The sequence below is a fragment of the Alosa sapidissima genome, chromosome 23 (assembly GCF_018492685.1).
Source record: "Alosa sapidissima isolate fAloSap1 chromosome 23, fAloSap1.pri, whole genome shotgun sequence".
Lineage (NCBI taxonomy): Eukaryota > Metazoa > Chordata > Actinopteri > Clupeiformes > Clupeidae > Alosa > Alosa sapidissima.
Window position 1 is genome coordinate 5,952,198 of NC_055979.1, and position 72,089 is coordinate 6,024,286.

The following is a 72,089-nucleotide window of genomic DNA, read 5'->3' on the forward strand; positions in this document are numbered from 1 at the left end:
TGACTTTCATGTAAGGCACCATCATAGCTTTATTTCCCCCAACAGTCACTGAATTCAATTCAAGATGACATGTACATACAATGATGGTGCCTTTCTATGCAGTACCATGTATGCATACATTTTTTCATATTATTCTGATGACCAATATCAGTCACCTGATCAGCCAATGCTGAGCTATTAAATGTGGAGTTTAATAACAGATTTGTGCAGCAGTCACAGGTAGTTAACCTATGCAATTTAAAGAAATCTTAGTGAAGTGGTGAGGAAAACAAGCAGTTTACGAGGAAATAACAATGGGGGATAGACCAGGCTAATCCAAATGAGTGAAAATGACCATTTTAAAAATTAGGCACGACATGAGAGCCCTTCGGCACCATTTACCACAGTATGATATTGGGCTCTCTGTGTGAAACGTATAAAGTCGTTAACCTGCTTTACCAACTCAATGGTCAGACACAGAACAAAGGACACTCCATCTGTGTCTTTGTGTTGCTATGGTAATGCATCCTTTACCTACCTGCATTACAGCGTATGCCGTCCACAGAAGCTGAGCAGGAATGAGAATAACACATAAGATAAGATACTTATTCATATTGAGGCTGTGTAATATAACCCCCAGACATAAGATAGTATCATGATACTGATTCAGGCTTTGTAGTCTGGAAGTGTAAAACAAGCTAAGGATGCAGTGTCCTTTGGTATGTGTTCTTGGCAACAGCATGTCCATTTTACTTCAGCTTTGTAGTGTTGTACCTCTGACAAGGTTCTGGCATGATTCCACCTAGCATGCTATTTCCTCATCAACACATGCATACATTATGTTGACCTGCTGGCTCATCTCATTAGTCAGTTGACCAGTTATGTGAGCTAAGCCACTTAGCTTGTGGGAGAGAGATTTCCGTGGAAAAAAAATAGATCTGTCACATCTCTAACTTGTTATGTATGAACATTAGCCAGGACAATGGACATTAGCCAGGGCATCCAAACATCAAGTTATTGAAGGTGGTTAAGCTCACCCAAACCCAAAAAGTAAGTCACTATCAGATCATTAAGTTCTACAGGCTCTGCAAAAAACTTTTAAAGCTTTCCCTGAGGCTGTGAAGCTGCTTACAGCAAATCATCCCCATCAGACCTGTCCAATTTCCTTTTAACTGGATGCAATCACATTAATGACGGAAACAGAACAGAGCTGACCGTGAATCACTCGCCCAGTGACAGCCAGGCCCTCTAAAAGCCATCGTCACTGAGGAGACACTGTGTCAGGACAGGGTATCACTATCAGGGTACAGTATCAACTATGGAACGCCGGTCTGTTTACTTTAGGAGCTCAGCCTAACTGTGTTGGTAATATATAAGTATTGTTGCGTATTGTTTGCAAATAAAAAAAAAAAAAAAAGTATTGTTGCGTACAGTAATATCTGGTTTAAAGGCAGAGTTAGTAATTCTAATTCCATAAACTTTTTGATAAATTCAGTTAATTGTGCCCCACAGTCCATTGTCTGTTCACTGTTTGCACTAAAAAAAATGGTGTGTGTGCAGTCCTGTCTGTAAATGGGAGTAGAACATAGTGGCCTAGACTGAGCCCTCAACAATCTTAGCCAATGAACATGCTGCATGAGCTTGGAAGGGAAGGATGCAATTTCAGTGGTTGTTGAGCTTTTGCAAAACCGAATCATCTACATATACTTCAGAGTAATGCATAGGCATACCATTAAAGCAACAGCAAATGGCAATTCATACAGTAGGTGCCGTGCATTCAAAAAGTACTGTAGAGGAAATGGGAATTCATAAGCAGTGCATATTTAAATAATGGATGAGCTAGTTAATAACTGAATCATAAATAGATAATTACATCTTACGATATTAAAACCTCAAACCACACAATGGCAACATGTCAAATTATTAGAGGCTATAACTAGCAAACAGGTTATATCTCATTCAGATACGTTCTAAGATGGCAATACCAGACTTACTAGTTGAATACTCACCATCACAACTGCAATGTACATAGGTAGAGCTGCACTTTGTTCTGTGATTAATCAAGCAAGTCGTGACCATGTTCAAGAAGCAGCCTTTTCATATTCCCAATCTATGTGCCCTCTACCCTTGTTCCTGCATATGTGAGGATTGCTTTCAGAGGCCTCCGTGTGAGGTCACTAAAATAGTCTGTTATTTAGAGATGGCACACAAGGCTCTTGAATAAGGCCAAACGTTTGGGCTAATAATCTTGGTGGCCCAGATATTCTGGCAGCTCTCCAGCGGATGGCAAGGCCCTGAGACCAGATAACTGATTGCACAGCGGGAGTTATACAATCACCTATTCTCCGTACTTTTTATCTTTTTGCCTTTGACTGCATTGACTGGGGTCCGCTGTGGATGACTCGCCTCGAGCAATCAATGTAGCCCAAGCTTTGAACAGTCATGAGAGTGTCAATGGCCAGTGCGGGCCCTGACAATGACGGATGCGCTTGCAGCAAACCAAAGGAAATATTTAAACTTTGGTGGTGAATTCTGTTCGCAGAGGCCGAAGGCAAGACGATCGCGCCGTCCATCAAAAGTTGTTTAAGTGCTGTCAGCATATTAGATGACGGAGTCCAATGAACAACACAAAAAAGAAAGAAAGAAAGAAAGACCAGAATAATGAAAGAAAGTGAGATAAAGAAAGAATGAAAGCAATTGTCTTGGCTCATCTTCTGCTTTTTATAAGAAAGCATCATTATGCCGAGAGCAGGACAACCTTAGGAGAGGGATGAGACTGTGTCGTGACACTATCAATTTTTGATGTGACTATGCTGTTTCCCAGTGTGCTGCATGCATATTTCACAGGAATACCCAGTGAATTTGTTACAGATTGTACTGCTGAATACAATGAGTGAGGAACGCGTACAATCAGACTGTGCCATATGAATTCCCTGTTGTGTCTGTCTATGCATGCCATATGTGCGTTGAGGGTCACTTGATTGGGATTGAGAAGTCCAAATGGCTCCCAGAAGTGCTGTCTTGATGTACTGTATGTATACATGTATGCATATATGTATGTCACACTTAAGCATGCATGTTTGTGCATACTTGCCCCCCCCCCCCCACCGAGACATACTGTAAACACCTGGAGGAATGTTGTTCAGCATTACAATAACAACACATCACATACTTTTGAGCTATGAGCTAGGCAAGGAAAGGTATTTCAATAACAAAATTCTTTCTTAATGAACAGTATGGCTAAAATGATACCTTACCACATGCTGCCTCTGAGGTTCACCACCTAAGGACAACAGAGCAAGAAAAAAAAAAACACTGAAATTATGTATGTCCATTCACAATGCCTCCCTATTAAACAAAACGCTTTTTTAATTATTATGCCTTGACTACTTCATTTGTGTTTTCTCATATCAGTCAGGAAGGATGGGACATCCTCTGTACACACCTTATACTAAAAGAGCCGTTTGGTTATTATGACCGCCGCGCAGCGAAGCGGCGGTCATATACTGTAGGTTTAGTCAGATTTTTTTTTTTTTCGCATGCCCAAATTTCCGTCAAGGATTCCCGGGACACTGAAAGACCGGGGTACAAGAAACTTGGTGGGCATGTAACCCCACATGGATAGCATGGAACCATCGTTATTCGTTTTGATCTGTAGCCCCCCCGCTGGACTGGTCCCCGAAAGGAGGGTAGGGCAGACACAGTTTTCTGTGAATAATTTGAGAACCGTAGGGTTTAGGAGGACCATTTTTTTTTGTATGTTGATCTCAAGGGGCCATGTCAACCCATTCCATAACCACTCATTTCATGTATAGCGCCACCTAGTTAAACACAAAAAAGTAAAAATGAGGTGTTGTAATCGCAGGTATCTATGACCTAACATAGTCAAAACTGCACGAAATTGGAAGTGTAGGATCATTATGACACCCTCTGTTTGCACGCCAAGTTTTGTGGAATTCCGTTCATGGGGGGCCACACAATAAATTCATTTATGTTACTATACACCAACTGGCTTGTAGGTGGCCGGAGACAGTTTTCTGTGAATATCTCGAGAACCGTAGGGCCTAGGAGGTCCACCTTTTTTATGTATGTTGGTCTTAAGGGGGCATTTCAACCCATCCCATTACCACTTATTTCATGTATAGCGCCACCTAGTTAAAAATTAAAAAGCAAAAAATTAGGTGTTTTCATCACAATATCTCTGGCTGACAAGGTTAAAACTGCACGAAATTAAAAGTGTAGGATCATTATGACACCCTCCGAATGCATGCCAAGTTTTGTGTACTTTCGTTCATGGGGGGCCTTACAATAAAATAATGTATGTGTACATTTAGTGACGTACACCAACAAAGATTCCCGGGACACTGAAAGACCGGGGTACATGAAACTTTGTGGGCATGTAGCCCCACATGGATAGCATGGAACCATCGTTTTTTATTTTGATCTGTAGCCCCCCCACTAGACTGGACCCCCCGAAAGGAGGGTAGGGCAGACACAGTTTTCTGTGAATATCTTGAGAACCATAGGGCCTAGGATGACCAATTTTTTCTGTATGTTTGCCTCCAGGGGTCATGTTAACCCATTCCATATGCACACATGTGCATAAACAGATACACACACACACACATACATTCACAGTAATCATACGTATGACACATACTCACACAGTAGACATATGTACGCGTGCAAACACAGGCACATACTAGGCCCACATACAGGCACATCCATGACCCCTGGAGGCAAACATACGGAAAAAATTGGTTCTATACATTATCCCTTACATAATGACCGGCGTTCTATACATTATTCCGCTTATTACACAGCTATTTGCCAAAACGAAATAATATATGACTTTAGCCTACATAGCCTAGCCTATTTGTTACCGTTCATCGCGGCATTTGCTGAGAAACAAATAGTTCGCTGAACACACGCTGAACTTGAATCAATCATTCTTTAGAACACAGCTTATCAACCGTCTGCTTTCACTTTTAAATGAAGTTCCAGTCCTTGCATAGTAATATGAAAGACATATCAGAAGCACAAAACCCGTTGCCATTGACAGCGGTAATTATATGTTTGCAGCGGTAATTACATGAAAATATTTTACCGTAGAACTTTAGGAAATCCCATTCAAGCCAATGGAGCGTTCTACTTGCCTTGTGAAGAGCCGTGTAATAAAATAAATTAATTTATGTTACTGTACACCAACTGTTGTTGTAGGTTGCCGGACACAGTTTTCTGTGAATATCTCGAGAACCGTAGGGCCTAGGAGGTCATTTCATTTCATGGTCATTCATTACTTATTTTATGTATAGCGCCACGTAGTTAAAAATTAAAAAGCAAAAAATTAGGTGTAATCAGAATATCTCTGGCTGACATGGTCAAAACTGCACGAAATTGAAAGTGTAGGATCATTATGACACCCTCCGAATGCATGCCAAGTTTCGTGGACTTTTGTTCATTGGGGGCCATACAAGAAATGAATTTATGTGTACATTTAGTGACCATACACCAACAAGTTTTCTGTGAATATCTTGAGAACCGTAGGGCCTAGGATGATGATTTTTTTGCACACATGTGCATAAACAGATATCCACACACACACACACATACATTCACAGTAATCATACATATGCCACATACACAAACAGTAGACATATGTATGCATGCATGCACATGCACACACACAGGAACACATGCAAAAACATAAACACGTACACGCACACATGCACACAATTCAAGAATTTCTCAGAATTATGAACAGGCAAGATATGGGGTAGGGTTGTATAAAATGTATTTTACATATGAAATCTATGAACTAATCATGTTTTGGTACTTGCTGTCTAGCAGATACCAGTGAGAAGTGAGTGTGCAAATCAGTGAGACAGTTACAGTAGAATCATATGCCTTTCGCCTTTTGTTTTTAGCCAGCAACCAGACCAGCAGATACCCTAACTTTGCTGAATTACTGAAGCTAAGCAGGCTTAGTTAATACTTGGATAAGAAACCTTCTTGGAAGAGTAGGTTCCTGCTGGAAGCGGAGTTGGTGGCTGGCCAGTAGGTGGCACTCTTCCCTGTGGCCAAAAGCCACCAAACAAATATAAATCCCAATGTCCTATTGCAGTGACAGGGACACTGTACTGCAGGAGATGTTTTCCTTTGCATGAATGTTAAATTGAGGTCCTGACTCACCATTGTTGTTAAAGATCCCATGGCACTTATCGCAAAGATTAGGTGGTTCCCTGATTTGCTTTATTTATGTAAACATACATAAAGACACACACACATGCGCGCACACACACACACACACACATACACACACACACACACACACACACTACACATGCACACACACATACATGCACACACACGACACGCACAAACACGCACACAAACACAGAAACACACATACACACACACACATGCACCCACAAATACAAACACACCTACATACACAAACACATGCACACACCCTCACACACAAAAAAACACACACAAAACACATATACACAAAAACAACCACACTGCACACACTCAATTACAAACACACAAAAAAGAAACAAAGTAGGAAATGAACACAAGTTGACAAGCGTGACTTATTTTTTCTGGAAAAAATGTGCTGGACTGGGCGGCGGTCATATTTTGTACCGCTGTTGATTAATTTGACGTTGTTGTTTATTATTGATATTCTCCTTAATGTAGTCCTACCATGTTATTGCTTTTATATTATTGATTGAATGGACATTATTGTTTATTATTGTTTTTTCCCCTCATTTTCATTGTTTATTTCATTAGGCTATTGATTGAATTGACATTGTTGTTTATTATTGCTATTCTCCTCATTTGAGTCTGACCAACATTTTAATCTGTTCCCTGTTAAATTTAAGTATTATATTGTTTTGCATTTGTATTAGTATGTTGCTTTGGACAAAAGCGTAACCATAACCATGAATCTTTGTTCCTTTGTTCTAGTATCTTCTGTATCTATTTTGCTATTTTGCCCCAAGCAGGTCACCTCCTGTTTCTATATGAATAAAGTTTATATGACTTGGCATACAGATAGCCAGCCCCTACCTATCCCTATATCCCCTACACCTAAAAGGTATGCGTGTGAAAGTCCTTTATTTTGGGACAGTAGCTCTTTTTTACACGCAAAATATGCTATTTGGTATTTTAACACACATAATAGGTTTTTCCAATTATGACCAAAAAAAGAACATAATAGTCTGTCCACTATGAAATCTGGTTTGCAAGAAAGTGTATCAAAATACCATTGAATTCTGGCTTATGAATGTCGGACTGGAGTGGGAAAAACCCTCAAAGTAGCCTAGAAATCTAGACGCGCAAATTGCTGCCAGGGCTAGTCTAGCAAGTCTCCATTGGCTTGTGAGCTCCAGAAATCGAAACTTAATCAGGCCAATGAACTCGTGTATAGAGTCGTTAGGTGGGCTTAACATAATGATTGATGGCAGAGTTGCAACGGTTTGGCTTGAATTCCCTGCTACTTGAAAACAAATAAGATGGATGTTGCTGTTGGCGAACAGTTTGACACGAGTTAAGCTTTTATTAAACGTTTGAACTAGCCAACTATAGCTCCGCTGGTGGGAAACGCATGGGACTCATAGCGCTGCCGCTGTCCTATTGCGTGCAGAGGGAATTTGAAAGACTTCCCATATTCATATAAATATATACATTCTGAATGAATACAACTTTATGGAACTGATATTTTATACCAGGAAATCATTTGATCTCATTAGTGTCAAAATGGAATAGTTGAAATGAATCTGCCAATCTCTATACTGTATCAACAGTATCTATCTATCTATCTATCTATCTATTTTTCTTTCTTGATATAGTTTTATCTGAGAATTCTGAGTAGTCTATATTTTATGATTCATTAGGTGCTTCTGTGTGAAATCATTTACATTAGATCGAGACTGTGTTTGATCAGTAATTGTACTCCCTGCTGGATAGAAGATCTCAGTATTGCTGGTACCATGGAGGAGCAACTGCAGGATCTCTGTTTGGGACTGTCCCTGTCAGAATGATTGATAGCCAGGAGGGACTGGTTGAGAGTAGAGCAAAGTGTGTGTGATGTGTGCTGTTTCTTTATTCTTTTTTAACTGCTCAGAACACACTTTCTACCAGTGATCTGATCTCTCACGGATCAGTCTTCAAGGATCAAAATGTGAAAATCCTTCTGTCTGTTTGCCTGTCTATCTGTATGTTTCCAGTTACACAGTGTAATCATATATATCTCTATTGCCTTAATTAAACCCTGCTTTATTGAGTAACTGTAATTATCCAACAATCCCACATAGTTAGAGTAATTACTTTTTTACTCTGCACTGAGTGTTCATCCTGCACAAGATTCAGGCACTCTCCATGTGCACGTTTAACTAATTTACCATTGCATGTGGCTAATTAACATCAGTCGTGTCGTCTCCTGTGAACAGTGGAGATAGGCAGATAAATTGAATTTCACTCCAGGCAGTTTCATTGGTGAAATTGGATTGCCTAACTCTGATGGCAGGGGGAAATAATGTTACCTTAAATTGGTGGTCATAGTAACACAAGCATCCACTCAATCTGTAATTTTAACCCAAAGTAAACTTGAGTTTGTTTGTTCCTACTCTGTCTTGCACACTGTAAACCCCAACAGGTTCAATGAACTCAAAATATTTGATGAAACTGATTACCTCAAAATATTTAGTTATGTTAAAAAATATTTAAAGTAATTTCTACTTAAAATGAGACTTTAAATGCTCAAAATCTTTAAGGACAAGCTCTTAACTCAGACAAGCTCTTAAGACTCCAAATATTTGAGAAAATAAACAACATTAAAACAAATAATTTCAAGAAACAAACATTTTAAGTAATTACTACTCTAAACTAGAAGTTATTCACACTCATTTTTTTAGGAAGTTGATGAACTGAAACATAACTAGATGTACCGCATAGCGGTACAAAATATGACCGCCGCTCAGTCCTGTACATCCGTTCCGCGAAAATAAATCACACTTCAATTTGTCTCCATATTTTACTCCATCCCCCACTCTTGAAACGTTTGTGTATGCTTGTTTGGCATGCCTGAGTGTGTGCGGCTGCACAGAAAGTACCCTACTGGTGCTGAAAAGGTGAATAGATTGTAGAATAGCCAAAGAAGATGTAGAATTGTTATAAAACCTTTAAAATCTCTAAACAATCACAAGTAGGGCAGTTCATCACAGTTCATCCATTGCAACTGGATTGATGAAAGGTCACTTACACCTGTAGGCTACATTGTATTTGGGAAAAGCAAAAGGTATCAGCATAATGTTATTTATTTATTTATTTATTTATTTCTTTTTTATGTATTTTAACATCTCTGTCAGTTCCATGCCGTTTTCAACAGCTATCAAAAACAAAGGTCATTTTTGGATGGATGGATTTTTTGTGAATGTTTCTTCTTCTTACATAAGATTTTAGTCATCTTTAGTTCATGTAATACTTTATTGTCAATGCACAAATTAAGTAACAGTAGTCTGAAACGTTATTGTTAATGCACAAATTAAGTAACAGTAGCCTAGTCTGAAACGAAATGCTGTTTTACATCTAACCAGTGGTGCAAATAACTGACATGTCCAAATGGGCCTTGATGAAATGCGTCGCTAGACTGTTCATACACATTTTAACGGGCCAAAGTTGAAGAGCTTTTGTCCGTTATTGTTAGTGCAAATATAGGCTGATTCATGATCCCTTGCATTGTTTAACTGAGGTCCATGGCTAGTCTGGCTTTCATCAGACCAAGCTCAATCTTTTAAGAAATCAAAAAATAAATAGCGGGCAGATCAGGCTGGGTTCACCCAGCCTAGTCCATAGGCACCCGATATTGTTTAATTTTCCGATTGAGATATACACGCTCTGGCTATTCTAAATGCAAAAATGCATCAGGAAGTTATGACAAAACGGTAACTAACAAACTAGATCCTAATAGAAAGCTGTTAGCTTCCCTAAGCTACAGGTAGGATTATAAGGTAGGCCTATTTACAACATAAATTGTCAATAGGCTATGCTGGCGACACAAATAAAATCTCCTTTGGAAACCAATGGCTTACGCCTTACAGTATCAAGCGGACTTGTCATATCATGGCGAAAAGTTGTAATAACATTCACGCAGCTCCATGAGTCAAGGAAAGCGCGAATGAAGTAGCCACTTCTAAATGGGACCCACTACACAGTAGCTTAAGGTGTTTTGCTAAAGCAGCCATAATGAAATGAAGGTGTCATTGTTTGGATACTTCACACACACGTGCTTTTTAATTTCACAGACTACAACTACCAAGCTGTAATCAAAGCACATCGATTCCCCTCTCACACCCTGCACGCACTTAAAACAAAATAAACAGGCGTCTCAGTCTCACGCATGTATAGGCAAAACTGTATCAGAGCGGTGTAACGTTGGTAAATCTTCCATTGCACAGAATGATTTTGTAGCACGTGCAATAAATGACAGTCGAAAGATACAAACAGTGCTGCTATACATTTGCTTGGTATAACCGCATTTATAGTTTTCTACAAATGCAATAAATCAAATGCCTCCATCACTCAACCAATGCTAACGGTAACATTACCTAGGTCCTTATTGATATTACAAGATTGACGTACCTGCAGTAAAAACCAAGCATGTCCGATAAACATCCTCAGATTTATTTCGGCTTCAAGAAGAAATGGGAATTACACTTCATGTGAACATCGTCCTATCCTTATTAGATGTTCGCTGCGGTAAATTACAGTCCTTGTATGAAGCGTCCATTGTTTTTTCCAACCCACTTTTAACTTCCAACAAAATTACGTCTCACTGCAACGATGCGCCATCTAGTGGACAAACGACTACTTCTCGCCAATACTGAAAATGCAGCCATGATGATGATGATGATGAATATTTATTTTGGCTTTCTTTTAATCCTACTGATTTTCATTTTTTACCGGGGGGCAAATCACAAATGAGTGATTATGAGCCAGGTTGATGTGGGCCCTTGAGACCAACATACCATAAAAGATTCACAGAGAACTGTGTCTGCCCTACCCTCCTTTCGGGGGGTCCAGTCCAGCGGGGGGGCTGCAGATGAAAACGAAAAATGACGGTTCCATGCTATCCATGTGGGGGTACATGCCCACCAAGTTTTGTGTACCCCGGTCTTTCAGTGTCCCGGGAATCCTTGTTGGTGTACGTCACTAAATGTACACATAAATTATTTTATTGTAAGGCCCCCCATGAACGAAAGTACACAAAACTTGGCATGCATTCAGAGGGTGTCATAATGATCCTACACTTTTAATTTCGTGCAGTTTTGACCTTGTCAGCCAGAGATATTGAGATGAAAACACCTAATTTTTTGCTTTTTAATTTTTAACTAGGTGGCACTATACATGAAATAAGTGGTAATGGGATGGGTTGACATGCCCCCTTAAGACCAACATACAAAAAAAAGGTGGACCTCCTAGGCGCTACGGTTCTCGAGATATTCACAGAAAACTGTCTCCGGCCACCTACAGGCCAGTTGGTGTATAGTAACATAAATTAATTTATTGTGTGGCCCCCCATGAACGGAATTCCACAAAACTTGGCGTGCATACAGAGGGTGTCATAATGATCCTACACTTCCAATTTCGTGCAGTTTTGACTATGTTAGGTCACAGATACCTTCAATTACACCACCTCATTTTTACTTTTTTGTGTTTAACTAGGTGGCGCTATACATGAAATGAGTGGTTATGGAATGGGTTGACATGGCCCCTTGAGATCAACATACAAAAAAAAAAATGGTCCTCCTAAACCCTGCGGTTTTCGAGATATTCACAGAAAACTGTGTCTGCCCTACCCTCCTTTCGGGGGGTCCAATTCAGCGGGGGGGCTACAGATCAAAACGAAAAACGATGGTTCCATGCTATCCATGTGGGGTTACATGTCCACCAAGTTTCGTGTACCCCGGTCTTTCAGTGTCCCGGGAATCATTGACGGAAATTTGGGCATGCGAAAAAGAAAAAAAAAAAAAAGAAAAAAAAAAAAAGAAAAAATCTGACTAAACCTATATGACCGCCACTTCGCTGAGCGGCGGTCATAATAATTTGACAAACAAACATTTTAAGTAATCACTACTTAATTCGTTGATAAGTTCAATGAACCTGATCATTTTGAAACCATTGTTAAAACCAACAAAATTGACACTGGAAATGGAGTTGATGTTTTTAAGTTATCACTCCTAATAATATATTCATGTTATCACCATGACTCATTCAGTTTCTCAGACCTAAACATTGTCACATTAGTCTCTTATATTTTTAAGTTGACTTCACTCTATTGAAACACATTTTTTGACTGTTTAGGTTTACTATTTACCTCAAAATCAAAAATATTTTATTTGTATGATTCAAATAAAAAACTACTCAAAAGACAATTTCAATGCAGATTCCATTTATTTAAGAATTCTAACAGAACAACATCCCCAGCAATGCAGTTAATACAGAAAATCAAAGAAATAACAACCTTTTACCACTTCAACAAAGGTAATAATACTCAAACTAGATGTACCGCATAGCGGTACAAAATATGACCGCCGCTCAGTCCTGTACATCCGTTCCGCGAAAATAAATCACACTTCAATTTGTCTCCATATTTTACTCCATCCCCCACTCTTGAAACTTTTGTGTATGCTTGTTTGGCATGCCTGAGTGTGTGTGTGCGGCTGCACAGAAAGTACCCTACTGGTGCTGAAAAGGTGAATAGATTGTAGAATAGCCAAAGAAGATGTAGAATTGTTATAAAACCTTTAAAATCTCTAAACAACCACAAGTAGGGCAGTTCATCACAGTTCATCCATTGCAACTGGATTGATGAAAGGTCACTTACACCTGTAGGCTACATTGTATTTGGGAAAAGCAAAAGGTATCAGCATAATGTTATTTGTTTTTTTATTTATTTATTTATTTTTTTATGTATTTTTAAACAAAAACATCTCTGTCAGTTCCATGCCGTTTTCAACAGCTATCAAAAACAAAGGTCATTTTTGGATGGATGGATTTTTTGTGAATGTTTCTTCTTCTTACATAAGATTTTAGTCATCTTTAGTTCATGTAATACTTTGTCAATGCACAAATTAAGTAACAGTAGTCTGAAACGTTATTGTTAATGCACAAATTAAGTAACAGTAGCCTAGTCTGAAACGAAATGCTGTTTTACATCTAACCAGTGGTGCAAATAACTGACATGTCCAAATGGGCCTTGATGAAATGCGTCGCTAGACTGTTCATACACATTTTAACGGGCCAAAGTTGAAGAGCTTTTGTCCGTTATTGTTAGTGCAAATATAGGCTGATTCATGTTCCCTTGCATTGTTTAACTGAGGTCCATGGCTAGTCTGGCTTTCATCAGACCAAGCTCAATCTTTTAAGAAATCAAAAAATAAATAGCGGGCAGATCAGGCTGGGTTCACCCAGCCTAGTCCATAGGCACCCGATATTGTTTAATTTTCCGATTGAGATATACACGCTCTGGCTATTCTAAATGCAAAAATGCATCAGGGAGTTATGACAAAACGGTAACTAACAAACTAGATCCTAATAGAAAGCTGTTAGCTTCCCTAAGCTACAGGTAGGATTATAAGGTAGGCCTATTGACAACATAAATTGTCAATAGGCTATGCTGGCGACACAAATAAAATCTCCTTTGGAAACCAATGGCTTACGCCTTACAGTATCAAGCGGACTGTCATATCGTGGCGAAAAGTTGTAATAACATTCACGCAGCTCCATGAGTCAAGGAAAGCGCGAATGAAGTAGCCACTTCTAAATGGGACCCACTACACAGTAGCTTAAGGTGTTTTGCTAAAGCAGCCATAATGAAATGAAGGTGTCATTGTTTGGATACTTCACACACACGTGCTTTTTAATTTCACAGACTACAACTACCAAGCTGTAATCAAAGCACATCGATTCCCCTCTCACACCCTGCACGCACTTAAAACAAAATAAACAGGCGTCTCAGTCTCAAGCATGTATAGGCAAAACTGTATCAGACCGGTGTAACGTTGGTAAATCTTCCATTGCACAGAATGATTTTGTAGCACGTGCAATAAATGACAGTCGAAAGATACAAACAGTGCTGCTATACATTTGCTTGGTATAACCGCATTTATAGTTTTCTACAAATGCAATAAATCAAATGCCTCCATCACTCAACCAACGCTAACGGTAACATTACCTAGGTCCTTATAGATATTACAAGATTAACGTACCTGCAGTAAAAACCAAGCATGTCCGATAAACATCCTCAGATTTATTTCGGCTTCAAGAAGAAATGGGAATTACACTTCATGTGAACATCGTCCTATCCTTATTAGATGTTCGCTGCGGTAAATTACAGTCCTTGTAGGAAGTGTCCATTGTTTTTCCAACCCACTTTTAACTTCCAACAAAATTACGTCTCACTGCAACGATGCGCCATCTAGTGGACAAACGACTACTTATCGCCAATACTGAAAATGCAGCCATGATAATGATGATGAATATTTTGGCTTTCTTTTGATCCTACTGAATTTGTAATTATGTATCGGCCGTTCTAATACCGATAGTATGTGGGTGCCTGTGTGTGTGCATGTTTATATGTGTGCACCGCCATTTACAGGCCAATGAGTGTACAGTCACTAAATGTACACATAACCTAATTTTTTTAGCCCCCCCCATGGATGAAATTCTACGAAACTTGGCATACCCCCAGATCCCCAGAGAATGCCAGGTCAATCATACACATAAAATTTGGTGCAGTTCTGAACATCTTTTGAATGACAACTGAAGATAACTGAACTGAAGATAGGGGCGATTAAAGCAGAATAATATTGCATTTTCATTTTTTACCGGGGGGGGGGCAAATCACAAATGAGTGATTATGAGCCAGGTTGATGTGGGCCCTTGAGACCAACATACCATAAAAGATTCACAGAGAACTGTGTCTGCCCTACCCTCCTTTTGGGGGGGTCCAGTCCAGCGGGGGGGCTGCAGATCAAAACGAAAAATGACTATCCATGCTATCCATGTGGGGGTACATGCCCACCAAGTTTTGTGTACCCCGATCTTTCAGTGTCCCGGGAATCCTTGTTGGTGTACGTCAGTAAATGTACACATAAATTATTTTATTGTAAGGCCCCCCATGAACGAAAGTACACAAAACTTGGCATGCATTCAGAGGGTGTCATAATGATCCTACACATTTGGGCATGCGAAAAAGGCGGTCATAATAATAACTGTATTAAGGGCATAAAGCACACAGCTCACTGGATAAACATTGGGTTTCTTTATGTTGTCATACATATTTTGGTGATTTTTCTCAGAAAAACGTTTTTTTTTTCTATTTTGAATAATATGTTATTTGATGAAAAACACCTTAATGTACTGTAACACTTGTCATTAATCTTTTATTTTAACTGTTGTTGCTATGGTGTTATAAAAATCTCATACCGGTAATTCCAAATCAGATATAGGCTACATTGTGTGGGAATGTTTTGTTTAGTGTAGAGTAGAAGTTGTATCACACAGGATTACATGAACTTTCTTGCAACATGGCTTTTAGTGGAGAGTAGCCTAATGCCAATCCACAGTCTTCAAAATGTACTCTGTCTACAAGACAATCGTCTTGGATATTTGGTTTGGGCAGTGGCCTTGTTCAGGATGACTCGATTATCACTGGATCCCGTCTTCCAAACTGTTGCCAAGTTATCAGGTGCTTCATATGGTATCTTTCGGATGGTTCATCAGAAAACAGAACAAAGTGGGAATCAGCAAATATTATGTGAATGTGAAGTGATAATGACTGATCGGATTAAAGTATAAATGGCAACTTTCAAATATGATACGTATTTTACATCGACTTGGTGGGCCACATATATATTGTTTTCCAGCCTTCAAATTTGGTACTGGGCAAACCCATGACAGCAAGCTTTTATTGATAGTTTACTTTCATGCTGTTTGTTGAAAATGCCTGGCAAAGGTCATTTTTATGGCATCTTCCAACAACAACAGCACGTTACATTTATATAGCACTTTTCTCAACACTCAAAGCGCTTCACATGGAAAAGGGGACATCACTAACCACCACCAATGTGTAGCACCCACCTGGGTGATGCACGGCAGCCATTGTGCACCAGAACGCTCACCACAGACTAGATTGAGGTGGAGAGTGAGGGAGTGAATGAGCCAATTACAGTGGGGGATGATTGGGGGGCCAGATTGAATGAGCCAGGTTGGAAATTTAGCCAGGACATTGAGGAATCCCCTACTCTTTGCCATGGGATCTTTAATGACCACAGTGAGTCAGGACCTCAGTTTAACGTCTCATCTGAATGACGGCATCTCCTACAGTACAGTGTCCCCGTCACTGCACTGGGGCATTGGGATCAATCTTTTTGGCCAGAGGGAAGAGTGCCACCTACTGACCACCCACCAACACCACTTCCAGCAGCAATCTAGTTTTCCCAAGGAGGTTTCCCATCCAAGTACTAATCGGGCCCACACCTGCTTAGCTTCAGTAATTCAACTAAGACAAGGAATCCGTTGGTCTAGCTGCTTCCCCCAAAATGTACACTACTGCCATATCTCAGGAAGTAATAAAGATAGAGACACACAACCCACACCAAATGATGCGGAAAGTCCATATTTATATTCAACTTCCATTGTCATTATAGGGCTAGACCCATTAGTTTTGCCGTTATTTAAGAAAAAAATATATTTTCAGCCTAGCTTTATGGACGTCTTTAGTTGGGAACTTCAGAGGCTCGGTGGGCCACCTAAACATCAATAGAATTCAATAAAATTTCTCATGGAAGTTTTATTTGGTTAATGGAACAAAATCATTCTAGGTACAGATTGATTTTCACATTTTTTTTTTCAAAAAGTGAAGCGGATGATGCACCCTAATGTGTATTTAATATAATATGAAATACCAGTGAATGAAAAGTTCAGGTAAAATTCCCAAATATGACATTCTTGTCGAATTTGGGAATTACTGTAGTATGATTTAATTGCTATTCTGGTGGCTAGGAAGATGGTTGTGGTTGTTGTCTTTTGGCTGCAAGGTAGTATCAGAGAGGGCTGAATAGAAATAGAGATATATAGAGAAGACAAAGTAAAAAAAGAAGAAAGAGTGAAAGAGGACACACAATTTAATCAAAAACTTACATTCCAGATCTTAAAAAATCCATCTTCCCACAGGAAGATGGGAAGGGCCTGCAGAGTAATTTTCCTTCTGCTGTTGACATTGACATCTTCTTAGAAAGACAGAGGGATTGTGGGGTAATGGGAAGACAAATCAGCAGAATATTAATCCTATGCATATATTAAATAAGACTATAGTACAGGTGACATGTAAATACAAGATTCACTCCTTCACACTCCTGATATGCAACCTCTTGCTCTGTCTTTCTATGAAATCGTGAGAGATGAATGTTCAGTGCATTAATAGACTGGAATGAGCAAATGCATGAGTGGTGTATGCATGGTAATGGGCTGACCCTTGAAAACTGACTGTGATTTAACTAATAATGGCAAAGTAACTGAGCCTGTGTCTCGGAAGAGGCGTCACATGACCTGCATAGCCAACACATTTTGAAAATGCCACATAAAATAAGTCTAAGGTGTCATCCCTTCTTTGATACAAAAGCATCACTTAACCCTAGCCTTTGTGTATTCCTGTGGAGAGGTGCAAAGGGATAACATTAGGCTAGGCTATTCTCATTGGTAAATAAATGCTTACAAAATATCACTATAACTTATAATAATATAGGCTACACGTTGGCTACATTGTGACACTAGTAAATGGAGGACAAGTAAGTTATCACTTACCTTGGTGTGATGATGGTTCCTTGCACAGAACTGAAAACATATCACACAGCCATCTGATCCTGAGGGGAAAACAGTATTATTTCACTTTTTTGCACAAAAGTAAGTCAGACAGTCTCTTCTTCTCTATCTGTATAGGCAGGCCTATCAGAGTCAGACGTTGCCATTGATCATGCTTAGGCTATTGTCAGACATGCTATTGCTGCAGGGTTATTCTTAAACTATGGTACTCTTTGACCTGGTAATTTTCAGAAAATGTAACATCAGTAAAAAATCTTTTTGCATGGTTTAATTATTTACTCTTTCTAGAAACTTGCCCTAATAGTGGCTGTAAAGATTTCACTTGAAAGTCTAACTGTCATTTCCAGTATAAGTACAGTATATATAGTCTTTTGATCCCATGAGGGAAATTTGGTCTCTGCATTTATCCCAATCCGTGAAGTAGTGAAACACACTCAGTACACAGTGAACACATAGTGAGGTGAAGCACACACTAATCCCGATACAGTGAGCTGCCTGCTACAGCCACGCTCAGGGAGCAGTGAGGGGTTAGGTGCCTTGCTCAAGGGCACATCAGCCGTTCCTACTGGTCGGGGTTCGAACCAGCAATCCTCCGGTTACAAGTCCGAAGCCCTAACCAGTAGGCCACGACTGCCCAATCACACGTTTCCAAAACACAACAAAACGTGTTTTCAAGCAAAAATAACATCTACTGTTCCAAATGTATTTTATTAAATATCACCCATATCAGCCAAAATATTAAATGTATTAATTTTTCAGAAATGCATGTTGTATTATTTTTACATATTTAACTTAAAATATGTGTTGTGATGGAAATGACAAAGTGTGGTGGAGATGACATAATGACATACATAGACACATTTAAGATTTAAAAGCATTAAGATTAAAAAAAAATTAAAAAAATGAGTCCCTGCCATATGTTATGTAATTATGATGTTTTTTTTCTACTAGATTCTTTAGTAGGCCTACTATGAAGCAAATAAAATGTGTTTTTAGGGCAATGCCATTTCCACCACCAAAATCAAAAAAGTAGTAAATATTTTTAGCTCTTCTTATTTCTTCCAAGGACAAGAAAAGAATCATAGTTGAAGAATTACCCTGCAGTGTTACTTTGCATTACATCTAGCAGCTAATGCGAACCATATAGCTTATGGCAGCTAGGTAGGCTACTAATAAAATGTTTAAAAGTGCGTTGCCTGTTTGTGCATGTCATGTGTTTGATTTCCAACGTTGCTTTGGTGTCTAACCTGCGCGGCCAAAGTAGGCCACACCAGAAACGGTTAATAAAGGATCTTTGGTAATGCTAAACTATAGCCTACTGTTTGTCTGTCCAGTTTCCACTAAAGTAGTGCAATAACAGGCTGGCTGGGTGACAGCTCAGACAACAAACTTTAGTTAACTCGCTAAAACATGCAGCTAGCCCGCAAAAGGTCTCTTACATAGCCTACACTTTAGCTGAGGTCTGCCCGCTGGTAGACGGTACACAAATAAATAAACAAAGTAGCCTACACCTACATTAAGGCGCATTCTTACCTTTGTGTAGAGGCTATAAGGCTTGCAGTCTGATGATGACTGATGGATCATCTCACTGATTGCTTGCAGCTTGCCTGCCTACATCCGGGGTGCGCAGCAGTCCTTGCAAACAATTAGTCTTAGGCCTACGATGTCAAAGTGTATCAATTTACAACTGCCACAATCGATCGTAGACTAGTTCATTCACCATTCATTGGGATTTTCGAATTTTTTTATTGGTTTATGTTGGTTTGTGTTGTTTATTAGGTTATTTGCCATGTTGATATGAACATAACCAATGAAGTTGCACGTCTTTATTACGTCAGACGTAATTTCAATCCACTCTTGAAAGAAATGAGTTTGGGGGTCAGTTCTACTCATACACTAAGAGCTAATCTTGTCAAAATAATCAATAACTGGGAAACTAGTTGAGTGAACTTAAAACTTTTGTGGTGCCTGAACAATATGGCAGCTTTGAGTACAGCTCTGCAATTTTATTGAGTTTAGAACACTGTTGGGGAATACAGTGCAGGTTGCATCTCTTGCATGTCCAAAACAACTTCAACCTGTTTTGGAGATATGCATGTATCATTCATTAGTTTGACCTCAGAGTCTCTCGCCACAGAATCAACCAATCACATCAGTAGCAGTTAAATGGAACATGTCCAAACCTGTCCATGTTGCCAACATTCAAGATATGCTTCACTGTTTCTGGTATGCCAGCTTATATGCAAATAATCAAATACCACAAACAAAATTAACTCAAAGTACGACAATGCCTGGAGCAAACTGCCATTTTCTGTTGGCAAAGAGGTGTGCTTCACGTCTTCTAGAATGTTCTGAGCTGTCTAGCACCATTGTTATTCACCTCCTAAGAGGACATTATCTGACACCCCCACACCCTCTCTCGGGAAAGGTGTGTGTCGATTTCTGAAGTCAGACAAACAACAGCCTCCTCAGTACACTTATTATTTTGTCTGTTTACGTGTGAAAATGTTTGCTGACCTTTTTTTCAGTGGCACAAATACAAACATACTTTTGGTATGCGACCTATCTGACACAATTGGAAAGATTTACTCTGGAGCAAATGTAGTGGAAGTCAAGGATATAATTACAATGGAAGTACAGGTAGGGTGCAAATCACTGGAATGAGTCAATGGAAAAGTTATAGGTACATGACTGAAAGTCAAGCATGGCAAAAGGTATTTACCTGGCATGACAATAGATTGGCAAGAGAGTAAACATCTTTGTTTTTCCATTCAGTAGGCCTGCTGTTATGAAACATGATTCTACTCATCTGTATTACCTAATAGCTCATCATATTTTGTTTTGTGTAACACAGGTGCACAGTGCACTCCAAACAAAGTGATTAATCACTGTGTTGGATGACATTCTCATGTAAGCATTTAAACAAGACTCACCTTCATAAGGTGATTTATACTAACATTCATAGTTTCAGAGAGCAAGGTCTTTGGTTTGCCCCAGGAAAGAAAGACAACACAGTCCCATGGTGTGAATGTTTAAGCTAGAGTGCTTTTTCAGTCTTTTTCACCTTCTCCACATTTGAGTCACCAAAGATTCAGTCTATCCATCATGTAAAAATAAGGCTAGTATTTAACTTTTTTTCTAGAAAGACCAACACAGTGTAAAAATAGAGCAGTATTTTTGGTGGCTCTGGATGTGTCTCCCAATGGCTGTGTACACTTTGTATTGCATTGTATTGTATTGTGTGTAATAATTAAATGATTATGTCAGTGCACTTATTAGGTAAGTGCATTATTACAAGTGCTCTTCAGCAGATGGTTGCTACTGCTCTTGCATTCTGAAACCATATATGAAGCATTTATCATTTTTATAACGCCAATACCATTGATGCTGAAGATGTCTGAATTTCCATCTTTAATGTATTAGAATTAGATAACTAAATGCTGAAACTTCCAAAGTTCCAAATTGTGCAGACTAAGATGACATCCATAACTCCCTCAGTGCATAATACAGTGGAAGCCTTAAAAGACAGACAGACGAAGAGAGAGTGAGGGTTGATAATACATTTATAGAGGAAAAGCTATTTCATGAAATTAAACTAAATGGCTTGCGGGTGCAGTGTGGTCAGAATAGTACAGGATTTTGTCATTTGAATTTTATTTTGTTGAAGTAAATGGCTTCATATTTTGTATCAAAATACTTTAAAGGTGAGTAATTTTGTAGTTTAAAGATATTGCCAAATATTATTTTGTAAAACCAATAGCCTACGTTTACTTGAGTACAGTACTTGAGTACAATTTTGAGGGATCTGTACTTTACTCGAGTATCATTTTTGGGGAGTAATCATGACTTTACTCAAGTACATTTGAGAAGCAAATATTGTACTCTTTACTCCACTACATTTCTATCCATAACTGTGAGTACCCATTACTTAGAAAAATCTCGGAAACCCTCAATTTGTTGTTTCCCTCTCAAACGTGATTGGATTGTGCAGTGCCACTAATTAAGACAGCCTATCAGCAATCACCTTCAGCTTTCCGCCAAAGTCAACTCCATGGTCAGATTTAGATAAGAGACGAAGCCATAGACGAAACAATGGATGAAGACGCAGCAGGTCCATCCCGGGAACCTGAGGCCCCACCTCGCCAGACTATTCAATTTTCTGAACAAGTTAATGATAGTTTTCACTTCAAGTGTTTCAATTACAAAATAGTATTTTGTATTTGAAATACGTATTTTAAATACATATATTAGAAATACTGCCCATCCCTGGTAACATGGTAAAAAGATGAAAATGCAATTCCATTCAATTCCTTTTACATTCTCCAAGGTATTAACATTAACATTTTTCATAACTCCATGTCGGACGTTTCTGTACATAAATGTGAGCACTGTGGCAGTAGTAATGCAATATTTAGAAAATGTAGGCTACTCTTGTACTCTTGATACTCAAGTACTTTTAAAAACAAGTACTTCAGTACTTTTACTTAAGTAGACATTTGACTGTTGTACTTTTAATTGTACTTGAGTAAAATTTAGCAAAGGGTATCTGTACTTTTACTCAAGTAATGAAGCTGTGTACTCTGTCCGCCTCTGCGTTTGGTGATCATAAAAGTGCAAAACAATGAATGCCTCTGACTGATGCTGACTTTGCTGTAATTTGCCCAGACTTGTTGTCATAACATTGAGATTCAGGAAGATGATACAGTGCAAGATAAGTAACTTGTATATTGCCCACACACAAACACACAATACACACCCTCTCATACCAACCTCAAATTTTGGGAACTTTAATGATCAGTTTTTTGATAACTATAGTCATTCAATCAGAACACATGGAACCGGTTATGTGGTTGCCCTAAAACATTGCTCAATCTTGGCATGCATTGACAATGTCAGAGACTTGTCTCCACTTTGTACCGCTTGACAAGTTCAGTTGTGACTTTTTGAGAGCATCTCTGATGCTGTATTTAGGCTATGAGATGTAGGCAGGTTAGCATAGTTGATCAGTTGACTGCAGAGAAAAACTGTTGCTCTCAAACACTGTCCACTTAACAGAAAGAAAAGAAAAGATTGAACCCTACACTCAAGTGATATGCTACTGAACTTTGTACTGTATATATCCCCCAAAAGGCAGTCCACAATCAGTTACACTACTACAATACCATTACACTCAACACCAACTCATGTACATCCAAGCTGGGTTTGAGGCTGCACACTGTGCAGATGCACAACTGAAAGAAAAAAACTGTTTCTTGACTTTGTTTGGGTGGGCAAGACACAATGCTAGGGTGGGCTAAGCCCTTGCCTAGAGCCTGCCCTGATAGTAAGAGAATTTCAAGATCTTAATTTAAGTCGGTCTGTGCCACAAGAAGATTTCTTAGGAGTTGAGATTGAGAAATAAAACAATGGTCAAAATAATATATTGATGTTAATTTGGTCTCAACTGTGTCAAGGATAAATAGACTAGACAAAGAAGATATTTATTATTTTAAAATGCTCTTTCCTCTGGGGAGAGTGCCACTGCTGGAATGCTGTTTTGGTAGCTTGCTGTCACCTTATCTGAAATATTTCATGAAGATACACTGAGACATTCACCTGTATTCCCGTACTAATGAAGAAGAAAGCCTTTGCGGTGAAATACGTTCTCCTTGCCACACACAGAGGGAACGAGAGGTCTCATTAAAGCTGTGACTGGTGTGATGTTGTTAAGTGATCAGCCACTCAGATCACTCCAGCCCTCCCACCACCAAAAAAAAATCTGTTCCCAGGTGACACGTTGGCAATGGCGGGGACCTAAGTGCTTGTGCTGTCGAGGACCACCATGGGACTGACTCCGAGAATTGTGTATGAAAGGCTTTCATACTGTGGCGCTGAGAGATGCCTCTTGAAAGTCGCTGCTGTTTTTAAGCCGGTGCTTTAAAAGGGCCTGTGAGGCCATGGGCACTTAGTTCGACAGACACAAACGATTACCAATTCCCCAACCTGACTGCTTCAAGTGCTGACCACAGTCAGGGGGGCTTCCTAATGGTGCAGCTCTGTAAGCACAAATTCAAATAAATAATCATTAAAAAAAACAACTGTTAATGATTGTGTGCTGAATAGGAAAGACTCTTAGGGTCTGTTCGAAACGGAAGACAGCTGCCTGCTGCCTCCCTCCCATAGAGAGCTGTCTCACTAGACATGACTTTGGATTAAATGCATCTTTTAAAAATGAGCGTAGCACTCTAGAATCTTTGGTTAACACTACGGTATGACGTTAGCAAAGGCCGGACGTTAAACTAAATTAGCTTACGTAAGCTAGCAGGCTAACGGTATAAATTAGTTTTACGGGTGACAGATATATCAGACCAGACGCTATTAATGGTTACAACAATGGCATAACCAGATAATAAATTGTTTATTTCTCATCTCAAATCTACAAATCTAAGCAAAATAAGGTCACACAAATTACATTTTAAACAGATTCAGCAGCCATTACCGATGTCATCTGCCATGTTTGTTTACTTTTCACAGCTGCTTCAGACGTTGGCGCAAGCGATTATTTGAACCGCACTTCCCTCGCTCCCCAGTTAGATATCTTAAAAGGCAGTTTTACCGTTTCGAACAGACCCTTAGTATGAAAGAGAGGGAGTTAAGTCATTTAGAGACGAATGACCGTCGCAGGAAGTGCATCATAACAAAGGGACGCCAGATCCTCTTGTAACAGCTGTACTCAGTGATACTGCAGACTCATAAAAGTAGTTAGAAAATAAGGCAGAAAAACCACAAGTTTCCTCATGCTGCTTCCTTATGTTGGAATGTGCAAAAATGTACAAACAATCAAGAGGATGCCTTCTTGTATGTGATTTCTGTAACAGTGATACTGCAAATGTGTTGATAGCCTATTGTTGATTTGTATGCTGTAGTGTAAAGCATGTCACACAGTTAGCCTAGCCTACAGAAAACACTTAATTGATGTGATATAATGATAACTTGTTAAATGTATGCCTACAATGGTTTATTAAACATCATAGTCATTTATTTAGTCAGTCATCATGTTCATGTTAATGAATAGGAAGGACATCTAAACGATAGCCATAAACCAAAATTTCGCGCAATATCTGCCGTGAGTTCCTATGCGTGAGTCACAAGCTCCTCCCAGCTGACTCTGGCAAATCACGTGGACAGTCAGTCGCGATTGATTATTTAATAAATAAATTTGAATTACAAATAATAATAAAAAGCTTCTACCTAATGTGACTATTTTTTTCCATGAACTGTAAAAGAAAACACGTTTTTTCCCTCTGTATTCTCCATAAAGAGTAAAGTAAATTATGTACTTATTTCCGGAATTGACGTCACTTCCTGGACTCGTCTGAGGCTGGTCTGTATGGGTCTGAGGTCTCTCAATGACTTAACCCCTACTTGTATGAACCCTAGATTTCTATATGCAACTGAACTTCCTGTTTTTTTTGGCCAGAAGTATCTACTGATCCAGTTGTCAATAAATAAATAAGAGCATTGGCATAACATTGAAAAAATGTCTTTATATGTCATGCAAAGGTATTGCCTTTTGGGGGATATATACAAAGTTCAGTAGCACCACTTGAGTGTAGGGTTCAATCTTTTCTTTCTCATCTTCAGAACAAAACATGCTTGTATTGAATACATAATTGATGTGACTAAACCATTTCATTGCATTAGTGATAGTAAGCCCTTGGCACATTAAGTTATGGTTGAGGAACCCAATCCTTGGACAAGGGATACCAGGATGCATACACTACATAGAGTGAGATTCAACATTCATGAGAATGTATTATTCAGTTTCTGAAGAGATTTGCTTAATCTAGGAAGTAGGACAAAAAAAACTTGGTTTCAGGGCAGTCTAAAGGAAAGTGCTTCCTGTTTAGTTTAAATGAATGAATGGCATTCTTCGTTAGCCCAAAAGCCATAGATGTGGTGACACATAAAAGAGGGAGAATGAAGACCTTGTGTTGGCTCCAGACAGCTGGTTTGCAAAGACCACATCAAGAACCCTGTAAATACCATTTAACTCCTGGCCAGAAACTAAATGAGATCAGAGATTTCTCAGCTTGATCTGCATTATGTTTGTATCTGTTGTTCATAGCATAACTCTGCATTCATTGTCAAGACTTGGAGGAATACCATGGATAGGAGAGGAAAATAATCCTAATGGCAAATGTGAACATTTGTGTTGTGAACTCTCTCTAGGTCATAGAGAACTCATCCAGGCTTATTGTTTACTCCTCCAGAGCCAAATAGGTCCTTCTGAGCTATATTTAACTATTTGAAAGCTTTCCCTGCACCCTGTCACACCATGTTTTCATCATTGTCGTCTGAACTGGCAAATGAATGACAACTGATGGCACCAGTGGGGCCATATTGAAGCTATTAAGTCAAATCCCACAGGCAGATGAAATTATGTTGGGAATGCTAGTTGTAAATATGGCACCCAGCTGGCAGGACCTACCCTTATGCAGAGCATGAAAGTGATAACATATACCATGCTGAAAGAAATGACAAAATACATAAAAGCAAGTTCTACATTTGCATTTCATTTGAGCTCAGCTTTTTGTGGCTTTCTGGAGGGTTTCATTCCTCGGGAAAGAAAACAGTGTAAGTATGATGCTGGGTTGATACATGTGAACTCTTGGAGTTGAGCAGATGGTGAGGAATCTTAGACACACACTTACAGTAAATCATTTTAGTTGCTAACTCAACTTTGCTTATGAAAAAGAATCACAAAAACATGGCACACCAAGAATCAGTATGCAGGTGATTGTTCCAAACATAGCACTGTCATAAGAACAGGGAAAACATGTCACATGTACACACACACACACACACACAAAAAAAATGAAAGCCAGTGAAAGCAGTAGCTATACATAGCACTATCAGGCAAGCACAACTTCGGCTTTTCCATCTGGATGATTAAGTTACATCAGATCTACGCAAGGAGACTGATACATCCCCTAAACTAATGTGGAAGCTTCTACAACATGAAAATGGGTTGTCCAGCATCATTAAATTAAAGCCAAGAGTTCCTCAAAGACAGTCACTAATAGGCATGTATGAGGTCATTTACATACTTAGTAATGACAAGGTCTTCACACTAGACTTGTCTGATAAGAATTCATGAAAGCAACAAGCATAAATTGACTTAAGTTCCATTTTGAAAGGGAAAAGATTGATGTAGCTACTCTACAGGAAAGGTTACAACTGTACTATTGCTTCTGTGTTTTTGGGATGAGTCTGAATGTCTGCAGTTACTGATCTTAATAGGCTTCCTCTCACAGTCACATTGCTGAGCTCTCTCCCAACATCTAAATTCAGCTGTCTTTCCCCATATTGTGTGCAGTCATGCCTGATGACAGCAGACAGAGTCCCCTCAAGCTGTGTAATGCAGTGGAATCAAATAATTCTCCCTATATGATTTTTGATTGTGCCTTGACCATGCAAAATGTTCTGTCCCTCAATTATGTAATTTACATGACATGAAACCACATATCAAATGGACAATGAAAAAAATTGAGTGTTTCAAATATGTTCTTTATTCTAAGGATGCATGGAGTGAAGTGATTGGACAAATCCTTGTCAGTCATACCAACTGTCTGTTATCTCTATGTGCTGGTAAGCCTGGGCCAAATCACTATTTTCTTTTCACTTTTCACCGATTCAAACTGACCTCAAGAAATCTCAAAGACAGATATCTCTTTTTCAAACTTTTATTACTTTTGATACCCAATGACCTTAACGGTTTCTTTGGAATTCTGAACATGAAAGTATAAGTTATTTTATTCAGGGTCAAAATCCTTCAGGGGCCTCAAGGAATATGCATCTAATTTGAAATAAGCCCCATCCATTCACACTCAATGCCCACTGAAATTTTCATTACACTGACAGTGACACACTTCCTCTAGAGTAAACAAAGTTGACAAAATAAGTGACTGAGGCAGACTTTTCCCATTTTCCTCCAGAATATTTCAGTGGGCGGAAACACAATTGGACACATCAGACAACGACTGAAAAGTAATAAACTCCTCTTGCAGGAGGAACATTTTGTGAGGCCAGTGCTATTTAAAGTGAGAACACCTCAATCTGACCTCCTTTTGTCATGTCGCACATGTCTCTGAAACTGTGTATAGAATAGGGTTTTGTTTTCCCAATAAACAAGATTGTTTAACACACCACTGATATCCACATGAATCACTACCTTGCATCATTGACAATACCCCTGTCACTTTCCATCTGGAAATTACTTAGAAGTATTATGCTTTAAATCCGCACTGGTAGCATCCTTCCTACAAGCTCAAAAAAGAATCATCTGGGGGCAGAATAGTATAAGAAACATGCAGCATCTTCTTCTAAATGTATTCAGGATTTTCCCCTCCACATTCTAAATTAATCAAATCATCAGGGATTAGAGGAGCTATTGTTGAACACAATTACATTTCATTCAGCATACCCACACTGTGATCACATCCTGGGTTTCCAACACACTCAGGCACATTTTCATTTCAATGAGGTCCCAGTTGGAACTTGGAGGAAGATCAAACTTGTCATGAGCAAAAACATGTCTGCAACGAGCCTATAAATAGCAAATGTACAATATTTAATAACTAACTAAGCACGGCAATTTCCTATTTACTACATGCAAATTACCTAATGGCTTTAATTGCATGTACATGAATTGTAGGCTAGAATAAAAAAAAACATAATAGGAGCATAGGTCCACATAACATAATTTTAACATCACATCACAAATTATTACCTCTTGGTTTACAATATGGCTTTGTAATGACGGTGTTAACCTTAATCAAGGACAATTAGATACAAAGTTAGATGAGGTGTATAGGTTCATCTGCACCAGGTCAATCTAGTTCAAGTGAGAGAAAAAAACACTGGGCTTCTACATAAGTCTATCAGTGTGCAGCTCTACGATGAACCTGGGTGCGGATGACTCATAGCGTTTTCATTCGGGGGCTCCCATTAGTGAGTGAAAGGGCTAAGGAACTGAGTCATGCACCCTCCGCCAGGGCTAACTCATTGGCTCCTCACATCGCTCACATTGAAGGGAGATGCATGCATGAGAGAGGAGAGAGAGAAAGGGAGAGCGTGAAAAAAGGAGAGAGGGGGAGAGGGTGAAAGAGATGTGGACTGCGTGGGCTGATCGTGAGAAGCAGCCTCAGAGCTGAGGCTCCTCCTGCATATCCAGAGCCTAATGCTTCCCTTTGTGTTGTCCTTAAGCAGGCGAGCAGGCAAGGCTAGGGAATGTAGGCAAGAGCGGCGAGAGCGAGCGCAACACATCCCCTCGCTTTGCCGTCTCCCCTGGTGCCACAACTTGCGTAAGCGACTTTGCTACTTGAGTGACAAGCCCTCTCTCTCTTTTTTGCCAAAGCAGTAGGCTGTCTCGTGGATGAGCTGGAATATAATTGATTAAATGAGCTGTCCATATCTGAATGTGTGGTCTATAATCACACGAGCCAAAAGCCACTACATCAGCCCTTTGTTGGTGCATTTTTAAAGAGGAATCAGAAAGCCTCCATGTTCCTCTCTTTAATGGGCTTAGTTTTCTTTTTTTCTTTTTTGTAAGCACATACACCGCGCTGCTTGGATTTGGGAGGGTTATAGCCTGTTGCACAGAAAATTAAAAATGGATGCTGTCAATGTTATGCTTTTAATTTGGACAAACATGCCACCCCCTGCCCCCACAAACACATTATCACATGCACTCTGTCACACACAAACACATCTCTACAGACACACACACAAACACACACATCCTTTGATAAGGCATCGGTGTTTGTTTGTTTGTGTGTGTGTGTGTGTGTGTGTGTGTGTGTGTCAGGGAGTGTATCCAGCCCATGAGTCTCATGAGTATATTCATGTGTGTTTGTGTGTGTAATGTAGATGTGGAAGTATGTTTGTATGCATGCATGTCAATATTTAAGGCAGAGAGTGACAGGATATCTTTAACACATACAGTACATACATGAAAATTTAATGACGGATGGATGTGGACACGGAGCTGCATCACTTCGGCATATTTCCATGTCATAGCACCATGGGTCAGTGAATACATTTCCTGTAATAAATGATATCTCTTGGCAGAGGCATACTGCACTGAGATCATTCTTATTGTAGATTAACTTATTCTGTGTCTCTCCTCATATCCGGCTAATTCAAATGATGTATGTATTTTCTTGGACAGTTCATTATGATAAAGGTGATGCAGGTTATTTGGTTTGTAGTACAAACAAATTCACTCTTTACACAATGCAAACATGTTCAGGAACATCTTATATGTAGCCCTCTGCTATGTTTTCTTTAATTTTCTTTACATTAAAATAATATAAATATATTTAACAAATGTATAAAAAAAAAATATGTATGCACTATGTCCTGTATTTGAATCATTCATTTTCTGTATGTTTATTGGTTGTGATGTTTATGTTGACTTTTGAACCACAACCTGTTGCACCTGCAACGGAAGGAGGGAGAAGAAGAGAGCAGATGGAAGTGAGCAGACGGCTAGTCTGAGCTCGCTGCAGAAAAATAAGTTTACACGGTTCTAGCTTCATTTCTAGAACACTGGAGTGGAGTATAACTGAGTTATCGGATAGATAACTAAGTTGTCAGTGACGGTGTAATTCCTGAGTTTCAGTCAAGTGGTGAATTCATGCCTGGTTGCCATTTTAGCTCATGTGTTCTTAGTCACAGTAGTAGCAAAGTTGATAGTGCACTTGGACTTTGCAAACAGAGCTGCTTGAATAACTCTGTGCTTTCGAACTGTGCAAATTGAGGGGCTGAAACAACACTGTGCATTTGGACAAGGTGCATAGAACTTGTTAACAATGGCAGTCAGGCTATTTCTTAGAAGAAAGCCTGACTGCCATTGTTAACGAGTTGGCGTGAAGCAACACAGCTGCTTGCTTCACAGAAGACGACAATGGCTTATCCGAACCTGCAGGTAACTGGCATGCAATGTTTTATTTTGCTCTTTTGAGTGAAGCACCCATATTGTAGCCTAGAAATCTAGACGCACCCTAGCGGCAGCAAATTACATTTTCTGCTAGGGCTAGTCTAGCAACTCTCCGTTGGCTTGTGAGCTCGAAAAATTAAACTTCTATGAGGCCAATCAAATCGTGTATAGAGTCGTTAGGCGGGCTTAACATAATGATTGATGGCAGAGTTGCAACGGTTTGGCTTGAATTCCCTGCTACTTGAAAACAAATAAGATAATGTTGCTGTTGGCGAACAGTGTGACATGAGTTAAGCTTTTATTAAGTTGGCAAAAGTTTGAACTAGCCAACTAGCTCCGCTGGTGGAAAATGCATGGGACTCATAGCGCTGTCCTATTGCGTGCAGAGGGAATTTGAAAGACAACCGATTATCCCGCCCCTCGGACTGAGCACTGCGAACGGTGAGTGCCTAGACCCTACATTTTAATGTGGGTCTGGCTCGTCAGGCTAGCCATATTGTTTTTGGTCACAAGGAACACAAGCAACTTACAGGCCTGCAACAAGGGTGACATTTTAGTTTATTAAGTCGGCATAGGGTACATTTATCTTTTCATATGGGTGAAGAGTTTGCATATTGATCATTGCTATTGAGAACACAGATGTGCTAAATATAGATAGATATGTCATGTCTAGAAGCTTGTCATCACATCTGACATCTGAATGCCTTCTTTGGGATTAAATCTAAAACGTTGAGAAATGTCAGCTGACAGCTTTTGGCCCTTTATCACAGTATTCTGTTCTGTGGAATTCGAGGGAACTTTTTTAAAACATGCTGCAACAACTTCAGCAAAGCATTGCACTGACCATTATCTGGTTTGCCTCACTGTGTGAACAACACAGCAGGGCTTCAGAACATAATAAATAATAAGAAAATTCCTGAGGCACTCTTATTACAAACTGTCACAACCAGTGCGGTGACCCTTTGGAGACCTACCACCCAACACACACACCCTGAAAAACAATGCACACTTATGTGTTCCCTTATTTCCTCTTATCTTTTTTCTCACTATGGCAGCATGTAGCCTCCTGCAGGAGTTGACCTTGTCAGGCTACATTTCCTCTCTTTTAGTTCTGAGGTCCATCAGCCTGAGCATCTTGAGTCCTCAGGTTGCGCCCCATAGTTACAAACGTGCCCTATTATCAATGTAATTATCGAGGATGCTGCACACCGAGGGAGGACACGCGACTGAGAAGGTTGCTCCCGGAGTCCGGTGCTAGTGGCAGCCGGAGGCTTGTGTGTCATCTGCGGGTGTCAGAGTGACCATGGACAAACAGCACTGCTGGCAGATATCTATGCACATTAAAATCACTTTGAGGAAAAGCCATGTGTACAGCTGTGCGATCACGTGAACCTGTGGTTTTCTATATCTCCCATAGAAGTATAATTTAAAAGGGGTGGGATGGTTTTCAATTTCATCAAGAGGCCTTCTGTGGTTTGATAAGCCTGGCAGGGATTGGGGGATTTCAGAAGATACGAATGGAAAGCCTCTTCAAAGACATTAGGTTTGTGGCCTTTTTGATCTGAGAGTTTGAAATCTGATATGAACTCCACTGCCTTTCATTCTAAGGTAAGGAGACATGCCAGTATGATCTAAGGTATGACATCTCAAGAAGTGACTACTTCAAGTCACGTAAACACTTCATGGATCAGTTACTCTGACTACAGATAAACATTGTTGTTGATGCAGCAATCAAGTATTTCTTCTTTTTTCTCCTTTTGGTAAAGATGTATCTTGAACATTCCTCTTAAATGCTACAAAATCAACTGTTGTCAATATAACCATTTGACTCTCTATCAAACAAACAAACAAACACAAACCAAACGAAAATGGGAGTAACCGAAAGCTATGGGATGCTCTTTGAAACTAAGGGAAGATGAAGGAGAAATATAACAGAGCATTCCATAAATGAAAGTATGAGAGAAGCAGAAGCACAAAAGGCTGAGTATTGGCAGTGCTGAATGTGCCATATGAAATATTCAGTACCCATGAGTTAAAACTGGGATAATTTGGAAGTCCAGTAGAATTAATATTTAAAAAGGAGGTATTCCACAGATGACAAAAATGTGGTAAATTATTGATACTCCAGACATGTTAAAATGTATTATTATCTCAATAAGGTGCATACGGCATAGTCAAAGGACAAGCATATAACAACGGCTTTGAGTCCTAAGCAAACAAAGACTGTGTAGGACTCCACCAGTACCATGGTTTCATCATCCACCTATAAGGCAGATGCTATACAGTGTTTGTGTCGACACCTACACAAGGAGGCAGTGGGGTTGGACAAAGTGAGGTGACAGGTAAATTTGGATGCTCAGTTCTGCGTGGCTTGCTGTGGCCCATTGCCTAGTCCTCTTAGGGAAGCTTCAAAACCATTTGAGGTTCCTCTTCAGCCAGATTTGGATCTGGTTCAGAAGCATCCCTTTGAAAACACAGTGCTGACTGTAAGCACCCATACCCAGCAAAAAAAAGATGCTTTGAGCGAAGCATCCAAAGGCTGGGAAAAAAATAGAGGGGAAAACAAGTAAACAGGCCACCTGACAAGCTGGAGAGATGGACTATTGAGATGACATATGGAGCATTTGCTGGCCCCTATTCATCATGAAGTTATTTCCTTAATGTTGGGCAGAGGCATTCACTGATTAAGGACTTTGCCATTTTTCACAGTCCTCCTGTCTCGACACACAATCTTCTTTTACCTTCATCTGTTATTTTTAGGGGATTGTGTCAAATCAATTTAACACCAAGAGAACCTTGTGTCCTCACGTCACCTCAGACGTCAAAATATATCCGTATGCTGAACCTTCAAACTAATGTTTTCAATATTCACTAGTACATTAAAATGCCTTAGTCAGGAATACCTAGAAAGTCACCCAGGCTAGAATGAGAAAGTCCATCCCTCAGTACAGCAACAGGTTTATTTGAGTAACAAGTGACTGTCTCCTCCGTCTCCTCGGGACTTCTCCAGTCTGAGCCTTCAATGTGTCATCTTTGCACCTACAACGGCAGGATTTGTCAAAGGAGATTAATCTTTAAAACGAGAGGCCCAAAGCAAATGAAATGATTTTAATTGCAATAAATGTCAAGGCCAGTGAGCATTCACTGCAGATAATGCGGCAAATGTTCTGTGACATGAAAGAATTAGTCAGAGCTCTTCTCGTACAGCAAGCTTTGGAATTTCTGCTCCTCTTTCTCTTATGCAAGAAGTTTCTTCAGTTATATCTACGGAAAAGCAGGTAAAAGAAATACTGACTTTTAGAAGTAAGGTGCACAATCCATATTTAGCTCTTACCCTAATGTTTAACTACAACTGCCAAAGTTATGATAGTGAGGCTATGGAGCCATATCCTTTGGTGTCTGAGCAACACCTACAGTAACACTTTTTAAAATAACTATGATAGGCTGTTTTGTAATAACAGTCAAGGTTGAGTGCACAAGAGAAGAGGTGCTATTATTGTTGAGCAGTGAAAGATATTTATAAATACAAAAAAAGCCTCCATGGAAAGATGAAAAGATTGATCAAACACATAGAATGACTTGGTACAAAAGAATGTACTTGAGCAATCTCCATTTTCTATACATACCCATACATAATCATTAAATTATACCGTGCCACACTTCCAACTGTGGAAGTACCACACACTACCCACTTTTTAATATGAGCAAGCTTTTTGAATCATTAAGGATTTGGAGAGAATATGAAATGGTCTGAGCCATATCCGAATCCCATGCCAGATTACATTTCCTCATCCTCTGAGCATATTCAATCGTCGTACCCAGCCGCCTCCAGCCAATCAGAGAGAGCAAGAATGCCTTGGGTGATTTTTTGTCATTAATGCATTATGCATGCAATGGAGAGTCTACATTTATTCTCAAAAATTATGCTGGTCTAGAAAAAAAAAACAAAAAAAACAGGCCTTTCTCATTAATAATGCTCATCTCCTGCTGACAGTGTCAGAGTCGATATGGAGGCAAACTTCAATGCCAATCTGATAATGCGTTTTGAAAGGCGGTGAACAGGTAGGACACTGGCATGGCATTGGGCTCTCTGAGGGTTTAAAAACTCATCAAGTTTATTAAGTTTTGAATGGAATTAATCCCTTCTCTATGTAATGCTTGACTTACTACAAGGGAAAGCCATTAAAGAAAATAAACAAACCCATATTGAAATAAATTGACTGAAAGGTCATTCGTGTCATTCAAGGTGTCTGGAGTAAACACTGGTATTTAAAAATAGACTTGAGATTAAGAAGTAGTCAATTGACTGAATTTACTATAGACCGACCCATGTCTTATGTGCATTGTTTGGAAAACAAAATCCTTCTATAACCCATTAACAAAGAGATTAAATTGGTAACACTTTATAATAACTACACACAATTTGTTTTGTTACTTATTAGTTAATGGTTTGTTCATCATCAGTAATGTATTGTTCATAAATAATTTATCATTAGTAAAGCATTTGTTCACACAGTTAGAAATGGTTTGTTCATAGTAAATAAGCCTATATCTAAAATATGTTAAATGCATTATTGTTAATACTTAATAAATGATACAATAATATGTTTTAGATGAAGTAATATTTCCATTATGTAACAGTAACTGTTGTTACATGCACATGCACTAATGATTAGTTAGGGTGAGGATACATATTTTATAAACCACTTCTTAATACTATAATTCATGATTAACTCAGGAGTTACAAGTGGTTAGTTAATGATATTTTGTGAGCTCATCTAAAGTGAGGATGTTTTATGCCTTGCAACACATTTACAAATGAGTTATAAAGTTTACATTTGGATTTATTAATTTAGCAGACACATTCACCCAAAGCGACTTACACATGTCAATGAAATTAAAGGGTAAGGCCACATTGGTGGACGCTGGGGTTTGAACCCCCAAATTTATGGATTACTGCATGCTAACCTGGCTCCTTATCCACTACACTACCTCTGCCCAGTGGTATTAAAACAGTCAATTCAAAAATATAATATAGATATGCGTGTTTACTATGAACAAATATGATTTACAGATGAGAATTAATGTAGGAATAATGCTTTACAAACAAAGAATACAGTTTTTAATAATAGTTTACAGATGTTTAATAAATGCTTAACAAGACAACAGAAACTCTTGCATAGTCGTACAGTAGGTGTTCTTATCTGGGCCAAGGTAGTGTAGTAGTGGATAAGGAGCTGAACTAGCATGCAGTAGCCTGAAAAGTTGGGGGTTCGATTCCTGGCTTTAACTGTTGTGTCAGTGGCCTTCAATTTAATTGTCATGTGTACGTCGCTTGCAGAGTGTGAATTACCCCACCATAATTGGGGGGTACTGCTCCTTCACTTCTTCTATGACCATCATGGTCCATATCAATCCCCATCGTGATCGCCAAGTGCAACATGTGTTGTGCAACACACATACAAGGTGTAAACATGCGACAAACTGATAATCAGTTGGCTACAGACTATCTCATTGTTATTATATCCAAAAGAGAACTGTTTTGATCAACTCTCAAAAGTTAGAAGTTAAGTGCACTGAAATACCATTCTAATTACTAGTAAAAGTACTACCTTTACAAGAAGCCTATTGCTTATTTCATGACATATTGATTTGGTTTATTTTTAGATTTCATAAGACCTGGAGGTAAGATACAACCCTCTAATATAGCCTAGCCTACTGTATAAACAGAAACCAATTTTCCATTATAGTCTATGGTAGTCAGTGTCAAATCAACAGCCTAGAGATATGTGAAACCTAAGCAATCTTTAATGTGATTAAGGAGCATATAGCCTACTATGAAAAAACATACTACCACATAAGAACTACAGAGCGGTAACCTACAAGAATCCGATAACCAGAATGTAAAAACAATAGGCCTACTAACCAATTAAAAACAAATTCAAATACTAGCATGTACTATTTACCCTAGGCTACTTGGCTCTTTATGTTTCCACAGGTTTCACTAATGTTATGTAGGCTTAGCTACATCAGACCCTCTTGTGCATAATAAAAACAACACAGGATCTGTGCCAAACTAATTCAAAAGGGCACAATAATTTATTCAAGATAAAATGAGAATCAATGGACACCTAGGCTATGGACTGGAGTTCATCTCCTTGGAAATGACAATCGATTTTACCTGACCACAATGTAAAATAATAAATTATTTAAATAGAGAATTATCTTGCTAACTAACCTTGGTAACTAACCAAGGTCCACTTTACTAGCCTCAGTGGGTAAGTAAGTAGCAGGTATAGTAGCCGGTAATTAAATGTATGAAGACGTGACATGAGCAATGAAAGAACAAAACACGTCTATTCTACAACATGAAGGTTGTAAAATAGCACATTTTCAACAACCTAGACGTCTAGCAACTTACATTTACCCATGCACGTCAGCAGCAAACCGAATTTAGGCTACTGGAGGAATCTAGCGTTTGGTCATTCAACGTCGTTGACACTTGCTTGAGAAGTTGAAGTCGTTCTCTATCTCTTTTAGTGCCACGGTGGTTAAAAATGGTACGGTCCATAATAGGGGTGTCTGAAATCGCTTTACATGAAACTTTTCCTAGTGAAAATAGGAGTTGACTTGTATTGTAGCCAACTGTAATATTTTTTCACAATATCAGAAAAATTACCTGACCCCCCCAAAACTGATATTTCTGTCCCGTGTAATTCGTAGCATAGGAGCAATGCTTTACAAATGATGAATAAAGCATTTTGTAATAGTTTGCAACTGGTTTATAATGGGAAAATGATTTCATTTATAAGTGGTTGTTTCATTATTTATTAAGTATAAATCATGTACTTACAAACATATTTTTGGATAGGCTTATTCCTATGAACAAACCATTTCTAACTGTGTGAACAAATGCTTTACTGATGATAAATTATGTATGAACAAGAAATTACTAATGATGAACAAACCATTAACTAATAAGTATCCAAGGCTTAATAAATGATGAATTGTGTTTAGTTATTATAAAGTGTTACCATTAAATTGATTATTATACCTGCAGTTTAGTCTGGTGGTATAATCCAGGGTATTAAGTGATGCCACCATATAATTCCCATCTGGGAATTGTGCTATTGCCAGTGTAAAAGTGCCTTGGAGGACCTGCCATCCAGTTGTCAGTTGCAGTACAACCTCCACTAGGTTTCAGGCCTGACTGTGCCTTAGCAAGAGAGCTGGTACCAGAGTATGCTTTTGCAAGGATCCCCTTAATCAGACATTCTGTTTTATTCTAACATTTGTATATACTTCAGATAATGTTATGGTCAATGCCATGTGGCTGACAGAAGCAATCTGTTTCCTGTTAAGTGCAGGTCTTTTTCTAATTCACCTCCATGCACTTTTCAATGTCAGGTACCTTTTATTGTGACCTCTCTATATAAATTATATTGTGGCCATGACAATCCCTAGTGGCCTGAAGATTATTTGTTATGAATACATGACCTACGTAAAAAAATAGACTCAGGGAAAAAAACAAACCTGAAAGGTGTCTAGTAGTCACTAGACCAGTCTTTAAAAAACACACAGTACTGGATCATGCATGTCCAAGAGACCTGCAATGGTAACTGGACACTCTCTGTAGCCGTAGCCAAACAGATGGGTGATGTATCCTCTGTATCATACAATAACATCTCAATTGTGTTGATAGGAGGAATCAAAACAAGAGCTCATGAGACCGTCTGCATGAAATTTTAATGGAGATTAAGAGTTTAGCTGTAATTCAGCAGTATTGCCTTGATGCCTTAGTGCAACACACACACTCAAGAAAAACTGAGGCCTGGGGATTGTCCTTTTTAAACAAACTGCACTCTCCCAGAATGACTCTTCAGTTGGAGGGGGATTTATTCTGTTAAAACTTTGTGTGCCCCTCGACCACTTGCGCCGTAAGCCATTGCCTGTTTCTCCTATACAAAGAACTGTCACTGATGTCATACATGTAGGCGAGAATAAAGATTCTTGCAAGTACTGGAGGGCCAGATAGCCGGCTATTATATAAATCCAAATCTGTTCTAGATGTCTTGAGGTCACAGTTGTCCCCTTGAAGATGAGTTTTAAGCCCTCTCTCTGTGAATCCAGACGCCATTGTTGCCATTTCAGTTTAGCATTGCAATCACATTTTAAAATCCTTCCCCGTGCAGTTAATTGTGTGTTATAAAATAAAGTGCATGGTTACAGTGCAGGGTCACACCATGCTTACTGACAGGGTTGTTTTAGGGGCTCAGGATTTATGTTCGTGTTTTCTACATGACTGACATCACCTCCCTGCTAGCAGGGCGTCCCACAATCGTAACACACCCCTCTTATTTTTTTATGGTATAGTTTTAGAGCTTTATAACTATAATTGCAGATGAATACCATGTGTAACCATATATCAATAGATCAGCATAGCTTGCCCCACAGACCCAGAACTGAATGTTCTGAAGGGAAATATTTGCAATTTCAAGCACCTTCAAACTCATCCATTATCACAGTACTTTCTAAATGTGAATATCTTTCTGTATCTCCCTAAAGTTTCAGATGCACCTGGCAAATTAAGATGACCTCAGCTGCTATCACCAGAGTTCTTACAGAAAAAAACCTTTCTAATCTGAATCAGTCATCACAGTGCTTATTCTTTTGTTCTTTATCTGAAACTTTATATTTCTCAGTCTTCAAAGTTGGAGAGGCCTTTAACTTCTTAAGACCTTTAAAACATAACTGCATGATAAGAGACAGGCTGAGATATCTGCAGACTGCTCTCCCTTGATATTCCTTACGATTCTGCTTCAAGCTGCAGCTCCAGCTTTCATATGGCTGATATTTACCACCTGAAAGTAATCAGCAGAATGCCACCTGAAGGTTTTCAAGCCCCGTGTCTAAGCTCCTCTGTCTATGAGATGCTGCAGTCCAGAGAAAGCTGATTATGCTCTTTCTCTCCCTCACACACACACACACACACGGTGGTTTTAGTCAGCCCACATATGTGAGAGACCTTTGGCAAGGAACCACAGAGTATTTCCGAAAAGAGCCCTGGTTCTCATACATTATCGGTGTGTGCATGTGTGTGTGGGTTTGGGTTTGAGGAAGAGGAAGAGGGAGGTTTGCTGTGCATGCAAATGTGTGCACGGGTGTACAGTATGTGCATGTACAGTGTAAGTCAAACAGAAATACAATATAATATATGCAATGCATATAATACTCATACACAGTTTTCAGAACCTTTATTTGCTATGCCCATTATTACCTTTTACTGCACATTTTGTACTGCACTTCATTGTTTAATATGGAAACCTGGAAATCAGGTACAGGATGGTTAGAAGTAATCACGTCTAGATCACTCCCACCGTTTTCCAGCACAAGTTGCTCTCTTGTTTACTTAAAATTGTTAATTGTCCTGTGGTTTAATTACGGCTTGAGCAACTGGAGGAGGGATATTCAGCTGGGACATAACACTTTATAAGTGACTCATAATAAGTCACTTTCTTCAAAAATAACCTGAAAGCAACAGAAGATGCAGAATAAAATAGTCTCATTTACATATAGCTTCAGTTAATGGGGATCTAATGCCCTCTCCCTGGCTTTGTTATTATTTTTAGACTGATTCATTTGAAGTCTGACTTCAGCGAGGCAGCGAAAGGGGGGTGCATTTAAACATATGGTGTTGATATGCTCCTCACTCACTGTTTGCCCAATCGAGCTTCCCCGAGTAGAAAAGGTTTCAAGTTGCAGGTTTTTCCTTATTTGGGATGATTGCCACACCGCGGTTTTACTCACACACGGTTTGAACCGTTTCTGACCCAGATTCATGTGCCCAAGGTGAGGGGTGTTATGCACAAGCTCTGGCAATATACGCTGTGTGTACATTGCAGTTCCTGTCACAATCCCTCTGGAAAATGCACATGAAAGACCCTTTTTTTTCCCCTCTCCCGGCTATATTACATGTGACAACTACTGTACACCCACGAGGTGCAGGCTATAAAAAGAGGATGAAAAAAATTAAATCAAATCAAATGTAATAAGTCCTCAATGAATGTGTCCAATAAGTGCGTGTGTGTGTGTGTGTGTGTGTGCGTGTGCGTGTGCGTGTGCGTGTGCGTGTCTTGCTGTTTGGGAATTTTATGTGATCAATATGAATCGTTGGATCTAAAATGCTGTTTTCCCAGTTGACTTGGTGGGAAGGATCACACCAGAATGAACAAAAACTAATGAAGTAATCAGTGGAAATAATAACGATACCAAATCCCTGGCTTCAGGAATAACATCAGCCCAACACATGAAGTTCTCTGTTTGTGGAACATGTAAGGCCAGCAATTTACATACCATACCAAACCAGTGGAACAGTCTCATATTGACAAAGCTTTTGTAATCAGCTTTACATTACATACTGTACAGTGAATTAGAAAGTCTCTGGTTTCAGCTGCCATTTGGTCTCGGTTCTCGTCACCCTGCTGAGGGCCTAACTCAGGCCCGGGCCTCTCCTGGACCACAGGAAAATACATCAACTCTAACTATTTTTGTCAAAGGAGAAATTATAATCTGCTCGTGCCTGATATAATTTAAAAAGTCTACATGCGAGAAATACAGTATTGCCAGTTCTAGAACAGGCCCTCTGATGAGATGTGCCAACACCCCCTGCTCTAAAGGAGAGATGCCCTGGTGATTCCAGATGCATGCTGTCTATATGTTAATACTGTATGTTAAGTTGTTTTAGATATAAGGGGAAGAACACTCTAGATCAGAACGTAATTATTCTGATCTACCGCTGTCTGGAAGTCTCTCTCTCTCTTTTCTTTGACCTTTTGGCCTCTCTCTCTGTTTCTCTTTCTTTCCCCCTCTCTTTCACTCTTTCTCTATCTCTCTCCATTTTTTAGGGTTTGCTATTTTCTTTATATTTGATGTATTGTATTTACATTTAAGATTGTTATTTGGTTAAGCTTACTTTGTTCTTTTGTTATTTTTTTACAGTGTGTTGACCTATCTGAGTTTTACCTTACATTCAATGTTAAGTGATATTGGTCATATCTACCTTTATGATTTACTGGTAAATAAATTGTTAATTCACCCACCATTTATATACTTCTTCTCATATGCCATGCCACTACTCTGCTATAGTTGATAAACTACTTGGTAATTATTTGAGGTCAATTTCTTAATTTTATGGAGTCAGATTAATTGTAGTCTTTCGTAATATTTACCACTGCTTCACCACTCTGTCCTAAATGTTCAATACACATTTAAACCTTTGATGGCCAAAGTAATTCTCATCCTGAGGAGCGTCTGTGCCATCCTATGCAAACTTATTCGCTATTCATTTTATCAGCCTAGTTGAACAGATAGACACACAAGCAAATATAGAGAAATGTTTATTTCCACTGGCTGTCATGTTTCTATTTACTTGTTAAATGACATTAACTTGCGATAATTAACACCATTAAAAATGTAACTAGAGCAAGCGTATCCTAATTCATTCTGCACATGCTTGTTTACATGTATACTCCACACTACTAGCGGGCTTTCTGGAGTCAATTTTCCATTCAGTCTGCCCCAGCTAGAAAACTACTGACTTGATCATTTCAAGATAAAGATCAATTTGTTAATTGAGGGTGTGTGGAAGCAGCCATTACCATATGTTTTGGCCTTGTTTGAAGAGTCAATTTCTGCCATCTCTAGCTGTGCTTGATTAGACACTGTCCATATATTAAATGCTGTAATTTTTCATCATATGGTGGTGATTTGCAGAAGGCTTATGACCTAACCCCCGATTTACCGCTTGTGACCTCCAATGTGATTAAGGGTATAGAAAGTGAGCTGCTATCCTGCTGTTATTGAGACATACGCTGGAGCTGCAACCAGCTGTTAACACAAAACACTATCACAAAAATAGATATATAAGCGACATGTATCGCATGTCATATTTCACAGTTAAGACAAAACCCCCTCCCTTGAAGTAACACCAAGAGAAAGGATAAGGAAAAAGCAGCGATGCATTGAATAAAGGCCTTGATTCCTTCCATGTTCTTTAGCTTTTCATTTTCTCAGTCAGCCATCAGCCATTATAACGCTGGCATTGCCATCGGGTCACCTGTGACAACTGTCAGAGTTCTCAATAGGCCGTGATTCAAAAGCTCAGATGCTGAGCCGCAATACAGAGAAAACCATGGTCATGGTGTCAATTCACAGGCAACATAAGCAGTGCTAACCTGTATTTAACCATGTGCCGTAAATCACATGGGATAGAAACCAGATGCAATGTGTTAAAGGGAGGTTGCTTCTCAGGCTAATGTCAACCAGCCTGCTGTGAATTAGACAGTTCCTCAGGCATGATTGTTAGTTCTTTTTTTGTCTGATTCCAGACCACAACTTTTTTTAACATGAAAATTGTATCAGTATGTGACATGAACTATCAAAACTGCTTTGTCATTGGTAATTATCTATTGCCACTTTGTTTATAGATAGAACTCTCTAGCCAAGCAAATATTTCATTTGTGGTTACACAACTGGAATCCATCCCTATGCAGTTTTTTATATATTTTAGATGACCGCAGCAAAGACAGCGCCCTCCACATTTTTTGGAACTCCCGGTAAAGATTACTCATATATCTCAAAAAAGATAGAAAAATGATCTTATGGTGGTTTATTGTTGTTTCACAATGAAAACAATGAGGACATATCCAACCTTGAAGGAAAGCAATTTTATTCTGAGAAAAATACATTTGAACAAAGACATACGTGTTAAAACTATTATTGAGCTTATGAGCTTGAAATCCATGAAATACTGTACCTGGGCATTTAAAATCGGGTAAGGCTATTTGCACCCCTGGTACAATTAGCAGTGTATGCTATTCGTACCCTGGTGCAATTAGAAGTGAATTCTATTCGTACCCCGGTGTACACAGCAATGTGTCCTATTAGTACCCCGTCTGGTACAAATATAAATGTATGCTATTCGTACCCTGGTGTACACAGGAATGTGTCCTATTAGTACCCCATCTGGTACAAATATCAATGTATGCTATTCGTACCCCGGTGCACACAGCAATGTGTTCTATTAATACCCCATCTGGTACAAATATCAGTGTATGCTATTTGCACCCCTGTGCATTTATTCTGGCATATTGATCACACAATGTAATAATAATAAAAAAAACAAGCAACATGTTTTTTGTTGTTACCTAACAGGGTGTGAATTGCTCAGCTGTGTAATAGACACTCTGAGTAAGGTCTCATGCTGTTTGCATCAATGTATAGATAGAAGTGGATGCTATTTGTACCCTGGTGTATATAGTACTATTATATGCTATTTACACCCTGGTGCATGAACTAGCTGTTGCAATCAAAACTTCCGTTTGAGAACCGATTTCTTGTTCAAATTGCTCGCCTTCTCTCCAGAGACATTGGTACACATCCACACTCACTCTGCCAAAATGAATCACACGGGAATCAAACCCCAGTCTCCCACATGCCAATCCATGTCTATAACCACTGCACTATCTTCTTCCACAATCAAATGTAATTTGCAGGTAAACTTATAGTTTATAGGCCTGAACATCATATTCAAGAAATTTCTGTTAACTAACAAACTGACGGTTGTATGTGTTCACTGATCCAAGATTATGAAAATAAAATATAACTTTTCAATCTAAAACTTAATCTGAACAGATATTAGTGCCGAAACCTTTCAGAATTCTTCACTTTCTGGTGACGAAAAAACAAATGTCAGCCATGTTTTTTGTGCATGTGAGCAACTTCTTTTTGTTATGTCACAGGGTGTGAATAGCTTAGCTGTGTGGCCAAAGCTATTCATACCAGGGGTGTAAATAGACACTCCGTTTATCAAAACCAATGCCTCTACCAAGACACTAAAAGTGAGTCATGATCCAACACGTAGCTCCAGATCAACACCAAAATAGTTTACTGAGCACAAAATCATGCTTCTGCAATGGTTACCTCAGTTCCCTGATCTGAACTCCATAGAAAACCAGTGGGGTGAGCTTAAGAGAAGAATGCACAAAAGAGGACCTAGACATCTGGATGATGCTGAGAAACTGGACGATGCTGAGCAATGCTTTCAAATCCCCTACTTTGTATTTGTACTTTAACTTCATTAGGTGTTATAGGAGAAGACTGATAGCTCTTTTATTGGAAAAGTGAGCTTTTACAGATAATTTTAATTATTAAAAAATTCATGTGGTTCCATCCTAAAAATATTTATTTCCTTATGAAGGAGGGCAATTATTCCTTACTTTCTGGAATAATTGTGCTTCAAGATTAAATTTCTTGTCATTGTCTTCATTGTGAGACTTCCCTTTACTCATCTTTACAAGGGTTGCCAATAAATGTGGAAGGCTCTGTATGGTAATGAATAGCTCAATTTATATCAGTCTAAAATACTATACAACATTCCCAGACTACACTAGACTGTTAGTCCTCTATTGCACTTGAAATGCTTTCAGAAATACAGGGAAACAATACCAAAATGTATTCAAAAGAATCAAACAGTGCTGTTCTAAGGGTAAGAGAGTCTTCTTTCTGTCCTGCTAGATACCATCTCCAGCACTAAAAATGGCTCTTGTAAACTTACACAAGCTTAAGACGACAAAGGCTCAGCTTGGCAGAGATGTAAACAATAACCAATTCAGGTCACCCTGTATCACACAGGCTACACTGATTTCTAGGCCCTGTTTTTACTTTTAATTAATATGCATGTATGTAGATTTCACTCACTCAATCACTCAATATGCAAAGACAACATATATTAATACATTTGAAGACATATTTATTCAGTAATGGATATGGATAATAGAGATGTACATGTACCTATGATTTGATAACACTATTAACCATTTAGTAAGTAGTTTTACTGGTCCACTTGTCACAAGGTGCAAACCTGTATTGACATGAAAACAACCAGATGATATCTCTTCATAAGGAGTGTATCCCCTTGGCTGTTGGTTAGGTAGGAGGCTCCAGGCAGTGTAGACACTCGAAAGATTGTTACCATTACAACACTGTTCAAATTTGCATCTAGACTGAAAGATTGTTACCCTCATAATAATGTTCGGATTTGTATCTAGACTGGCAGCCAAATCACAGGATGAGAATGGAATGCTTACAGACTTCTGCGGCAATGTAAACATTCCCATCAGTATGGGAAAAAGCTTTCCTTTTTCTTCAACGTTCTTTTTTGTCTTGTTCTTAGTCACTGCCACTACGATGTCTGGTCCCCTAACTCTGCTGCTATTTTGTGCAAATGACACACTGTGAGCTTATGAGCTCGGGAAACTGAGCAAATTTACCTAACTTTCAAAAGCTATGAATATCTGTTTTGCCGTTTGTAAATCAAACTATTTAGTATTTAGTGAAAAATACTAGAAATAAAAATGATGCAATTGAGAATGCCTGTAAATAAACTGACATAGGTTTTACTGTACATAAATATACCCCATCTGTTTGAGATATTTTTGCCTGTAAATCAATGGCTGAAATCTATAAATACCTTTGAGATGGAAGGTTGACATTTTAATAGAGTATAGAAACAGACTTTTCAAGCTACAGTACAGTCAAGGTGAAGCATCTACAGTACTGAAAGTCACAAGAGTCTCCATGACTACCGTTGATTAGTTATAGACTCATGGCAGCCAACCACAATGTATTGGTCAAAATGAAATGAGCTCTTTGTACACATCTAGACTGTGTGCCACATCATTTATTTATGGGACAAGCTCAACCATCACATTCAGTAGATCAGATGGCATGGCTATGTAAAATAAATACAAATTCTGAATGCAGAAGGGCCACCCAATATATAACATAGTGCAAGTTATCACTGATGGCTTTGCAATATATAGAACACCATGGTTGAGGGTACATTATGTATTTCTGAAATGCTTGAACTGATGCCAAGGTTGCTTGTTTCTTTTTGGCAGAACAGGTAAAATGCTGTCAAGGTAATAGACTATGCAGAGTGAAGGCCAAATGGCAAATGTTTGGAAAGTGTGATGCAAACCTCCTGAAAATATTCAACATTTTCATCCATGTTCAACTGGAATACATTTATCAGTAGTATGCTTTTGTATTCAATTGGTGTTCAGAAATAACTCTATCAAAGAACCAAAGACCTTGCACACCTGAAAAGTGATCTTAGACTTAGTGAGGTTCTACTAAACATTTTTTTTTTTTTCGTTTTAGTTTCCTCCAACTTGGGATACAAAATGTTTTGGGGGATTAAAAATAACATAGATATATATGTCTATTTTCCAGGTATTCGTACAATCCTGCAGGGGTGCTGTCCATTTTTATATTGCCTTTACTTCATTGCCATTGCTTCACAGTGACACCCAGTAAAATCCATTAGGTTTAAGACAGTCTCTGTGTCACCACAAAGTGCATTTCACCCCCACTCGCCTCGGCCCAGTCCACGGTATAAACACCTTCATCCAAATTGTTACCACAACCAAACACTCCTGAATGTGTGCAACGCTGGTAAATGGCACATAATTAGCGTATTCAGGCATGGCAATACACAACGACAACAAAGCTCCCTTTAATCTCGCAGAGGTGGAAATGTCACCCTCCTCATTATCCCAAACTATTTATACGTCGGAACTTAAGGGAGAGCACTCACAGCTGAGATGAGCTGAGCAGGTGTTTTTTTGTTGTTGTTCTTATTATTATTCTTGCAGGCGAAGAAAGGCAAAGGGAAAAGAGTGAAAATAAAGCGACATAGGGGCTTTGGACCTGGTATGTGTGTATATAATGACCGATTTTTGAAATGCCCTTAACAGCTACCATGTACAGACCTAGTAATTTCCTGTCCCTAACAGTCCCACTGAGAAGTGCTTCCTAGCCTAAATGGAAGCTCATGGTTTCATGTCTTTATTTGAAGTTGAATACTAAACTTAGTGATGCAATTGGCCATCCTGACAGACTTTTAATTCCATTGTGTTTGGCCAATTCAGATTCAGCTCAAAGTTAGCAGTTTTTTGTGCTAGTTGGACTCCAAACTGTCTGAATGCATTTAGCAGCAGCACTTCCTTCAGGCTAAGTACAAAGAAGGAGGAAAAAAGAGAGTCTCTCATGAATGTATCTTGTGAGGCAACAACACACATGCATAACACACAAACGGCTTTCTCTCTCTCAGACACTCAGACACACAAACACACAAACACACACACACACACACACACGTCTATTTCTCTGTTTAAAAAAAATGTGATTCAATACTTCAGCCTCTCAACTTACTCGTTCAACTTAAGAGTAGAGAGCAGCATGCATAGTAATTTATGAGTCTTCCTCATGTAATTCTTAGGTGACTTTATTTATTATTTTTCCCCTTCAATTTCATTTTGAAGCCTTGTTTATACTTTTATGTGACACCGGCAATACAATTGACAAGGTCTCTGCAGTCATAAGCACACTCGTATGTGGAGCACCAATTATGTGAGGGAAAAACAGCCCTCAGATTTGCAGGTAATATTTGCATGACACACTGCTGGAATTAAAACTTTAGCATGCAGAGATCATTTTACCCCGAAGACAGCACAAACTAACCCCCCCTCTCTCTCTCTCACACACACACACACACTCCTCCCTCTCTCTCTTTCCCTCACTCTTTTTTCTCTCTCTCTGTCTAACAAGCTTAGATTTTTTTTGTTTCTATAAAATAGGACACCCATTAATCCCCCTGCACATAATTTGCACATGAATCATTGATTAAACATTTCCATCTTGCTCGGTACTTGGAGACATACACATATTTCAGCAGTCCCCCTTCTGTCATTGACATAAAAAACTGAAAAGGTTTGACAGTAAGAGATCTGCTCTTTCTCATTTTTATTTAATATATTTAATTTATTTCTTATGTCTCTGCATGCTCTCTCATCGCATCACGTATCTGTGGAAGCTATATCCCAAAATACATTTGCATACGATAGAGTTCGGCGCCGAGATCACAAGTTGTGCACGCACGATATCGCTCTCTGTAGTACGACGAAAGGCTCCTGATGGCTTTTCAACGTCCATTTGATCCGGAGTGCATGTCTGGGAGCCTTGCTGGGAACGCCAGCACCAACGCTTGTGTCTTCACGCATGTATGCAAGCAATGCTAGAAGCACTGATCATGTGGGTTCAAATGGCAGAGAGAGACAGGCACAGAGAGAGTGTGAATGTGTGTATCTATGTGTTTTTGTGTGTGTGTGTGTGCTGGAGGTGTTTGGCTCCAAGCTGCTGGCATATGCCGAGGGCAGGGGAGGCTTAACGAGTCTCTCTCCCAGGCTGAGTGAAGAGCACCTTAATTGGGGAGAAAAGGCGGCAGCGCGGCTGCGGCAGGCTTATGACGCCGTGCTGCTACTCCTGCGTCAGCATCTTGTGCCACAGCACAGACGAAATCACACCAAAAAAAAATACAGAATAAAAAAGAAAAAAGGCTGTTTTGAACACAGCTATGGGGGTGTGATGGTATGATTGTGATGGTTGGGGTGTGTGTGTGTGTGTGTGTGTGTGGGGTGGGGGGGCACATAAGAAGACTCTGAAAAATCTCTTGCGTGGTGAACATGGAATAGTTTCACCCCTGACGAAATTCATGTGATGGCGGCGTGCTCCATTATATTCGCTGCTATCCCAGACCTACACACACACACACACACGCACTCCCCCCCCCCCCCCTACACACACACACTCACACACACACTCCCCTGTGCCTCCAAAATGTGCTTTCTAAGTGACAACACTCTTGTTTGCAATGATACATGTTTTAGTAATGCCATCTTCTACTGTGGGGTATCAGCAGGTTTCTGTTTCACTACTCCAAATTCATGTCACGAGAACAGAAGAGGGGGAACACACAGGGGGAGAAGAGAGAAGGATAAGAAACAGGGAGTGGGGGGTGAGTTCATGATAAAGGAGAGAGACCTCTTTGCCTTCTCTCTTCCCTCTCTCTTTCTCTCTCTTCTCCTCTTCTCTCATCTTCTCTCCTCCTGAGTGCAGCCCAGCTGTCGAGGCTCAGGCCCCTGCAGCTTCCGCTGTCCGAGATCTGGAGAACATCTGTACACAAGCCTCACAGTCCCTCAGTTACTCTGTCTCTCTCTCTTTCTCTCTCTCTCCCTCTCTCTCTATGTACTCTGTATCTCTCTTTCTTTCCCTACTCTCTCTATCACTGAGGCCACGGCTGGAATGAGTGCGCATTGCTCCGGGGTGCCTGTCCGATTGTCCCGGGTTCATTTGCCACACAGATTGCTCCCTGCTGCTTCTTCCTCCGCCTCCTCCTTTTTCTGTGTGGAGTGCGTGTCTGCAGCACCCAAAATCACCCAAAAAGCTTCAAACAAAGAACAAAAGGGGGCAACCAAAACAAAACAGCCGTTTCGCTTGTTCATATTTTTTGTGCGAGAGGGATATGTCTCTTGGCAAGATTCCTCTGTTGTTGCCCCTACAATGAGTCGGGATAATAAATCCTGGGTCTTTAGAATGGTAAAGTACATGAAAAGACATCAAACACTGCAAGCACTGTAGGCGTAATAGAAGACTGGCGCAGATTCAGGCCAGGTGGGCTGTATTAAATTACAGTTACCTTTTGCACCCCTCCTGGAATAAAACCTCTTAATGATCCTGCAGTCGGAGGACTTAGGCATATGTTGCGACGCTAATAGCTCTTCCCTGCCTGGCTCTTACAATGTAACAAGAGGAAGGATGTACTTCATTCTCCTGGTTCTTTATTTGCTTGTTCTGCGCTGTATAAACACAAGAGGCTTTGATTTACTCTATCAGCCAGATGATGTAAGTGTTTACCTCGTAGTTTCTAACGAAATCCCATTAAGGGACAGCATTCCATGGCCAAATTTAGCTAAAGCAATCCATACCTAATAAACAATGGCGGGGGTATAGAGTTTAGACAGTGTTTCCGTGGGGGAAACAAAGTGTTTGGTTGCATGCACACAATCTGGTTGGGAAACTAAGTCAGTGGTCCCTTCCTCTTCCTCTTCTTCTTCTTCTTCTTCTTCTCTTTTTTTGGATGATGCGAGCCATATGCTTGGCCAGTTTGGTGGTTTTAAGCCCCATTCATCACTGCCCGGCAGCGATGGTCATGTGATCGCCCCAAGTCCCCGAGCGGCGCCTGTTAAACATTTGATCCCTTTTGTTCTCCCACCGTACGGGAGAGAGAAGAGAGGGACCAGGTCTGACTGGACAATACCCCCAGAAAGAAGAGTATACCTTTTCACTACAGGCTGATGGGGGTGGTGGGCGTGAGGCGGAGGGTACTCCTTTAAAACCCCAATAAGGACGGAGAGTGTGTGTGTGTGTAAAGACGTGGGAGGATAGAGAGGAAAGGGGTCATGAGGGGCAGATCCGCTGGGCTTATCACACATCAAGGGATGCCTGTCTGTCCTAGAAAGGGACAAGTGTCTCTTTACATGCGCTGTATGTGAAATGTGTTTGTTCGTATTCATGTGTCTCCATCCTTTCCCAGTTTACTCCTCTCTCTCTCAGTCTCTCTTTATCTATCTCTCTTCTCTCTCTCTATCTATCTCTCTCTGTACACTTCTTTGTGTCTCTCTGGTGCTTTTTTGTTCACTTTGTGTCATTTTCGCTGCATCTCTCTATTTGTCCTCACTTTCTCGCTCCCCTCTCTCTTTTCTCTGTCTGTCACTCTCGCTCTCTTCCCTTCATTCCTTCTCCCCCCCTCATTCTCTCTTTCTCATTCCTCCCTCTGCCACCCCCCTTCCCACCGATCTCTTGGCATAACACATGAACTTGAATGTGAGTGTCAACCCTTTCCTGCCCTTTGATCTGACAGCAGCATTGTCTGGCCCAAAGAGAAAGAGTGTGTGTGTGTGTATGAGAGAGAGAGAGAGAGAAAGAGAGAGAGAGAGAGAAGGAGAGAGAGAGACACAGTCTGGACGAGGCTGCTGATGGTCCCCCGTTTGTCAGGGGTAAAGTGAGCCGGGACTCCCCACTCTCCTCCGGCTGCAACACTGGGGGCTTTTGTGCATGAGAAGGTAGTAGGCACGCAGACACGAAGATGCCCAGTGTGGCTCCCACTCCCTCCGTAACCCCAACCCCCCCATGTGCACACACACACACACACACTACCGCCTGTCCACAGTTACGTCCGTCAAACCCAGACAGAGGCCAATAGAGTCAACCCTCCCACGGACTTGAGTCAAATTCGAAACTTCCTGAAAAAAAAGAGCGAGAGAGCGAAAAACACACAGAGGGAGTGAAAGGCTCCAGATCACAGAAGGTGATAAGAGCTCTCCCACTCCTCTGTTTCGGTGACAAAAGGCCAGCCAGTCATATCTCATTCCCATCCTGAAGTATGCCGATTCATGGAGTCGCACAACAGTGGCACTATCTTTTCGCGGCCAATTAATTTAATGAATGGAGGGTTTTGATGTGTTCTGATAGAATAGATTCCATCCATTTTTTTTTTAGAAAAACAAAGGCCTATTTTTTTTTTCAGAGTGAATTGTGGCAGCCAAAGAACCGTTTAGTGCTACTGAGAAAATTGACATTTCTAACCCAGCATGGATTTGTCATTTCATTTTCTTAATGTGTGTGTATTTATGAGTGTTTGTTTGTCTCTGTGTGTGCGTGTGTGTGTCTGTGTGTATATGTAGGCATATCTACCTGTTTAAATGTGTGTGTGTGTGTGTGTGTGTGTGTTTTTGTGTGAGTATGAAAAAAAAGGCAGTTTGCATCTGATTAATTTCAGAGAGCAACAAAGAAACTCAAATATAATTTTTTTGAGTGTGTGCCCGGCCTCGAAATTGTTTAGACACAAAGCCAACAGATCAGACCAAAGCCACCCAAATCAGAAATCCATTTTACGGCTAGCACAACTTTATTTCTCCCCTTGCCTTAGGGACTGGAGTGTGTGTGTGTGTGTGTGGGGGGGTGATCTCCAAATTAATCTTGGCTTAAATCAGTTGCATTTCATAAGCCCGCACCCTCCCTGCCACATGGAGAACTCGCAAAACTAGTGCGCAGCATGGGATGAATATAAATGGATCACTCCCTTCCACCAACAGGCCCAGTGGAGTGGAATAAAGCATCGTACTGATGCGACCAGTGGGGATCGTGTTCTCCAGTGAAAGCAGTGAAAGACCACGAGAGGGTTTCCCCCCACGAGGTCCATCTGCTTCAAGTCAAATGCTGCTGTTATGTAGCCAAGAGTCAGTGGAACACTGAGACAAGCTTTTGTCTTGTTGCCTGTAAGGCAGCCTGCGCGCTCAGTCAGATGGAAAGACTACAGGAGCAGAAAACAGAGTGATAAAGGGAGACTCTTCAAAACTCAGGTATTTCTCAGGTAGCTGGTAACTTCCTCTTGACCTCAAAGGTCAAAGTTTAGTGTAGCTTGGATCCTCCCACGTGGACAGATTGGGGCAGAGACACTGCCTCTCATTACTGAACATTGTTCTGGAGTTTGTTTTTGTGTGCAACCTGCCAGAGGCCAGCTGTCTGGCATTACAGCACCTTTGTGAGGTTGCATAATGGCTGTAATTGCATAGGAACCCAATACTTACAACCTGCAATGACTTGTGAGCAAAATGCCAGTGTTCTTTGTCAAACTAGTCAGAGGGGGATTCGTTTTAACGAAGAGTTAACCATGGATTTTGTAAACAAGGGAAAATCAACATTGTAACCGTTTCATCAATTCCAGTCAAAAATCATCAAGGTAATAAAGCCATGGAGAATGAACCCTCTCATTTCACACTAATAATGAAATCCCCAAGATCTGGAAAGAGCACACACATTATGACCTGTTTCCTACAAGACTGTGCACATCTGTTTTTCAGGGTGTGTGTGTGAGTGTGTGTGTGAGTGTGTGTGTGTGTCAGTGTGTGTGTGTGTGTGTGTGTGTGTGTGTGTGTGTGTGTGTGTGTGTGTGTGTGTGTGAATATGTGTATAAATTTGTCAGTTCAAATCATTATTCAATGTAGGTTATCGGTCATAGGTGCATGGATAGTATCATCCCCATAATCATCCACAATGCTTGAACATTTCTAATGCAATGTGATTTTACAAAGGATGACAATGCCTTGTGTGAAATGAAGTAGTTAATTCAATGGATGCAATTACACGACTTGTAATTTCCCTTAATAATGCAAAGATTACATTTCAACTCTTTACAAGTACAAAAGTAAATCTAGAAAGCCAGGCAGAGAGTGGGGGGCACAGATAACAAAGAGGAAGAAAGAGGTAGAAATGACAGTGGAAAAGAAAATTATGCCAAGCATATTGTGAAATAAAAATGTGGAAATTATGCCATTTTTGGAGTCGCCTACGCCTTTTCCATGGAAATGAGCATAATCATTTAATAATGAGAATTTTGCTGCTCTTTGACTCCACTTGCTTTGTGTGTCAGTTGCTGAGGGATATGGTCAGCACATCTTGTTATCTTGGCCATCTGTCTTGCTTTGTAATCCACAGCCTTTGCGTCCTCTTCCTCTCTCAATCTGCCTCTGTTGTGTTCACCGTTTAAGGATCAGAGCCCTTCCCTCCGCACAAATAAGCCAGGGGAGCGAGAGAAATAAAAGATGCAAAGCGCCGAAGAGTGGCACGGGAGATTAACCTAGATTGAAAAGCCTCCAAAAGTTTAATCTGTGCCCACACCCCCTCCACTTTCACCCATACACACACACACACAGACACACACCCACACACAGGCACGCCGACAAAAATACTTTTCATGCTGCTACTTCTTAATGTCAGTGTCATATTTCCACCCAATCTTTCATGTATAATGGAAATGAATTGGATTCATTGGATGTGAAACACTTTCACACTGGCCTGCTCTTGGAGTGGCTGGAGTGGCTTTCACATAGTGGCTATCGAGGGAGTATCGAATAGGCCGCTATCTTGAATTAATCTTAGCAACATGGTTAGGGTCAGCAGGGGGTGGGGGGTGGGTTGGGCAAGATCACGGACGTCCCAGTGTGCGTGGCCAGCGGATTGTTAATCGGCTCCCACAGTGGAGTCATTCAGAGGGCAGGAGGAGATGGTCGAGACACACACACACACACACACACACACACACACACACACCAGAGAGCAACACGGATGCCAAAAATGTCAAAATGCTTTCCATCTCAGCTAAACCCACCTATTGGAAGAGAATGTGCACAAGCAGAAACTGGTGCAATGCGTTTGACGCCGTTTGGTCTTGAAAACTTTTGTGAAATCGTGCCAGTTTATGCCAGGGTGGGGAGGTGGCATCGCAGTGCAGAGGCATCACATCCTCTTCCCTGCCACCCCCACCACCACCCTTAGCCCCGATCCCTCATCTTCTCCCTGCTACACAACAAAAGCTAAGTGGGTCAGCATTCCATTTCAGACGCCTTGCTGGAATCCAACCAGCAGCACACACAGCAGCACTGAGAGGCACGAGTGAGTGAAGTTTTGCCAACCCAGCGGCAGTTGAGGGTTCACTGCAAGCACTGACAAGTTGACACTGGAGGTTACTCCTGACGGGCCCTGTGTTAAGGGTGAGACATTGCATTGCGTGACTAATGGCTGTGTGCGAGGTAAACACGCACGACAAACGCAACAATTGCGCCGCCTTCCAGCCATGGGTCAAACAATTAGCAGAAGGCAGCTCAGCTGTCTCTGTTGAGATCATATTTCAACACTGGGGTTTACATATGCATGCATGGCAAGATGGGAGAGTTGGCAGCTTGTAGAACTTGTGAACTGGTTTCTCTTTATACCACACTCACATGCCAAACTGAATTTATGCATATTTTATGAAAGCGCATGTTCAGTGGGAAAAGCTTCTACTCCTGACCTACCTGGTGAAACAGAGTGAAAAAAACATTCTTGAGGTGTCTTTTCATGTCTATTTAATTGTTTAGACGAAAGCACAGAGCGTAATTGGACAAAGAGTCAGAGTCGCCCCAAAAAATCCCCGAATCTCAGTGGAGACGGCGAGATACCAATGAATGGTTATAATAAACTTCTCACGTTTTTCGGCTGTCTTGTGCTAACAAAAGCATCAGAGCTCTTAGATGGCTGTTTTATCATCGACTGAGCTTGTTTGTGACAACAAAGTCAGAAAACTCAGTGGGATATCTCAGCCTCAAAGAGACCAGCTCCCGTACCCACCCCCACCCCCCTACACTGTCATTTTCAGAGGAATTTCGACTCATTCCTGACTGTCTGTGTAGCTGAGGGGAAATGGACTGTCTCAGGTGTCTTTCTCCCTCAACTACCCCCATCACCACCACATCTAGTATTTACCTCTCAATGGCTTCATGGGGGGCATGCTTTGGAACAAATGAGAACAGAGGGGCCTGGGCCACAGTGATATTCCACAACCTAATCTGCTTGCGCTTAATTTTCCCCCTGCATCGGAAATCTGCTTAGAACCGCTGTGTTCTGAAGGGGGAAGCGAGAGAGAGAGAGAGAGAGAGAGAGAGAGAGAGAGAGAGAGAGAGAGATGAGCCTCAACAGTAAGAAGCGTAGCCAGAGCAAAAAGGGGATAACATTTGCAATGGGAATCATCACAGGACCTGCATGAATTAACAAATGGCAGCCCCGTAAACACACACTCCAACAGAAAGCAGACTCTGAACTCTGCTAATAATAAACTCACCATTAGAGCGCTCTTGATTTAATTTTTTTTTTCAATTTCAGAACAAGCCTTATTGGCTCATAATAGCACCCCAGTGATACTCAGGCTACTGCTTTGAAGCCCCAAACCCCCCCACCCCATACACACACCATCCCCCCAACTTCACACATGCTTTTCTGAATATCAAGAGCCAGCTGCAGGACTTGTGTTCGCTGATCTGGTCAACGTTGGCTGGGCCGTGACCACTTTCGCTGCCGCTTTGGTATAAGCGATGGCCGAAATAAAGAAGCGTAAGAGGAGTACGCCACTTTGTATTCAGTTTCCAGCGACTCGTGAGGTTGAAACTCATGACAGACATGGCGGCCATTAAAATGGCTTTAACAAATCCACTAATTGAAGGAGAAAAGCTGGAGAGGGCTGCAGTGTGGTGAAAAAAAGACATCGTCAACAAAATAATGAGCTTCTTAACCCATGCGAGTGTTTTCAAAGCAGAAGCCAAATAAATTGAAATGACATCAACATGTCAGGCAGATGAAAAGGTAAGGCTTAATAATCAGATATTTGTGAAAATGCACTCAAGCTGATAAGCTGTGTCTCCAAAATACTTTTATGATGTATTAAGGTGTACAGTGTGACTGAGGTTACATGTAAGTTTCTTTCACCATAAATCATTTAAATTTCAATTGGTGAATAGAACTGGAAAATAGTGCTTAATTTAGTAGTTTCCATTATGATAACTGAGTAAATAAATCAAGTAAATACAATATAGAGAATACTGTTTCTGTACCTCAGCTACAGTAGTTATCTGAGGAAGCTAAAAACACTAATGTCAGGGGGCACTGTGGCACAGGTGACTGCAGTGTCCGTACCACATTTGAATCCAAGTGCCGAGGGTGACCCAGGTTTGAATCAGATTGAATCAATTCCTGATCCCACCCATCTTTTAGCTTTGTGGCCATGCACAAACCTCTCCTTATTCAACAAAGCCGAGGTAAAACCGTTTTTCCATTCTATGTCATCTATGTCATTATATGTCAAGATAAAAAAACCCAAAAAAAGCCAATCTTCTGTGTTTAATTCCTGAGGAGCACACATCCGGTAATAATATCAATTTACCTGTGGCCTACAGTAAACCATACTAAATAAAAAAATCTTCTGCTATGTCAATAAATTCAAATGCAATTACCTGAAATTGCAAGACTATTACGTACGTTATCTTAACACCTCTGCCTTCAGTGCTTGGTCTTTCCCGTGTCAGTGTAGGAGGCCATCCTGAACTGTGTGTGAGCACGTGGGGCTATTCTGTACTGTAACTCTGACACCTCGCCATGTGTGTGTCAGCACTTCTCTGCCCCACTGGGTTTGCTCGACATGATGCACACCTTTGAGCAGGCAGCCCTTGCTTCCGGGATGTTCTGTGCTTTTCATTATTTTGAATTATTAACTATGAAAAAGACAGGCTAGGCTTTTCCTTTATAATATAGCACATCTTTTGTCCTTTTTGACAAGGCTTTAATGTTTAATGGCAACAGCTGAAAAATACATGAAGGCATGAAAACATCCTTACAATGTTGTAGTTTGTTTAGATCTTTAAAAATTGGGATTATGCTCAAAGTGCACTGATTCCATGAAAAAATCCAGGTATTATCCATACCTACTGTATATCCAAAAGATGGAAGGAAAAGAAGAACCATGCAATGAAATGCTTACAGTTAATTTAATTTCTACACATCAAAGTCCTAGGCCTACTGAATTGTATTTATACTAATGTGATGTGTTGTCAAATTAGACTCTCTCTCTCTCTCTCGCGCACGCACACAGAGAGAGAGAGAGAGAGAGAGAGAGAGAGAGAGAGAGAGAGAGAGAGAGAGAGACACAGATTGACACAGACACACACAGTAACCAGGAAATGCATGGTTCCAGCTGAAGTAACTTCACCTGAATATACAGACTGCACTGCATGTCCATACACTGTTCTTACCTGTGATAGCATCTGCTTGGGATGAAACACTGACCTGAATATGAATGTGTTTAATTGTATTTACATGTGTGGTTAACCAGGCACTCATGCATAAATACCCCCTCCCCATCTCCCCAACACACACACACACACAACTACCATGCTCATTATTGTACAATACGTATATAGGAAGACACATTCCCAGGCTCTCTCGTCATGCGTAAGCGACCATGATGTGTGTTGTTAAACACTCTGACCTGGGTTCTGGGTACCCTGGTGTGATGTAAGGCTATTGCAACATATTGCATGAAGGTCCTCCACCTGGTGCAAGAGCAAGAGCACTATAATAAGAGGCTGGCAAGCACGACAAACTAGTTGTAAGTGCGGCTGCGGCCATGTAGGAGGAGGATACGTCACTCTGGGGTTGCAGAAGACCAAGGAGAGTGGCATAATAGGTTGAAAGCACGCGCGGCGCTCGCATTTAACGTGTGAAGGTTATATGGCGTCAAACGCACCGTCTGATTCGCACTCTGTTCCCTTGGGGAGTGAGCATGGCTTCTTTGTAAGCCCTGTCCTTGATGTTTTTTGGCTTCCTTTAAATAGATACCGTCTATGTACAGTATGTACACAGCTGTAACAGCTGTTTCCCAGCTAGTGGGAAAAAAACATATTTATTTGGAATTACTGATATGTGTCTTTATAATAAAATAATTTTGAAAATATTTATACGTTTAGTTCCGTTTCAACAGTATTCTATAAACTGCAATATGAGTATCAAGTTCAGTGGATGGAAAAATCTATAAAAAGCCACCCAAAAGAGTTTGCTGGTACCACACAATGTGCTTTGCCTTGCAAAAATGCTTACCTTATATGCACTTCTTATCTAGCTAATGCAAAACAGAGAGAAGAAAAAGAAAGCATTCACAGGTGACATGATGCATTAAGGCTTATGAGAGAATTACGCCAAACTGCCGGCCCTCTGGTCATTAGGCAGAGTTTCAACTTTGTACTCAACTAAAAGGGGGGTGGGAGTAACAGAGCCCTGGGTAATGTCATCTTGTTCTTGAGGAAGTGGCTTGAGAACCCACTCTTTTGTGCAAGCCTGGCAAAACTACCCTGACCTATCTCTCTGTCCTTAATCTGGAATCTGGACTCAAAAAAAGGAAAGAAAAAACAAACAGTATCTCCACTGATGGGCATTACTTACGCAGATATTATGCTGTATGTTATTGCCCATTAAAAGAGCTGCAGCCCCCACTGTGATGCCATCAAAAGCAAAAACAAACAATTAAGCATTAAATATGAAGCGAGGAGACAGCATACAAATTAATATGTCCCTTCATCACCGACTTAAAACGCCTACGTCAGAAGCAATGATTGCATACTTTTTGTTTGTCTGCCGCTGTGTGTGTGTGTGTGATGTGTGCGTGCCTATCTGTGTGCCTATGTGTGTCGCTCTTTGTGGGTGCGTGCACACACACACAGTTGGAACCATTCATTTTTAATTCCAATTATGACTCAAAAATGTGTGTGTTTGTTTTCTTCCTTCATCTTGGCCCTGCTCTCGCTGTGCAGTCATACGCCACACACAATGCCAAGGATGCGGCACAGTCCTGGGGACAGGCTGCCGGTGAACTGAGTGTTGTCACCATGAATTACAGCTCCTTGCACACCGATGACTCAGAGGGCTAAACGAGCCAGTCAGGTACTGAGGTTCAACCATAGGAGAGCTCCAGCTATGTGAAACACAGAGGTGGAAGGGCGGGTCAGTATATGCTAACAGCTCTTTTGCACGGTATGCCCCTGTTGAACTGTCAACAGCTGAGGATTCTCTCAAAATTATGTTTACATGGTGGTTGCAGATGCTACTCTGTTTGTCTGACCCATAGACCCATAAGGATAAAGCTGCTATTAGTCTTTTGCATTCATACTTTCCCAGGACACGATCTGCCCATGATACTATGTATACCAAGGACTCATGTGAACAACTTGCTGACCATTTGTTAGCAATTGTTTGTTGTTAGCAGTTGTTACCAGATATAGCAATACCACTAATTACACAGTATTTTACATAGGCTACAAATGTTACAGTATCATAGCAACAAACAAAGTATATTTAAGTAAATATTAAAATAAATCAACAGAAAATCACAATTACATTCACACACATGCATTAATCTTTTAAGTATAAGTATATATACTTTTTTGATCCCGTGAGGGAAATTTGGTCTCTGCTTTTAACCCAGTCGGTGAATTAGTGAAACACAAACAGCACACAGTGAAGTGAAGCACACACTAATCCCGGCGCAGTGAGCTGCCTGCTTCAACGGCGGCGCTCGGGGAGCAGTGAGGGGTTAGGTGCCTTGCTCAAGGGCACTTCAGCCGCGGCCCACTGGTCGGGGCTCGAACCGGCAACCCTCTGGTTACAAATCCAGAGGGCTAACCAGTGGGCCACGGCTGCCCCTAAATTTTAGAATTTGGCTACTTTACCTGTTCATTCATGCTCTTAATTGCTTGACCAATCGGAAGTGGCCAGGTTCAAGTTGGAGAGGTCGCATTTTTAACAAAACAGGAAGTGAGCCCTGAACAAATGGAGAGAGCTACCTGTTTGTGAATGGTGAGGTGTCGATATACTGTAACTAGGGAGTAAGTTGGTGTGTTGGTGAAGGATTAAAGAATGCTGTTTCTCAAAGTCGTGGATCCTCAAGGATTCATGCTTGGTAGAACTTTGCCCTGCTGAGTCAAATCCTTCAAAGACGAGGCAAGGCTTCTTTTAGCATTCGGTAAACACATAAAGTTTCTTCTTCCTCTCCGCAAATGCCTTCTTCTCCACAAATTCCTTAACATTGTTTTCTGGTTATTGCGCTATCAATATTTAGACATGATAGCAAAATCTAAATGTCTACCTTTTAGCATTTCCGTTAGGAAGATTGAGATAGATACAGTAGATAGATAGATAGATAGATACTTTATTGATCCCCAAGGGGAAATTCAGGGGGTCTCAGTAGCATACAGACATCACACACAACATGCACTTACAGCAGAAATGGTAAATATAAGTATAAACATATAACCAAACTCCACTGTACAATAGAGACAGTAGGAGATAAGAAAAACTAACAAAACTAAATACTAAATATACTATATAAATTAGATCCGAGAAGAATTAAACACTTTTTATTTAAATGTCACTTACAAAGACATCGTACCATACTGAAAGCTAATATTTTGTCATAGCAACCTACATCTGTCCTCTGTCAAACACAGTTGCATTTTCAGCTCTGAAAAAAAAAAAAAACGTTCAGGAGTTCTGATCCGAACCCTGATTCAACTCTGGTTTGGTCATAGTTGCTCCACAACGGAACAAGTCCAGACCAAACTTCCCGACCTCAAATGTTGTCAGCTAAGTTCGGCTGACATTCAGGTTAAGTTAACTCCCTTGTTTAAAGGCACACTAGGCAAGATTTACAACTTTATGAAGCCAATTTGATGGTAAACAAACTTGTAATAGGTGAATCGTTCACCTAGCATAGCTATACAGCATAGAGCCATATAAAGGTAGAGTTGCGACAACTCCATTGACGCTAATGTTCCATTTTTTCCAACAATGGCAGCTAATGGAAGCCTCAAATAGTTCCCGGAAGTTAACAATTATAGCCAACATTTCAGACTCAGATGTACATTCCTTTGCCTCATCCGAATAATAATAATAACTAGAAACGCAATTTCCAAGGAATTACCAATGCATGAAAATGCAAAAGTTGTGATATAGTAAAATATCATGTATAGTTAAAATAGATAATACAGAGCTGGTTACTGCGGTGATCCTAGAACAGACGTGGTGGTTGCATCGCTTAATAAAAGTTGATAGTTTAAAAGTAGACTGTTTAAAAGCTGAATGTAGATAGTTTAAAAGTTGTTTATAGACAGCTAGTTTAATAGATAGATAGTTTAATGATAGTTTAAAAGTAGACCGTTTAAAAGTTGAAGGTAAATAGTTTAAAAGTTGTTGATAGACTGGAAGTTTAATGAATGTTGATATTCAAATAGTTTAATGGCTGTGTATAGGTAGATATTTGACGATAACTGAAAGTTGGAATGACTCTAATGTTTGCTAGCAGTTTTGCTAAGATTTTTAACTATGCTAACCATGCTACTTAGCTAATGTTTTATAGCAGTGCTAGCAATGTTAACATGCTAACCATGCTACTTAGCTAACTATGTTAGCAATGCTAACTATGCTAACCATGCTACTTAGTTAACTTAGCTAATGTTTTCTAGCAGTTTTGCTAAACATGCTAACTATGTAGCAATGCTAACATGCTAACCATACTCCTTAGCTAACATTTTCTAGCAGTTTTACTATACATGCTAACTATGTTAGCAATGCTAACATGCTAACCATGCTACTTATCTAATGGTTTCTAATAGTTTTGCTAAATATGTTAACTATGCTAGCAATGTTAACATGCTAACTAGCTACAGTGGGTAGGAGTCATAGTTGATGACAAGTATTGACATAGTTAATGACAAGTTAAAAGTTGTTGATAGACAGCTAGTTTAATAGATAGATAGTTTAATGATTGTTTAGGAAAAGTTCAGTAGTTTAATGGGTTAAATTGTTTAACAGTGAATTATTGTAGTGGGGACTTTTATTTTGAAACAGTTTTGGGCAGAGGAAACAGTTGAATAGGATGCGTAGTCTTAAAGGTCCAGTATGTAGGAAATACTGGAAAATAAATGGTAACCATTCCAAAAATGATCACCATATGTTGTCAGAGAGTAAGGAAACACGATGAATTGAAGTAATGGCTTATTTGACAACATTACTATAACCTGTAAAACCCATGAAAAAAAATGAGTTACGGGGCGGAATCTCTTGGAATTTTCGTTTATGTTTTGAACGATTAATTCTAGAATAGCATATTGATAATGGGCTGGCGAGTCCTCCTATTTGTGTTGCCAAATTAGCAAAGGCCAACTGTCAACTTGCTGTCAGTTGTAGTCATGAACGCCTAGGAGAGGCAGGCAAATTTCCAAAATTAAAACAAGAAACAAATTAAGTGGACATCGGAGGAGCTTACTGATATGGCGACGTCTTCGTCAAACGAAGAATATCAAGTCTGACGCAGAGCTGGCCATATTTCTCCACGATAGGTAGCCTAGGCTAAACTTCATCTGCATCGCTAACTTCAGCTAAATATGTTACATTGGTTAGAGAAGTATTTTTTTGTTTTCACTGTTTCTGTAATGTGTAGCTGGGTCATAGTTGGAGAAACGTTAAAGCAGCTGCAGGTCAACTAACGTTATTAGCTAAGTCTTAATTACATCTGGCAACCCAGAATGGGCTCGCGTCTGGTAGTCTTGAGAACGTTCACCAGTGTTTTGATTTTGGCCTACAGAACGTTCGGTAACAATCCTACAAATCGCACCTTTAATTGACCCAGATTGTATGCTTAAAGCCTGAGGCTGCAGGTGGCCTGAACACCTGCCATAGGATAATTGCTTAATGGCCGTATTATGATGTCACAATCGGTAATGTTAAGTCTATGGGGATTTTTAAAAAGTTTTTCTTTAATAGTTTAAAAAGTATAAAAGTTTCAAAGTTGAAAAGACATAGCAACCTGGTCCGTTTGAAGACCCACGTTACAAAGTTTGAACGAAGTTTCATGCACTGTAATAAGAAGTTGAAGTTGCCTAGGAAGAACAGTACAGTGCATTTTCATGCACTGTAATAAACGATTGATGTATCGACTATGACTTTTCTGCTGCTCAGTCTTTATCAGTTCCTCATCAAATAAATTAAAAGAGGCTAAAAGCCCAATAAATGTGCCACACTAATAGCCGAATATAAGATAACCCTTGCCTATCCCATTTCAATTAGGCAGCACTAGACCACCACGAACAAGCTGTAATTAAGTTTTTGCGTTTAGTAGGCCTACAACTTTTATGACGTGACGTTTCTTGGGCATTTAGCTTCACTATCACGTCAAGTTGTAACGTATGCGCAATGCTCATCTAAGCTAAGGATTTTTAGCTAACTTGGACAAGGGGGGGGGGGGGGGTATTAAGATCGTCTTGGTAGTGTATAGGTCTAATTGAGTGCCTGTCACTTTAAGACGTTTGAGGGAACCCTTGCCATTGTAACACAGTTGAAAGGCTGCTGATGTGTGGATGCAATTCATAACGTTTTCTACATAGTTAAAATAAAGGTTCGTACTTCTCCTTGTGACAAGCACTTTTGAATTTTGGAAACACTTTTCCATTTATATCGGGATTTTGCAAACATTCAGTGTCAGAGTCAATTAAATGAGCCCTTCAACGAAATTGACAAGCAGCAGTAAGTAGGCTAAGCATGCTAAATTCGACAACCAAACAATATTGTAACGTTAGCTTTGAGATACTGCTTGATTTCATAACTTAACTTAGTTTAGTCTCTTCAATGTAGCCTACTATGTTGTGATAAGACCTTAGCAGAGTTCACTTCAATGCAGCAGTTTTGAATAAATTTGTCACGATGCTAAGCGGATTTAATAGCAATTTAGCCAGACGTCTTCTATGCAATGCTTCTATGTGGCAACAACAATCCTTCAACAATCGTGAATATTTTGTTAAATGCATGCAGAGGAGTGGCAGCAGGCTACCGAGAGAGAGCGGGCCGGGGCAGGGCAAGGAAAGGCTGCGTGCGTAAAAAGCGCAGCTCAATGGCAATGCAAGGATTTGACCTTATATTTAATTTAAATTAAATTAAACATAGAATATTAATCTGTGGCGGCCGATTTTTATTTCGTGGCGCCCCGCCACAGATTAGTCAATGTATGGGAAACACTGCAGATACAAGAACCACAACATGTAGTATGGCTTTGCCCACAAACTCTGGTACCAAGAGGAGAGCCTGCTAATGTAAGAATTCCTCACACCATCAGTCTCTGACTCTGCAGCCCAAAAGCTGTGTCTTTTATTGTACAGATGCACACAGAAAATAGGAAGCAAGACATAGCGACTTCATTGCTCTTATCTCACCCACACACACACACACAGACAGGTTGCAGTTCCTGTCTGTCTGGGTCCACACTTCTTAGAACTCAGCACAACAACATTTAACTTGAACTCTCTGTTCTTAGAACTCAGCACAACAATATTTCTGCTTACACAAATAGTTATACAATGATAATAATAATTTCCTTACAGTAACGTAAACGTTTCTTTAGTTAGCAGTAGGAGCAGTAGCCTACTGTTTTTTTTATGTTGCATTCATTTTCATTGGCAAAAGCTAGCCTAATATGCACGAGAACCTACAGATTTGGGGGAGCTGCAGCTGTTAGCATCAGCACGGTCATATTAACACAGCAGGCACTAGCCCAGTGAAGGATCGTGTAAACCCCATCCCCAGAAACCAGTTTTCAAGCTTGCGCTGATATGATGCATGATCACTGATCAAATTGCTATTTTCTGACAGGATGAGCACAACCATGCAAGTTCTCTGAATCTCAAGCTCTTTAGCCTAGCATCTTAATGCTGTATTCACAGCACGGTGAATGACAAACAGTGACAAAATGCTGTTGTTTATGAGTTCACAGCCTGGTTATTTATCAAGGACTATATCACGTTTTATATGTTATTATGATCACTCGCATCGCATTACCATGGGGTTACTGTGTAGGTAATGCTACGGTTAACTTACCATGCCCACCATTACACTGGAGAGATGTTAAAAAACTTTTAAACTTTTTTTTTATTCTCCCGAGATGCTAGCTACTTAAGGTAGTTCGCTCATTATCTCAGATCAGTGAAAAACTACCAGAGAAAACGTTGGGGAGAAAACTCAAACAAGTTAATGTTAGACTTAGACTAGCTGTGTTACAGTGTCTCGTTGCAAAATTAAAATCTCAAAAACACGGTTTACAGCTCTTGAGTCACGTACTAGGTCATTTTTTTTATAACAATAATTTTTAGATAGGCCTAGGCTACACTTATGGGGTGGGTGCTATTGCGTTTTCTAAAGAATCTCCCGTCTTGGTTTTGTACAGAAATTAATATTAAGTGACATACGTAAAAGGGAGAAAAAAAGGTCACCTTCCAATATTTAGCAGGCTACGGTCTGGAATTTAATTTAATATTGTTGTAATGGTAGGATAACTACACAGTTTACACAATAATTACACTGTGTTATAAATATTGTATATCAATGCATTTATTGTCTGTCAATTACCCAAAATTGTGGTTCTGTCTATCATTGAACAGTAGCTTATTTAATGCATTCTAATCCATTGTCAATCACTTCCGGGAACTTTTTGAAGTTTACATGAATAACGTGAGGTGACCTTAACGAATTTTGAACACCCATTATCGCAACTCTACCTTTATATGGCTCTGCATAGACGTAGCGAGTCCCTACTGAGAAAACCAGCCATGCGACTTCAAAGAGCTCGAGAGAAACATTACCTTGTCAGTAGATATAGCTCTTGGAGATAGTTTTTTGCCTGTTGCTAATCCTTCACCTGCACAACAAAAGCATTTGCATTGTGTACAGGGGGGATAAGTCGCTTTTTAATCTTCACAGTACTAGAAGGCATGAGATGTATGTAGGTTACATCTCAGAAGATGTAATACCATGCATACCAGAAGGTATGTCACTATGTAGGTTACATTGCAGTCATCTATCAGATAAACTGGTATCAAACTTGACGACTAACATGTTCAATATATAATATTCTGATAAAAATGGAAGGCAGTGATGAGCTAAATATAATACAGATGTCACACTGTTACATCTCTTACATCACATACAACATCTCTGGTCCAGACCACCTTATACAAGCAACCTTGTGAATGGATGACTTACAGAAGGTATACATATATGAACATTTTACAGATCACATGAAAACCTTAAGATATACTGCAAAACTGCTTATCTAATAAAATATAACTTTTCTAGTCTTACTAATCTTAATATGGTACTGTTTTGATTGAAGTGTTCTTTAATTAAGGCAAAATGATCTTGAGTGCTAGGTAAGTCTCTTCATACTAAAAACAATACCATCGATCTTAATATAAGATTAATAACACTTGGTTAAATGTTATTTTTTGCAGTGGAGAGGTATAACTTACAAACAACATAACGTTATGAACGTTTCAGGAAACTAGGATGTGGACATAGTTCTCTCATTAATATGTTGTTTTATATCAAGGCCGGTAAGGCCAGGGTTGGGATTATTGGACCAAAAAGCAGACATAATAAATGAAGGCTGTGAAAAAACATTGATGTTTAAAGAACCTATCTTTTGTTCAGACTGCAGACAAAGATCAATATTTAAAAGCAGTTCAGATTTAGTAACCCACAAGTCACTCCAAGCAAGAGTAAAAAAGAAGCTGGAAGATCTCAAAGTGCAAGGGCCTGAAAGTGGTAATGAACAAAGAGTTTGAGGACTGGACAAGCACAGAACAGGCAGGTGCAGTTCAAAATCCAAACAGTTAAAAAAAAAAACATGCAAAACACAGAGATTCAGGCAGAGTCATATTAGGCAAAAACAGCCAATCAAAACTAGAGAAAACTTGGATTCTTGATCAGAACTTTAAGGGCATTATAGGGCGCGATAAGTGATCCTCTTGACAGTTTTAAATACTGTGACTGATGAGAAGCCACAGGTGTGTTGGCGATAGACTCGGCATTTCGTCAGAGCGCCAGGATCTAAACCAAACACAGAGTAGACCTTACAAACAGCATAGCAAACACGTTGTACAGAACATACTGTAGGAAAACCACAAATCAGGAAATCAAGATGATTACTCTCTTCCTGAAGCTACCTATTCTGTTACTGCATTAATCTCACAAACACTCTCCATGTTGGCCTGTGGTTTGGTTAGGGGTGTGACTATCTCTGTCTCACAAAATTAAATGTGTCCTTTGCACCCGCACTGCACTGAGAAGGTGAATGTCATTGGACACAGGATTCACTGAAAATTATGTGATCTATCAATGCAGACGGTTAGGAAGGGTCGGCCAAGGGAATGTGCATTCCAGTTGGGGTGAGTGGATGAGCACATCATTAATAATTGATGGCAATAAAGATATTCAAACAGTGTCCCTGTTGATAAATGAGCGTAGCATTGCTCTAACAATCCCAAGGTCATGAGTTTATTCCTCAGGGAACAGGAACGCACTGGTAAAATGTGTACCCTGCCTGTACAGTAAGAGGCTTTTGGTAAAGATGTATTCTAAATGAAAACATAAAAAGTGGATAATTTGTTGGAGGTAACAAACAGGCAGACTATGTGCATACATTCTAAACCACAGAGACAATATACAAGTATTTTCTTTTGATAACTATTATTGCTATACTGTAATCATCTTCAAACACCAATAATTTACCATAATTCTTAGCAAACCAACAATTTTCACTAGCATGTATACAAATAAATGTACCATGTGTGCTATACAAATGAAGAAAATGGAATAATAGTCCAGGCAGTGATTTTAGGAAGCTAATGAAAATGTCTGACAGTTTGTGGTGAAAGTATTTTGTGGGTGACACACAGTTATTTTCCCAAAACAACCGCTTGAGGCTGTGATTTTAATGAGGAATATAAAAAAAAACAACAAGCAGAAAAACACAAAAAATAATTCATATCTAGATACCTTAGATTGATAGACAACAATTATGTAATTTCCTGTGTGCAGAGCAAATCTTCTACAGATTTATTGGCAATAATACCTACTCTGTAGAAACAGTGTAATTCACATGAATTCTTAGCTATTCTGCTGATCAGCCTTTGGTCTTTAGATGCATGTCCAGCTCCTTTTATATATTTGGTCACTACAGCCATGGTCGTGCTCCAAATGCCACAGGGTGGTTAAATGTAAAAGTTTGTCTTATATAAAGGCAAAGCAACTCTCTCCATGCATAACTTACTCCGAGGAACAAGATTAGCATTACCCAAGCAGGGCTACTGAAAACAACATAAAAAGTCTTTGATCTCTGATGAATTAAAATTTGTTCAGTGACATTTTTTGCCCCTTCAGAGCATCCCCTTTCAGCTTCCTACCCAACTTCCAGCTTTCTGTGTATTGGTGAAGTGCATAATAATACAGCAAGAATCTTGGCTCCATTTATTTTGCTAAAGAAAAAAGGCACCATTGAGAAATACATGCACAACATGTAACCCATTTTCATTAAAACAAAAATTTCAAAACTCTGAGGACTCAAGTCTCTGTACTAATGCTTATCCCTGTCACTCCGAATAAAGTGAAACACAAGAGTAGACAGGATACTGAATCTATGGAATGCAGCTTGGAATTACAGCTTCGCCTTTAGGCGACACCTTTGCGTCTTGTTTTTCTCTGAGAACTGACATATAAGACAGTGCCTTTGCACTTTCATATTGTGTGGCCTGTTCGGAGTTTGTGCTCGTCTGAATGACATTTCGTGGCATTGGTGTATTGGATGGTCGAGTCATCTGTGTGGGTGGCCTTCACAGGAAATGGTCTTTTGTAACAATGGTGCTTCTTGCTTACGCAGTCGGGGATAAAATTAAGCCCATAGAAACACACTGGAACATCATGGTGTGTCAATCTTCTGTTACTTATTTGATATTGAACTGGGGTTAAGGTTTGTAACTGTTTGAAATAGTATTCAAGAAAAGTGCATTTCACTCATTGTGACTAAAAATAAAATCCTTTGGTTGCTGCAAAACTTAAAAAAAAAACAAAAAAAAAAACAGGGCCATTCCACGGTGTGCTTCAGGCCTGCTCCCTGACAGGGTAGTCAATGTTCAGCCCCACGCGGCAGAGATACAGCGGTGAGGCAACATTTTTTGCAAGGTACAGCATCTTGGTCTTGCTGTTTGAGACCACCTGACTCCAGCAGTTTGAGTGTGAATGCACACTGGTCTCCCCCTCTGGTTATTTATGTTCAAATGTATGGCTGCTGAAGTGCACTTTTATGATCAAAGTTGTTGTATGTAATGTAACCCATGGCTCACCATCACAAAATGTTGTCTCTCCTTATTTTGTCCCTAAGATGATCAATGATGAGGACAAAACATAGCTCTAGGTTTCCTTCACTGATTTCCTCTAAAGTCATTTTTCACAGCCATTCAGAAGATTCAAAGTGGTTTACTATGTGCATAGTATCTTCTATACTGTACATGCTGTTCAAGAGAAGATTCACATTTGCGTCTTAGCTCATGGTGACCCCCTTGTGTGTTCCCTGCAGCTCACCACGGTGTCTCAATCATCTCTGGCAAACAAACTCAAGTCTACCGAGACGTTAGGGAGAGACACGACATAGGCTCCATTGTTTGGATGTGTCTTTTGTTTGTTTAAGCCAGTGTTTCTCAAAGTGTGGCCCGGGGACCACTGGTGGTCCGCAAGCTATCCCAAGTGGTCCGCGAGCAGACGTGGTAAAATATAATATAGATGAATTGTTTGCCATATTGAACCAACTTGTATGTAAATCCAAACAGTTCTGCAACACTGTCTATGTAAGTTATGCCAGTTTAAATCATATGAATCCTCTGACACAATAAGCAAGGTGCAAAGAAAATAAGCTACGTGGCTCAGTGAGTAAGCCTATTGTGTAAGTAACTATTTAAGTAGGTCTACTCTTTTTTTTAGCTAGGTGGTCCGTGAGGTTTTTTTTATTGATTAAGTGGTCCTTGGTCTGAAAAAGTTTGAGAAACACTGGTTTAAGCTGAAGGGAATGAACCAAGGAGGAGAGACTGTGTGAGGACATATTAGTGTCTGGTTTACCTAAGCTGCCCTTGGTTGTGGACACATGGATAAATGTGTTTTCTACTCTTTATTGCATTATTTTTATAGGCTTGTATTTATTATCGTTGCAAGGTATTTTAAACCGCAGGGATAGAGAGAGTAACATAAATAAAAAGGCTGAAATGTTTTTTAGAGAAAACCAACACCAAATTCCATCTGAAGAGACCGGTTCTGTGGGGAATGTTGGTGTTTTATGTGATTTAATTTATCATTTTGCCTAATTGTTTCTATTACATCCATATATAGACTATGTGTGCTATGCTGCACAGTCAATGCTGAGGGAAGTTCAAAGCAAAACATCTCTGCCACAAAAAGCGAAATGTCCCACTTCAGACTTTGAGCGAGGGGGGTAGAAAAAAAAAAACAAGATGCTAATTAACAGAACTGAAAAAAATGAATACTCATGTGGCTTTTAATCCGCACCAAAAAATCCTCTCCCTCAAGTTGTTCTCCTGCTCGCAGTATTGCAATATAATCACTTCAGACCCTGCAGTCGTAGAGGAGCAGAAGAGGTGCCCAAATGACTAGCAGCCCCTCTAACCCAAACAATTCCAACTGTACTCTTCTTAGCTAAACACTCCAATCATTACACAACCTTGTCGCTACCCTGACAGGGAACGCATGAAAAATGTTATTGTTGGAGTGGCCTCTAAGGGAAAGGCGGTTGGAATTCCGACAAAAAAGAACAGAACAGAGCACATTGGTAAACAACAACAGCTTGAAGGCACGTAGTTAGAAGAAGCCTCAAAGAAGCCAAGGCTGACACAGATGGTAGAGCCATGACAGTGGTCGGTGTTCTAATGCCAACCGATGGAAGTGGGAGCCGGCCGCAGCAGCGTCTGCAGCAAGGGTGGGTTCTGAAAGAGAAGGAAACCCGTCTCAGAAGTTAAGTCGGGTCTTTTTTTTT

The 72,089-nt window shown here is 39.9% G+C and overlaps 2 long non-coding RNA genes across 2 annotated transcripts in view; both read left to right on the top strand.

Annotated features, from left to right (window-relative positions):
• Positions 1-19,596: 19,596 nt before the first annotated feature.
• On the top strand, positions 19,597-40,698 carry LOC121698727. Its single transcript, XR_006026844.1, has 4 exons — positions 19,597-19,915; positions 28,714-28,718; positions 37,129-37,135; positions 40,688-40,698. It is a non-coding gene; the product is annotated as an uncharacterized LOC121698727 (long non-coding RNA).
• Positions 40,699-62,798: 22,100 nt separating this feature from the next.
• LOC121698694 overlaps positions 62,799-72,089 on the top strand; it is a 9,687-nt gene continuing 396 nt past the window's right edge. The window contains exons 1-3 of the long non-coding RNA XR_006026839.1: positions 62,799-62,872; positions 67,039-67,042; positions 71,299-71,306. This is a non-coding gene — a long non-coding RNA (uncharacterized LOC121698694). The remainder of the gene's footprint in view (positions 62,873-67,038; positions 67,043-71,298; positions 71,307-72,089) is intronic.